This window comes from Hyperolius riggenbachi, chromosome 1 (assembly GCF_040937935.1).
Source record: "Hyperolius riggenbachi isolate aHypRig1 chromosome 1, aHypRig1.pri, whole genome shotgun sequence".
In the NCBI taxonomy this organism is placed as follows: Eukaryota; Metazoa; Chordata; class Amphibia; order Anura; family Hyperoliidae; genus Hyperolius; species Hyperolius riggenbachi.
Window position 1 is genome coordinate 83,433,552 of NC_090646.1, and position 72,089 is coordinate 83,505,640.

Here is a 72,089-nt window from a genome sequence, read left to right on the forward strand (position 1 = left end):
CTGAGCTCCTGATCCTTCCACCCCATGCTGCTGCACCCATCCCAGGTTTCCACCTCACAATCGACAACACAACCATTCTCCCTACCTCCCAGGCCCGCTGCCTGGGTGTCACCTTGGACTCTGACCTCTCCTTCATCCCATACATCCAAAACATCACAAGAGCCTGCAATTTCCACCTCCGTAATATCTCCAAGATCCGCCCATTCTTAACCCCGGACACGACCAAACTGCTCATCCATGCCCTCATCACTGTAACTCACTCCTTTCTGGCCTCCCCCTGAAACGCACTGCCTCCCTTCAATCAGTGATGAACGCGGCTGCAAGACTCATCCATTCTTCGCACCGCTCTGCATCCACATCTCCCCTTTGTGAATCCCTGCACTGGCTCCCTATCCGTCTCAGGATAAGTTTCAAGATTCTATGCCTGGCGTATAAATCTGTGCACAAAACATGCCCTACCTACATCTCGCAGCTTGTTCACAAGTATACACCAGGTCGCCCCCTCCGTTCCTCCAACGACCTTCGCCTCACCACCCCGCGCATTTCACACTCCCATGCCCGCCTGCAGGATTTCTCAAGAGCTGCCCCCACCCTCTGGAATGCCCTTCCACCACCCATCAGACTTGCTCCCTCTTTCAACACATTCAAGCAAGCCCTCAAAACCCACCTCTTTATGATGGCCTACCCACCTCCTACCACACAGTAACTCTCTAAGGAATATTTAACAGCCCCCCCTAGTGTTTCCACCCCTCCCTTTAGATTGTAAGCCTCTGGCAGGGTCCTCCACTCCCAAGTGTAATCTACAGGATCATGTGCTCCTGTCCTATGACAGCCTGTACTTGTATTTACTGGGCCTACCTAACCAGCCCATATTGCATGATCATGTATTTTGTACAATTTGTATGTATAACTTTGTTCTATGTGTATAACCCTATGTATGTCATCCTTGTATCATTGTATATATTTATTGTCCAGCGCTGCGTAATATGTTGGCGCTTTATAAATACAATAAATAATAATAATAATAATAATAATAATAATAATGTCGTTGGTGTGTCCACATACGTTTTGTCATGTAATGCATTTACCAATACTGAAAGCAAAGCAAGAAAATAACCAACTTGTGGTTATATAATAATCGGAAAAACATAAATTTCAAAAGAGGGTGCAAAGAACATTGCAACACTACACTAGTGAACTTGTGCAACAAGTACAAACAGAAGTACAGTACAAACAGCAGTAACCAGCAATAAGGAAAATAATACGGTACATATGTAATCTGTAGATAATGTAATATAAGAGGTGACCCCCCCCCCCCCCCCCCCCCCATAAGGTAGATTACAACAACAAAAAATATATGTAAAGCACTTTTCTCCCATAGGACTCAAAATAAGCATGGCTCAGACCATGAATTGGTTGATTGGTAAATTGTGGTACAGAGAAAGAATTCTTAAAGCGGACCCAAACCAAACATTTTTTTAATTCAAAATATTTAGCTGCACCACTCTGACACATACAAAGATAAATAAACACTCCTTCAAGCCTATGAGCATTTCAGTGCATGCTTTTCACCCTTCTCTTTTTATAACTAGAGTTATACTGGGGGCAGCCATTAGCAATTCCTCCTTTGCCGGACACCATCTACTCCACCAGTTTGCCGGATTATTAGTCGGCAATATGAAAGGAAGGGAGGGGTTCCTCCAATAAATGTAAAATATTTTATATTTGTCATCATGCAGCTGAAAAAAGGCTGCTATTTATTATTATAAATTAGAAAATAGATTTTATTTCTGAAATCTTGTATTTTTAATTTGGGTCCACTTTAAGCCCCATACACACACTCAACAGCGGTCTTTAAGCAGGCCATACACTGGCTCGATTCACGGCCGTTTCGACAGCAGATCCGATCCTGGGATCGGATCTGCTGCCAATCGCTTGCGCTAAACGCACCCGCCGATCCGATTCCCTCCCGAAATCGGATCGGTCCGTCGATCGCGCCGTGCGGGAAATTACCCTCGATCGCCCGGCGGTAGGAGCGCGTCGCTTGCGGCGTACGATTCGGGCCCGATCCGAGCATGTATACATTACCTGAAGCTGGCTCCGGGGTCCTCTTCTCCTCGCTGCACCGCATTTCCGCATGTCCCAGTGTACGCTTATACTTCCTGTGTCACTCCGGTGACCAGGAAGTTGAAATAGAGGGCGCTCTATTTGAACTTCCTGGTCACGGAGTAACACAGGAAGCGCCGGGATGGAGCAAGAACAGCGGTGCGGTGCAGTGCGGAGAAGATGCCCGGGAGCCAGCCTCAGGTAATGTATACGGGGGGGACAGGCGGCAGGAGCAGCTGAACAGATTGTGATCGGTTTCAGGCTGAAATCGATTCACAATCTGTTTGCAGTAAAGGCAGCCATACGATCCCTATCTGATCAGATTCGATCAGATAGGGATCTGTCAGCTGGTCGATCTAATGGCACATCGACCAGTGTATGGCCACCTTTAGGCTCTCACAACTTTTCTTGTAAAACACCTAAAAAAACCTCTTGCTATTGTTCAAGTTGCTGATAAGACTGATAAGAAGTCAATTCAACATTTGGATTGACTTCTTATCAGTCTTATCAGCTGCTTGAACAATAGCAAGAGATTTTTTTCTAGGTATTTCCCAAGAAAAGTTGTGAGAGCCTAATGCTGGGCATACTCGGCGTCGAGGGGAGGATTATCAATCGAGCCTGATGGCTCTAATATCCGACGTGTCTGATCACCGCGGGGACCGATTCCGTGCTCGATCCCCGCAGGCGGACAATAGCGGCGAATCGAGTGGGTGATAAGTAGTGCCGGCAGGGACGAGCGGGAATCGCTCCGCGCAGACGAGCGGGGACACGGCGGGGGTCGTTCCGGCGGCTAATCGCCCGCCGGATCGACCCGTGTATGCCCAGCATAAAAGGATGCTGCTGAGTGTGTGTATGGGGCTTAAGTACGCAAATGCCAGGCTAAACTGGATTTGAATAACTCCAGGGATGGGGCTGTCTTTACTGGGTGTGGTAGGGAATTCCAAAGGATAGGGGCAGGGTACTCTGGGAATGACCAAGTTTATGGATCCTGCTGATCCGAGGTTGTGAGAGGTGTGGTGCAGCTTCAGCAAGTCCTTCATGTATCTAGGGCCCAAATTGTGTAGGTATTTGAAAGTCAATAGTCCAATTAGAGTAATCTCCATTTTACAGGTAGCCAGTGCAGTGAGCGAAGAACCGGTGTAATGTGACAGTGGCAAAGGCTGGTTTGTTAGTAATTTGGCAGGAGCATTCTGTACTATGGTTGGTCTTTAAATGTGTGCGCTGCAGAGATCTGGAGCTACAGGGATGTGGGTAGACATGTGATTGGCCCGGAGATGTGAATGATCCAGATTTGTGGGTGCTCCAGAGGTGTTGGTAGTCCTGAGGTTTGGGTAGTCTAGAGTTGTTGGCACTCCAGAGATTAGGGTGCTTCAGAGATGTGGGAAGTGGGAACTCCAGAGATATGGGTGGTCGAGGAAGCGTCGTTTCATTTGAACAACAGTTTGAAGATTGTTCGCGTCACGTCATTTGCAACATGCCACCTCCAGTGTTGAAAGATCGTGGAACGATCGTTCATCGGCGGAGGTCCACAATCAAATCTTTCCGTGGGTACTTAGCTTATCTTTATTGTGTCAAGTCTAATACAATAAGCTGCATGCTTGTTTGGGTTGAAGACAATACTGCAGACAAGGAGATCAGCAGGTCCACCAGGCAACTGGTATTGTTTAAGAGGAAATAAATATGGCAGCCACCGTGTGCTTCTCATTTCAGGTTCCCATTAATAAAAGTGTTTTTTTAGGTGGCGTGAATCATTTTGTATTGCGATTGGATACAAGAACACCTGTAGCTTTCAGGAAGGATCCAGCACATCACAACCCAGTGGTGCTAGCCAATAGCCATGCACCACTGATTATGCAAATGTGCAGAAATTGTAACTGGATGGCAGTGGGGTTACGTTTTGGGATTTGCAGTGGAAAAAAACCCTAACAACTAATGGCAGTCATGCATCCAGTAAGCAGTTGGTTCAGGAGGCATCAGCCCCGCCTACTAGCCCTGCAGCTAGTAAGGTGTAATGTGACTAGTATGATTTTTGAGATTTGAATGTTAATATTTATTTTAAAGGACAACTGAAGTGAGAAGAATATGGAGGCTGCCATATATATTTCCTTTTAAACAATACCAGTTGCCTGGCAACCCTGCTGTTCAATTTGACTTCAGTAGTGTCTGAGTGACACCAGAAACAAGCATGTAGCTAATCCAGTCAGATCTGACAATAATGTCAAAACACCTGATCTGCTGCATGCTTGTTCAGGGTCTGTGGCTAAAAGTATTAGAGGCAGAGGATCAGCAGGACATCCAGGCAACTAGTATTGCTTAAAGTGGTATGAAACCCAGCATTTCTCCTTTGCTCTAAAAGATGATTTACAGCATATAATATACTGCTACCATTTTTTTTAAGCAAAACAGCATTCAAACAGTTAAACACAGGACTTACTTTTTCAATAGAAAGCTCCCTGCAGAGAGCTGCATCCAAACTGGTGATAACATTGTCTTGTGTTTACTTAATTGTAGCAAGTGAAGAATGTAAACACTCCCTGCCAGAGCAGAAACTCCTTCTAATGTGTCCAGAACACAGACAGCAGCTCAGAAAGCATTTCTGCCTACATTACAATATAAATACACCAGTTATGAATAAAATGCAATGGCAGCTTTCAGAGCAAACAAATTATACTTTGGAAACTTGTAATTTCTAAATGAATAATAATACTTGTGCACAAAAACAAATATGATAACTGTATGGGTGATAAAAAGTAGGAAAACACATTTTATTGAATATTATGTCAGAGTTTAATACTGCTTTAAAATAGAATAAATATGGCAGCATCCACATCCCTCTCGCTTCAGTTGTCCTTTAAGACACCCCCCACCCTTTATTTTTAAACATTTTGAAATGAATTTAGTCAGAGGAGGGTTCGGGAATAATTACTGGGGTGGTTCCACAAAGCCAGACTGCCAAGAGACACACATAATGAACTCAGTGGTCTTTTAAGTTCAGCATTGACGTGGGGTTGTTTTTATTGTGAGTGTATCACACATAACAGCCCTGTGACACAATAGTATTCAAAGCCCCCTCGGAAACAATCAACCCTCCTTCCTTTACATGTAAACAACGTGTGAAATCAGCACAATTCCAGCTCGACATGACTCTGCTCTTTTCATGTTATGTGTAGGATTGCCCTTCACTGTGGCTGGGGAAGGCCATATTCACCTCACAGCAATGTACTCACACAGTCACTGGAAGCTCATTTTTTTCTACAAACACGGAAGAACTGAGGCTGTCAGCTGTTTCCAATTTTGCATGTTATTTGACTTCCTCTTGACTTACTGAAAGCTTGGCCTTTGTGACATCCCTGCAGTGACAGCGTGAACACATACGGTAAAGAGGAATTCTGCGCTTGTCAAAAACAGAAGCTTGTTTAGAAAGAAAGAAGAAGAAGCTGTTGGAATCTGTAAATATAAACAACAATACAGGATGTAAAAAAAAACTAGCTAAAACCAAGAATGACCATCCTAAAGTACTTTGCTAAATGCTTGAGTGATTAATGTGTGTCTCAGTATTCTCCAACGCTCAGCGTATTTTGCCGTCTTGAAACAGAAGGTATCTGTGATAATTCAGCTTTAAGTGAACATCTGTGGTTACCCATAATGCACCGCTACTGAATACGCAAATTATTTCTTTATGCCCCTTAAGCCAGGCTTATATCCACAACCCTTAGTGCATAGCAAGCCCATAACGTATACATTTTACGGAGCCACATCAACCCAATATGCAGAGTGGTTCAGACTGGTGGTGCTCCTCAATGCATGGCAGGGATTGAAATGGCTGTATGGGATAGGGACTTGGACCAGAACAACAGAGTAGCCAAGCAGCTCGGGGTGACCCGAAACCACTAGGAAAGTATAGGGGACTAAAAGAGACTGAAAAGCCCTCCTACTAAAAGCAATGCTTGGTGTAGTTTACTTTCTTAAAACAGAATGTATTTGCCAGGGTCGGTTCAAGTAACAATTGGGCCCTAGGGCAAAATTAGCTTGGGGCCCCCCAACAGACACCCCCGACCAAAAAGCAACATTAGAGGCCCTTTGTTGCAGCCAAATTTCCCCCCTGGGCCCCTGAGCTGGCTGCTGACCCTCCCCCAATGACCTCCCAACTTAAAGCGGAATATAACCCAGCATTTCAACTTTGCTCTAAAACATTATTTACAGCATATTATATGCAACCAGCATTTTTTTTTTACTAGACCAGCATTGGAAGGGTTACACACAGAGCATTAAAGTTCGTGGAGAGAAATGCAGACGCATCCGAAGTTTAGATAGATACATTTAAGTAAACACAATGTAACAAGTGGTGAATATTACACACTCTCTGGCTGTCCTCCAGCTCCTGCACAGTCAGAGAGTGTGTGTCACATTCCTCACTTGTTACATTGTGTTTACTTAAATGTATCCATCTAAACTTCGTATGCATCTGCATTTCTATCCACTGAACTTTAAAGCTCTGTGTGTAACCCTTCCAATGCTGATCTAGTAAAAAAAAAATGCTGGTTGCATATAATATGCTGTAATATGAGATACAACAAGATGGCGCCTGGATAGGAAGCCACGGCCACAGGGCTCCGGCAATTACCTCTTTTTTTTTCTCCTCTCCCTGGATCCCCGCCTGGCCATGGCTCACCACAGAGGCTCCTTCCAGCACCTTCAGCAGTGCGGTGCAGTGCGGTCGCTCTCCGGGCTCCGGCTTCCCAGCGCTCGCTCTGAGGACCAGCTGGCTGACCCCACGTGTTGATGCGGATGCTGCCCCCTTGCCGGATTTTGCCAGCGGGCTGCAGCTGGTCGGGCCCCGCTCAGCTGTACTGCCTCCTACAGCTGACCCACTCGCCGCTGCTTCCTGCCCGGCCACCCACGTGGAGGAGCTACTCGCTGCGAGAGCGGCTCTCCGGCCACTCCAGAGGCAGTCTCCACCGCTGCCTTCAGCCCGCTAGGCCCGCTGGCCATGGCTGTTCCGGCCACCGCGAGGGAGGGAGGCAGAACAACCCACACAGCCTCTCTGCCGCTCCCAGCTGCTGTAGCCACGAGGACGGCACATGGAGGGAGGCGACAGCTGCTGCAGGAGCCGCCGATCAGGAGCCGCTGGCAGCAGGGCAACACAGGACCACACAGCTTCTCTGCCGCTCCCAGCTGCTGTAGCCAGGAGGACGGCACATGGAGGGAGGCGACAGCTGCTGCAGGAGCCGCTGATCAGGAGCCGCTGGCAGCAGGGCAACACAGGACCACACAGCTTCTCTGCCGCTCCCAGCTGCTGTAGCCACGAGGACGGCACATGGAGGGAGGCGACAGCTGCTGCAGGAGCCGCTGATCAGGAGCCGCTGGCAGCAGGGCAACACAGGATCACACAGCTTCTCTGCCGCTCCCAGCTGCTGTAGCCACATGGAGCCTCCCACAGTGCACTCAGCTGTCCGGGGCCACGTGGAGCCTCAGCCATGGAGTCCCAGTGAGAGGTCAGAGCTAGTGCCACACTGCTGCTCCCAGCCCTCCAAAGCACATGGGAGATGGTCCACTGCTCCGGGCAAGGCAGCTCCTGGATCTGTTTGAGGGCCGCATCAACCATCGGGTCCCTGGCCATGCTGCCCCCTTTGGCCACCAGATACTGACACCGGCAACACACTGCCCCAGCAGCCATTGGACCCATGCTCTCTTCGACCGCTGCCAGAGCCTCCCCACCACAGGGTCGACAGGGTACCCGATGTCCTGCACTCCACCACCACTGTGCCTGCAGCTCCATTGCTGTACATCAGCTGCACCGACAGCCATTGGGACTTTTTGACCAGGCCACTAGCTGGCTGCGACAATGCCCAGGGACAATCTCTCTCCTCTCTCTCTGCTCTCTCCTTACCTTCCTTCCTTCCTTCCTTTTCTCTTGCATCTTCTCTTGCATCTCTCTCTCTCTTCCCCAGGGTAGGACTGGGGGGGCATCTGATTCAAGTATCGCTGCAGAAGCGTTTGAGTGCCGTATACGGCAGCGGATTACCCCCTCCAGTCCTTCTCCTGGGTCCACCTGTAAGTTCTATTCTCTATATCTCTCTCTACGCTTCTTTCCTGGAATTCTGGGGGGCATCCAAATAGCTGCAGAGCTGTTGAGCGCTGCAGAGAAGGTAGCGCTCCACTCAAATAGCACCGGATGTCTACTCGGGACCTTCCACTACGTAACTATGTAACTAAGTATTATGTTCCATGCACTGTGTACTCACTAATAAATGTAATGTACATTACTGCTTGCGTACCATCACCGACCCTGTATGTGCCAAAAATAACTCCGGGTACAACCCCCGTTGTACTTGGCGAAATAAATGATTCTGATTCTGATTCTGTAAATAATGTTTTAGAGCAAAGTTGAAATGCTGGGTTATATTCCGCTTTATAGACTCTGCAGAGTCCCTGGGGAGCAACAGTTAAGATGGGGAGGGACACCTTGGGGGCCCCTACAGGCACTGGGGCCCTGGGGCAATTGCCCATTTTTTCCTATGGTAGCTCCGGCCCTGGTATTTGCGATAATCCGGCTTTAAGTGAGTGATTGTGGTCTCAGTGCTCCAGTATAGGAAACCATGTGGTCACCTGTTGCAACAACCTCATGCCTCAGTTGTGGAGCACTGTAAAAACAGCACTGGAGATTTTGGCACAGCCAGCGCAACCATAGGTCGTAATAAGAAATCACAGCTATAGCGGTGCTCAGACAGTAATTTGGGCGCCGTCAAAAGATGGAGCCCAAATTACTTTAAAAACAGTGTAATTCATCCCCCAGCAATAGTTGGCAGCTGAATTACACCTTTCCCCACTATCCATGGTGGCCTGGAGGGGGAATAGTCATTAACGCCACCGGGATGAGCCGTAGATCGTCTTTACCCTGCGCCCAGGGCCGGATTTATACTCTTTACCTCCCTAGGCCACTGTCTCCAGCCGCCCCCCTTCAGTAGGTAGTGAGATGATCCCCCTTCCCTCTAGTATAGATAGCCAGATGATTCCTTCCCCTTTTCCCTCCAGTATAGGTAGCCAGATGACTCCCTTAATCCCTCCTTTTCCCCCCTTCCAGTAAAGGTAACCAGCTCGCCTTGACACCGCAGCAGCCATCTGTGTCACTCATTTCTCAGCTCGTCTCCAGTGCAGAAGCTTCCTCTTCCTTTCTGTCTCCAATGCTGCCCAAGTCCATAGCCACTGGCCACAATGCAAACGTGCACAGAGAGCAAGGTGGCTGCTGCACAGGCAGCTAGCAACAGAGTACCGCGGTCAGGCATTCGCCTGATCTCCCTGCATTGCAGCATTTGCAAGTTTGCCAATGCTGTACCAGTTTAGCCTGCTGCTTTGGTGCCCTTCCTTCTGTGGTGCCCCAGGCCATGGCCTAGGCCTAAATCCGGCCCTGCCTGCGCCCAAATCTCCTGGCGGCTGTTTTATAGGCAGGCCCAGGTGTTGCTATCTGTCTTTTCTTCATTCTCTTCAGTCTCTTATCTCTTTTCATAAGTTTTGAAAATTGGCATCAAGGGGTGTATCAATAGGGAACCCGGGACTTGGGTGCAGAGTAGTGTGGCAGTATTTATACTGTACAAATTGCAGTGATCCTGCAGACTACACCAATTAAGGGTGTGTGTGGTGTGGGAGCACCAAGATCCCTCAGCATGATCCACCACCCCTGTCAGGTACCAAGAAAGCAGATATGAGCTCAACCACAATTGCGTATTTATTCCTTTTATTACGCAGTGTACATAATTCTGACAAGTGCTTGCCTGCACTATGTACACTGCGTAATAAAAGGAATTTAGCCTCAATTGTGGTTGAGCTCAAGTCATATCAGTATTTATTCTGTACCTCATTCCTGTGGCAAGACAGGACCTCTTCACTTCCTCTTTAGTGTAGCCGCTGTGCAGCCAATCACCTACTGACTCCAAATGTCGGGAGCCGCATACATAGCGACATGGGGCCCAGACTGCCAAATTTTATGTGTGTGGGGTGGGGGGGGGGGGAGTAGGACAGTTACGTTATGCCCATGACTGGCATTATTCATGCCACTTTGTTCTCTGCAAGTGGAACCCCTTAGTTTCATCATTTGCCTGAAAGTGCAGCAACAGCAGAAGGACTTTGGCAATCTGAATAGAAACCTAAATACCACAAAAAAGCAATGCAAAGGCACTGCCGCCAGGTCTCTGGCATTGCTGTGGTACGGTCAGCATCAAGGGGGCAATGGCTGCAATGTCTACCTTACAGAGGATCTTTAACCTAGGATTGAACAGTATCCCAATCAGCAGCTGATACCCCCTTTCCCACAAGACATCTTTACCCTTTCTCAAATAGATAATTAGGGTGTTCTGTATGGCTGATATTGTGGTTAAACTCCTCCCACAATGTGATGTCAGGGCCATGGCTCTAATAATTTGCTGTCTCTTAACCTCTGGGAAATAATGGCCATTTCCAACAGTGCATAGAACTCTCAGGCATTCCGCAGAGATCACCTGGCAGGACCTGTGATACATTTAAGAAAGTAAATCAGGGAGAGGAAAAGTGTTACAATGGGCCAACACTGACTAAATAATTCACACAAAAAAAAAAGAAAACCATTTTATTCATTAGGTTCATTTCACTACCATTCCTCTTTAATGGCTTATTAAATAAAGGATACCAGAGCTGAAAGACTCCGGTAAAAATGTAAGACGCAGTGCTTAGGGGATTAAAAGTCGATACTTACTGCTCCTCTCGTTCCCCACAGTCAGCCGCTGGTCTTCTCCTATACATACTTACATAATTATTTGGGCTAAAAAAGACATAGGTCCATCGAGTTCAACCAGAGAACAAAGTACAACACCAGCCTGCTCCCTCACATTGATCCAGAGGAAGGCGAAAAACCCTTACAAGGCATGGTCCAATAAGCCCCAAAAGGGAAAAAAATCCTTCCCGACTCCAGATGGCAATCAGATAAAATCCCTGGATCAACACCACTGGGCATTGCCTAGTAATTATAGCCATGGATATCTTTCATCGCAAGGAAAGCATCTAAGCCTCCTTTAAATTCAGATATAGAGTTTGCCATAACTACTTCCTGTGGCAATGCATTCCACATCTTAATCACTATAACTGTAAAGAACCCTTTCCTAAATCAATGCCTAAAACGTTTTTCCTCCATGCGCAGATTATGTCCTTTAGTCCTTTGAGAAGGCCTAGGGACAAAAAGCTCATCCGCCAAGCTATTATATTGCCCTCTGATGTATTTATACATGTTAATTAGATCCCCTCTAAAGCGTCTTTTCTCTAGACTAAATAAACTCAGTTTATCTAACCGGTGGGGTAGCTAAGGAGCCGTGGGCCCCGATGCAAGTTTTACATTGGGGCCCCCAGGCACTCTATACATAACAACTGATACGGTGCACCAAAACCTGCCAATGGCAACTACAGTGTCAGAGGTGCAAGAAGGGTGTAGGGAAAAGTTTGTTAACCAAACCACTATTACCACTATTCAAAGTATCTATAGAGATGATTATTATGAGCACAGGACCAATAAAGAGCTAGTGTTGGGCGAACATCTAGATGTTCGGGTTCGGGCCGAACAGGCCGAACATGGCCGCGATGTTCGGGTGTTCGACCCGAACTCCGAACATAATGGAAGTCAATGGGGACCCGAACTTTTGTGGTTTGTAAAGCCTCCTTACATGCTACATACCCCAAATTTACAGGGTATGTGCACCTTGGGAGTGGGTACAAGAGGAAAAAAAATTTAGCAAAAAGAGCTTATAGTTTTTGAGAAAATCGATTTTAAAGTTTCAAAGGGAAAACTGTCTTTTAAATGCGGGAAATGTCTGTTTTCTTTGCACAGGTAACATGCTTTTTGTCGGCATGCAGTCATAAATGTAATACATATAAGAGGTTCCAGGAAAAGGGACCGGTAATGCTAACCCAGCAGCAGCACACGTGATGGAACAGGAGGAGGGTGGCGCAGGAGGAGAAGGCCACGCTTTGAGACACAACAACCCAGGCCTTGCATGAGGACAAGAAGCGTGCGGATAGCATGCTTTGTACCACCATGCAGTCATAAATGTAATAAAGATAAGTGGTTCAATAAACAGGGACCACGCGGCAACGCTAACCCAGCAGCAGCACACGTGATGGAACAGGAGGAGGCGCAGGAGGAGAAGGCCACGCTTTGTGAGACACAACAACCCAGGCCTTGCATGAGGACAAAAAGCGTGCGGATAGCATGCTTTGTACCGCCATGTAGTCATAAATGTAATAAAGATAAGAGGTTCAATAAACAGGGACCACGCGGCAACGCTAACCCAGCAGCAGCAGCAGCAGCAGCACACGTGATGGAACAGGAGGAGGCGCAGGAGGAGAAGGCCACGCTTTGTGAGACACAACAACCCAGGCCTTGCATGAGGACAAAAAGCGTGCGGATAGCATGCTTTGTACCGCCATGTAGTCATAAATGTAATAAAGATAAGAGGTTCCATAAACAGGGACCGGCAACGGTAACCCAGCAGCAGCAGCAGCAGCAGCAGCACACGTGATGGAACAGGAGGAGGCGCAGGAGGAGAAGGCCACGCTTTGTGAGACACAACAACCCAGGCCTTGCATGAGGACAAAAAGCGTGCGGATAGCATGCTTTGTACCGCCATGTAGTCATAAATGTAATAAAGATAAGAGGTTCCATAAACAGGGACCGGCAACGGTAACCCAGCAGCAGCAGCAGCAGCAGCAGCACACGTGATGGAACAGGAGGAGGCGCAGGAGGAGAAGGCCACGCTTTGTGAGACACAACAACCCAGGCCTTGCATGAGGACAAAAAGCGTGCGGATATAGCAGCAATGCTTTTTGCCGCCATGCAGTCATAAATGTAATACAGATGAGAGGTTCAATAAACAGGGACCGGAAACGCTAAACCATCCCAGATGTTCATCGGTCATGTTACTTGGTTGGGGTCCAGGAGTGTTGCGTAGTCGTTTCCAATCCAGGATTGATTCATTTTAATTTGAGTCAGACGGTCTGCATTTTCTGTGGAGAGGCGGATACGCCGATCTGTGATGATGCCTCCGGCAGCACTGAAACAGCGTTCCGACATAACGCTGGCTGCCGGGCAAGCCAGCACCTCTATTGCGTACATTGCCAGTTCGTGCCAGGTGTCTAGCTTCATGCCCGGTTTCAGGTCCAGCGGTGCCAGCCACAAATCCGTCTGTTCCTTTATTCCCCTCCAAATTTCCTCCCCTGTGTGCTGCTTATCCCCAAGGCAGATCAGCTTCAGCAACGCTTGCTGACGCATGCCAACAGCTGTGCTGCACTGCTTCCACGATCCTACTGCTGCTGGTGCTGGGTTAGCATTTCCGGATGAGGTACAGCTTTGAGATGCGTTGGAGGAGAAGGAGTCAGAGAGGTAGGTGCTGCTGTTGTTATCCAGCTGTTTGCGGCGTGGGCAACACCCGCGCCGTAGCAGGTGAGGAATCGCTGCCAGGCTCCACAAGGTTCACCCAGTGCGCGGTAAGGGAGATGTATCGACCCTGGCCGAACGCACTCGTCCAGGTGTCAGTGGTGAGGTGAACCTTGCAGGCAACGGCATTCTTCAAGCTTCGGGTTATTTAGCTGACCACGTGCTCATGCAACTCAGGCACTGCAGAGCGCGCAAAGTGGTAGCGGCTGGGAACAACGTAACGTGGGATGGCCACTGACATCATGCCCTTGAAGCTGTTTGTCTCCACCACTCGATATGGCAGCATTTCGCAGGCCAGAAGCTTGGCTATGCTGGCTGGCTGTTACTGCCACGGCCCGGGGGTCATTTGCTGGCAATTTCCTCTTGTGCTCAAACATCTCAGAGACAGACAACTCAACCGTAGCGCTGCACACCGAAGGGCTGTTGGTTGTTGTGTTTGATGAACACTGGGAGACCTCAAGAGCACTAGTCCGGAAAGTGACAGTGTCAGCATCGTCTGATGTTTGTGAATGTTGTGAACCACGCAATGGCTGGGCTACTGCTGCTGCTGAGGCGGGTCTGGTGGTGAGTCTGGTGAACCCAAGGGAGGCAGTGTTGCTGGTGGTACCCTGTCCTGCCGCGTTTGCCCACAGAGTGGGATGTTTGGATAGAATGTGGCGGCTCATGCTGGTGGTGGAGAGGTTGTTAATACTTTTCCCCCTGCTCAGGCGGGTCTTGCACACCTTGCAAATCGCCATGGTAACATCCTCAGTGCAGTCTTCAAAGAAAGCCCAGACTTTAACTGGCTGAGGACTCGGACCTCGTGCGTGATGTGCTGGTGCTGCTTAACCCACTGCTGGACGCTTGAGAGGTCATCCAAGTAATTATCTGGTCCTGTTCTTTTGGATCTGTGAGGGTTGTTGTCCTGGACAACATGGGCAGTATTGAGTGGGTTTTCTTGGGTGCTCCCCTGTGGCCTGTACGTGAACCGTCAGGGGAAACACCTCTTCCCTTGCCCCTCCCTCTTTCACCGGATTTCTTCCTCATTTCACTTATCCTTAAAGTACACGCTGACTGGCAGCAGTACAGTGGCAGTACAGAAATGCTATACAGTGGTGGGTGAGCGGTGTACCACTATTGTCAGCAGTGACACAGAGCACAATGCTATACAGTGGCGGGTGAGCGGTGTACTACTGTTCCCAGCAGACACAGAGTGGAAGTAAACACAATGCTATATAGTGTGGCTGAGCCGTGTACACAGAGTGGCATTAAACACAATGCTATATAGTCTGCTATATAGTCACCCCGAACAGGGTGATGTTCTGCAGAACCCGAACAGTGGCAAACACTGTTCGCCCAACACTACTGGGAGGGAACGCAGATTTTAGTACCTAAACACACGATACAACATGTTTTCCGGGGTCGGACTCTGAGGCACATACAGATGGTCCCGATCATCATCCTCATCATACAACTCTTCTCCTGAGTCTGACCCACCCACCACCTCTGCCACCCCAACATCCCCAGACACAGACCCCTCATCGTCCTCAACATTAACTTGGGATGCTGGCCTGAGCCAGACCTCCTCCTCCACATCAGGCCCCATCATCTCCTCAATGGCAGCCCTCATTAATCGCTCTGGCGACGGACTGATGGACACAACGTTCTCCTCCGGGGAGGGCTGCTGCTGACCACTGGCTGCTGGGGTGGATGTTATAGCTTGCGTGGGGCGTTGGCTGTTGCTGTTGTTGGGAGTGCTGCTCACAGCGGAGGTCTCTGGGGAACTCATGTTGAGCTCATATAGTGGTTGACGGTGAGTGGAGTATTACTGATCCCAGCAATATACACACTGACTGGCAGAGTACGCAATGCTATATAGTGTGGCTGAGCGGTGTACACAGAGTGGCAGTAAACACAATGCTATATAGTCTGGCTGAGCGAGCGGTGTACTACTGTTCCCAGCAGAATCAGAGTGGCAGTAAACAATGGTATATAGTCTGGCTGAGCGGTGTACACAGAGTGTCAGTAAACAATGGTATATAGTCTGGCTGAGCGAGCGGTGTACTACTGTTCCCAGCAGAATCAGAGTGGCAGTAAACAATGGTATATAGTCTGGCTGAGCGGTGTACACAGAGTGTCAGTAAACAATGGTATATAGTCTGGCTGAGCGGTGTACACACAATGCTATATAGTCTGCTATATAGTGTCAGTAAACAATGGTATATAGTCTGGCTGAGCGAGCGGTGTACTACTGTTCCCAGCAGAATCAGAGTGGCAGTAAACAATGGTATATAGTCTGGCTGAGCGGTGTACACAGAGTGTCAGTAAACAATGGTATATAGTCTGGCTGAGCGAGCGGTGTACTACTGTTCCCAGCAGAATCAGAGTGGCAGTAAACAATGGTATATAGTCTGGCTGAGCGGTGTACACAGAGTGTCAGTAAACAATGGTATATAGTCTGGCTGAGCGGTGTACACACAATGCTATATAGTCTGCTATATAGTGTCAGTAAACAATGGTATATAGTCTGGCTGAGCGAGCGGTGTACTACTGTTCCCAGCAGAATCAGAGTGGCAGTAAACAATGGTATATAGTCTGGCTGAGCGGTGTACACAGAGTTTCAGTAAACAATGGTATATAGTCTGGCTGAGCGGTGTACACAGAGTGTCAGTAAACAATGGTATATAGTCTGGCTGAGCGGTGTACACAGAGTGGCAGTAAACACAATGCTATATAGTCTGGCTGAGCGAGCGGTGTACTACTGTTCCCAGCAGAATCAGAGTGGCAGTAAACAATGGTATATAGTCTGGCTGAGCGGTGTACACAGAGTGTCAGTAAACAATGGTATATAGTCTGGCTGAGCGGTGTACACAGAGTGTCAGTAAACAATGGTATATAGTCTGGCTGAGCGGTGTACACAGAGTGGCAGTAAACACAATGCTATATACTCTGGCTGAGCGAGCGGTGTACTACTGTTCCCAGCAGACACAGAACAGTGAACAGAATGCTATATAGTGTGGCTGAGCGAGCGGTGTACCACTATTCCCAGCAGACACAGAACAGTGAACAGAATGCTATATAGTGTGGCTGAGCGGGCGGTGTACCACTATTCCCAGCAGACACAGAACAGTGAACAGAATGCTATATAGTGTGGATGAGCGAGCGGTGTACCACTATTCCCAGCAGACACAGAACAGTAAACAGAATGCTATATAGTGTGGCTGAGCGAGCGGTGTACCACTATTCCCAGCAGACACAGAACAGTGAACAGAATGCTATATAGTGTGGCTGAGCGAGCGGTGTACCACTATTCCCAGCAGACACAGAACAGTGCACAGAATGCTATATAGTGTGGCTGAGCGAGCGGTGTACCACTATTCCCAGCAGACACAGAACAGTAAACAGAATGCTATATAGTGTGGCTGAGCGAGCGGTGTACCACTATTCCCAGCAGACACAGAACAGTAAACAGAATGCTATATAGTGTGGCTGAGCGAGCGGTGTACCACTATTCCAAGCAGACACAGAACAGTGAACAGAATGCTATATAGTGTGGCTGAGCGAGCGGTGTACCACTATTCCCAGCAGACACAGAGTGGCAGTAAACAGAATGCTATATAGTGTGGCTGAGCGAGGTACACAGAGTGGCAGTAAACAGAATGCTATATAGTGTGGCTGAGCAAGCGGTGTACTACTATTCCCAGCAGACACAGAGTGGCAGTAAACAGAATGCTATATAGTGTGGCTGAGCGAGGTACACAGAGTGGCAGTAAACAGAATGCTATATAGTGTGGCTGAGCAAGCGGTGTACTACTGTTCCCAGCAGTGACACAATGACAGGGGGGACCCTGGCTAGCGTGGCTGGAGCGCGAACTACCCTGCCTGCCTACCCAAAGCTAAACCCACAGACAAATGGCGGAGATATGACGTGGTTCGGGTATTTATTTACCCGAACCACGTGACCGTTCGGCCAATCAGAGCGCGTTCGGGTCCGAACCACGTGACCCGTTCGGCCAATCACAGCGCTAGCCGAACGTTCGGGGAACGTTCGGCCATGCGCTCTTAGTTCGGCCATATGGCCGAACGGTTTGGCCGAGCACCGTCAGGTGTTCGGCCGAACTCGAACATCACCCGAACAGGGTGATGTTCTGCAGAACCCGAACAGTGGCGAACACTGTTCGCCCAACACTATAAAGAGCTAATACTGTAGTTGAGGGAAGGCCCTTCCGGGGCCCTCTGGCCCAAGGGCCCTGATGCGGTCGTTACCTCTGCAACCCCTATTGCTACGCCCCTGTATCCAACCTTTCTTGATATATGAGACCTTCCATCCCACGTATCAATTTTGTAGCTCGTCTCTGCATCTGCTTTAAAACTGCAATATCTTTCTTGTAATGTGGTGCCCAGAACTGAATTCCATATTCCAGATGTGGCCTTACTAGAGAGTTAAACAGGGGCATTATTATGCTAGCATTTCAAGTTTTTATTTCTCTTTTAATGCATCCCAAAATGTTATTAGCTTTAGCTGCAGCGGCTTGGCATTGAGTACGATTATTTAACTTGTTGTCGGTGAGTACTCCTAAGTCCTTCTCCAAGCTCAATGTCCCCATCTGTATCCCGATTATTTTGTATGGTGCTAGACCATTGGTACGACCAAAATGCATGACTTTACATTTTTCAACATTGAATTTCATCTGCCATTTATGTGCCCATATAGCCATCCTATCCAGATCATGTTGCAATATGTCCCTATCTTCCTGAGAGTTGATTATTCTGCACAATTTTGTTTCATCTGCAAAAATAGCAACATTGCTCACTACTGCATCTACTAGGTCATTAATAAATACATTGAAGAGCACTGGACCCAGAACTGACCCCTGTGGGACCCCACTGCTAACAGTCTCCCATTTTGAATATGATCCATTGACCACAACTCTTTGTTTTCTGTCCATTAGCCAGTTCCCTATCCATGCACACAGATTCTTCCCCAGTCCTTGCATCCTCAACTTTTGCACCAGACTTTTGTTATTACGATAAAAATCACTGCGCTTGCTTGCAACCCTGTAGGATAATCAGAAAATGCACATAGTGCCCAGTACTGCTTATGACAAGCTACAATGAACACCAGAGCCGGATTAAGGCTAAATGGGGCCCTAAGCAAAGTAACTGATTTGGGCCCCCCCCATCATGTCGTAATAGAATAGAAAGATGCAGCTGCACAGCAACATGCTGCACACACCGGGGCAGCCGAGCTACTGGTTGCTATGGGCAACAGCCCGCTTTCCTCTGTGGGTGCACAATGCAGGGAATAGCAGCGGCAAAATGCAGAGTGAGAGATGAATGGCTGAGACATTTGCACTCAGGGGCTGGGGCACCCCTGTGAAGAGGGCGCCAGATATCACAGCAGCAGCACTTTCCCCCTGCATCTCCAGCCTGGCAATAGCAGAAAACTCTGGACACCGCCAAACCGGAAGCCATTCCCCAGACATAATTACATAACCACCCCCACCACTGAACAACCGATTTCCTCCCAAACTAGACAGCCGCCATGCAGCCTCCATCCCAGTGAAACGATAGTCCAGCAGAGAAGGCAGCCGCAGTGGGGGAGAATGACAGCACCAGATGACTCACATTCACCTATTGCAATCCAAGCAATAGAGGTCCCGTCATCCGGAGCCCATTTGACTCCTCTAGAGTGCTTCCGCTCTGTTACTACTATTACTACTTCCTACTTCCTGTCTGATCTGAGAATCAGGAAGTTCAGAGCGAGCGGCTGCACTGTAGAAGAGACAGATGGGTTTCAGATGACGGGATCTCTATCGCTTGGATCATGGATAGGTGAGTGAGCGTTTGCCATCTGCTGCTATCATTCTTGCTGCAGCTGTGGTTCTCTGTGGGAAGGGAGGGAGGAGTGGGCAGCGGCAAAGCGCATAGTAGCAGGAGGGGGACCTAGGAGGAGAGCCTGGCTCTGAAGACAATCAGCAGCGCACGGCATCATTTGACAAGACAAGACAAATAACATTGATATCGCGCTTTTCTCCTGGCGGACTCAAGGCGCCAGAGCTGCAGCCACTAGGACACGCCCTATAGACAGTAGCAGTGTTAGAGAGACTTGCCTAAGGTCTCCTAATAGGTGCTGGCTTACTGAACAGGCAGAGCCGAGATTCGAACCCTGGTCTCCTGTGTCAGAGCCCTTAAAGGGACTCCGAGCAGTGCCTGTGGGTATGCCTTTAAGCATACCCACAACTAATTAATTACATCCTCACACCTACCAGCATGATGTTTGTAATTATATCTCCATGGGTTCCTTGTATTTCATTGCATTGTGCTGAATCGAGCTGCCGACTTTGGAGAAAAGTCATCCTGTGTAATACAATGTAACTATGGAAAGATGCATACCATTTTGAAGCTCTGTTTCTCCTCTTTCCAATGATAGATAAACTGCCACCCTACACCTTTTAGTTTTCGCTATTTTCGTGATCAAAATTGCCGTGGCCGGGATTTCGATCACGAAAATAGCGAAAACTAAAAGGCATAGGGCGGCAGTTTATATATCTTTGGAAAGAGGAGAAAGAGAGCTTTAAAATGATATGCATCTTTCCATAGTTACTGCACTGCTCAGAGTCCCTTTAACCATTATACCATCCAGCCACCGCTAGGATGGCGAGGGCTGGTTTATGTGCTGATGGGGCCCCTTTGACTCTGAATGGGGCCCCAAGCGACTGCTTTTGTTGTCTGGTCGGTAATCCGGCCCTGATGAACACCCAGTGCCACACTCCAGGAGGTGGTGCCACCACCTAATGAGGTACAAGAACTCAGCTACCCTTTGTGGGTACACGCACCGAAAGCGCGTCTTGAATCACTGCATATGCATATCACATCAACACCTCTTGCCAGCCAAGGAGCAGAGTCTGTGTGTAAAAGAAATTCAGTTTAATAAAACAATACCATATGCCCAGGCTTACAGAAAGATGCACTCGCTCCAACCACGGACAATATAGAGCAGCAGATTCCAACTGTTCCTCCTGCTCCCTGATGTGACGTCAGCACGCACTTCCGACTCCGCCCTACGCATTTCGTCAAAATACGTGACTCATTCAGGGGCCAGACTTTTGTGGGGAACAGTGTTGAAGGACTTTGCAAAGTCCAAGTATATCACATCTACAGCATTCCCAATATCCACATTAATGTTCACTACCTCATAAAAGGTGAGCATACATCCCGGTGTCCTGACGACTTAGCTGACCTTTAACCCGGACAGTCTTCGCTTCTGCCCGGCGCATAATCACGGCCAAAAGTAGGCACACTCCCCTGCCTCCTCCGTCCTAGCGTCTGCACTCCAATGAAAAGCAAGTGTCAGATGCTAAGTGCTTGCTTTTCAGTGCTTTCTTTTCAGTGGAGCGCAGACGCTAGGACGTCGGAGGCGGGGAGTGTGCGTACTTCTGCCCGTAATTATGCACTGGGCAAAAGTGAAGACTGTCTGGGTTAAAGGTCAGCTAAGTCGTCAGGACACCAGGATGTATAGGAGAAGACCGGCGGCTGACTGCAGGGAACGAGAGGCGTGGTAAGTATTGACTTTTAACCCCCTAAGCACAGCATCTTACATTTTTACCAGAGCCTTTCGGCTCTGGTATCCTTTAAGTACTTTCTTACTGATGTCATATTTACCAACCCGAGGAAACCAAAACTTGCCACTTTTGGTGGTTCTTCTACAATGGACTGGAGTGTTTCACACCCACCCAAAACATTTTGTCCAGTGTCCGAGTGAGGACTTCTGACGAATGTCTTTAGTAATAAATTGAGGAAGTGTCACTGATGTGTGTAACAAGTAAAAGTGCTGCTCTTACAAAATAATGCTTGTAAATTAAGAGGAACAGATGAAAATGCATTTATTAAACAAATAAATACACATTATAAAGGAAAATTGAAAACATAGACCTTCTTCGAAGCAAGTTATTTTGGCATGCGGCGCTGGGCCCCGAAGCTGGGCGCTGTCTTAGCAGCAATGCTATGCTGTGCGACTTGCGTAACGGTCATTCGGGGTTCTGGTGGTTGCCAAATGATATCTCCCTCCGAGTTGTGTCAACTCCGAGGGGGAATAGTATTTAACGCCACCGGAGAGTTAGCAGCAGCAGGGAGAGCCGTCATTTAAACTGCTTGACGTCCAAACAATATGTATTCGACCTTCTTGGCTACGTGGTCCAGGACCAGCATCTTCCTAACAACAGCAAACACCTGAGCATCATGTCTCATAATGGTAACTGATAGGTGGAGGTGCCCAAATAAATAACATATATTTAAACCGTTAAAGTGGACCTGAGCTCAGAACTTCCTCTCTGCTCTAAAAGATACGCAACAGCATAATAACCTTGAGGGGTGCGGTGGGTCATTTTACAGCACCCCACTGCTATGCTAATGAAAGCCTATGGATGCCTTCATACAGCAAGCGGCACGCCGGAAAGTCGCCGATCTACCACGCAAACAAACTGACATTACCGCACGACCTCTACAACGATCTGTGGCGACACGCAGCGGACCAGAAGTCATGTAAGTTTATGGCGATGCAGGGATTTTAAAAAGGATGGCAGCGGTGTGTCACGCATGCACGGAAGCGTAGTTTTTACAAAAAATACCCCCCAAAAAATTGAGAGCGAGCGTCACTTCCTGTTTGGTTTAGAGCCAGACAGGAATTGTCTTGTTGAAAGATCCAGCCCCGGCGCAGCTTCAGCTTTGTCACTGATTCCTGGACATTGGTCTCCATAATCTGCCGATACTGAGTGGAATCCATGCGTCCCTCAACTTTGGCAAGATTCCCAGTCCCTGCACTGGCCACACAGCCCCACAGCATGATGGAACCACCACCATATTTTACTGTAGGTAGCAGGTGTTTTTCTTGGAATGCTGTGTTGTTTTTCCTCCATGCATAATGCCCCTTGTTATGCCCAAATAACTCAAATTTTAGTTTCATCAGTCCACGGCACCTTATTCCAAAATGAAGCTGGCTTGTCCAAATGTGCTTTAGCGTACCTCAAGTGGCTCTGTTTGTGCTGTGGGCGGAGAAAAGGCTTCCTTTGCATCACTCTCGCGAAGTCGCATACAGCATCTCCTTGTTGAAAAGTGCGCTGAATGGTTGAACAATGCACAGTGACTCCATCTGCAGCAAGATGATTCTGTAGTTCTTTGGTGCTGGTCTGTGGGTTGACTCTGACTGTTCTCACCATTCGTCGCTTCTGTTTATACGAAATTTTTCTTGGTCTGCCACTTCGAGCCTTAACTTGAACTGAGCCTGTGGTCTTCCATTTCCGCAATATGTTCCTAACTGTGGAAACAGACAGCTGAAATCTCTGAGACAGCTTTCTGTATCCTTCCCCTAAACCATGATGGTGAACAATCTTTGTCTTCAGGTCATTTGAGAGTTGTTTTGAGGCCCCCATGTTGCTACTCTTCAGGGAAAATAAAAGAGGAGGGAAACTTACAATTGACCCCATTAAATACTTTCATAATTGGATTCAACTGTGTATGTAGGTCACGGGTCACTGAGCTTACCAAGCCAATTTGAGTTCCAATAATGAGTTCTAAAGGTTTTGGAATCAATAAAATGACAACAGTGCCCATATTTATGCACCAGCCTAATTTCATTTAAACAATTATTGCGCACTTTCTGTAAATGCAGTAAACTTCATTTCTTCTCAAATATCACTATGTGTGTCTCATATATATATATATTTAACTGCCATTTTTTTTATCGTAACAACCAACGATTTATACAGGAAAATAATGACAATTAACAAGCTTGCCTAAACTTTTGCATCCCACTGTACTATACTGTACCACTATTTACTACCTTAAACCTAACCCTTAACCCTCTGGATGCCTAACCTCCCACCTGATGTCAAACCCTAATACCCCCCCCCCCCCCCATAGTGGCAATATGACAAATATATATAACCAGGGCTGGTTCCAGCAACAATGGGCCCCCTGGGCAACATTAACCTGGGGGTCCCCCAACAGACCCCCCTCCCCCGAATAAAAAGTGAAATTAGGGGCAGTGGCGTCTCCAGGGGCTTGCGGCTGGTGCTCTCCACCCCTGGGTGTCAGGTAAGAGGGGGGTGTTGCCAGGACAGGGCCTGGGGCAGAGGCTCACTTGTGTCTCTCCTTGCCCAGCAAAATGCAGAGCTGTGTGCGCGTAAGAAAGCAAGCTGGCATACTTACCTCTCTTGCCACAGCGAAAATCCATCTTCCTCACTCTGTCCCACAATCTATCCGCCTCCTCTCTATTGCGCCCTCTAGTGGCGCCTCTTATTATTATGGACATCTGCCTATACTGGGGGGGCTGCTTTAAACAAGGGGGGAGCGTCTGGCTACACTGGGGGGCTGCCTAATCTAAGAGGGACACCTGGCTACACTGGGGCCTAATACAAGGAAGGGCATCTGACAATGATGGGGGGCTGCCTTATACAAGGGGGGGGGGCATCTGGCAACACTGGGGGCTGCCTAATACAAGGGGGGACATCTGACAACACTGGGGGCTACCTAATACAGGGAGGAGCATCTGACAACACTGGGGGGCTAGCTAATACAGGGAGGGGCATCTGAGAACACTGGGGGGCTGCCTAATACAAGGGGGGCATCTGGCTACACTGGGGGGCTGCCTAAGCTAAGAGGGACACCTGGCTACACTGGGGCCTAATACATGGAAGGACATCTGACAATGATGGGGGGCTGCCTAATACAAGGGGAGACATCTGGCAACACTGGGGGGCTGCCTAATACAAGGGGGGCATCTGGTTACACTGGTGGGTTACCCAATACAAGGAGGGCATCTGGCTACACTGGAGGGCTACCTAATACACGGGGGGACATCTGGCTACACCGGGGGGTTGCCTGATATGAGTGGATATCTGGCTACAGCCGTTGAGTTACACTGTTCGATTACCGTTAGCTCCACCCACATCCTATGATGTCGAATGGACCGATGATCGCCGGGAACTGTTCCCCGGCGAACGGTCTGGGCCATCACTACACTTTGGTAAGGACCAGGAGGTCACTTAGGTTTCACACCCTGGGAGGGTAAACGCTGACCACTGGTACTTCGGAGAACATGGCATAAAGACCTTCAGCAACTTCAGCGCTGAAAGAAATCAGTGCTTTGCAGTAAAACTAATGGCAGAATAATTAATGTAAAACACAGAGTATGTGGATATGAAACTGCTGCTCTCTATCAAATGCGCCACATCAGTGGTTCCTGTGAAAACCAGTAAAGACTCCTCATGCTCGTTTACTGTAAAGAAGCACGCAATTACTGATGTGCCAAAAATCACATCCTCCCACCTCTGACTCTTTAGAACGCATCCTTGTGATATGATGAGATTCCCTGATAAACTATAAATCTTTATCTTGTGAATTTCTGCTGTGTTATCATGTGCATTGAGGAACAGAAAGCGAGACTCAGCCTAAAACCTTGTAAACAGGGCTGGCCCTAGACTTTTTGCCGCCTGAGGCAAAATGTACCTGTTGTAGCCCATATATTCCAAATTCAGCTACAAAGGGCGCCTGGTGTAGCCCATATACCAACTTCGGCTACAAAGGGTACCTGGTGTAGCCCATATATTACAAATTCGGCTACAAAGGGTGCCTGGTGTAGCCCATATATGTCAGATTCGGCTACAAGGGCGACCGGTGTAGTCCATATGCCAAATTCGGCTACAAAGGGCACCTGGTGTAGCCCATATATGTCAAATTCGGCTACAAAGGACGCCTGGTATAGCCCATATTTGTCAAATTCGGCTACAAAGGGTGCCTGGTGTAGCCCATATGCCAAATTCGGCTACAAAGGGCGCCTAGTGTAGCCGAAAAAGCTAGTTTTAGTTTATAAAAAGGATGCTGTTGTAGGCAAAATTTGTTGGGCTATAAAAGGGCTTTAGATATAGCTGAGAAAAGTGATTACTATGTAATTATTATCCTATTCCCTACTCTCACACAGAACCCTCCCCTGATGGTGCCTAACCCTAACCCCCCTGGTGGTGCCTAGCCCTAACCCCTCCCTGTGGTGCCTAACCCCTCCCTGTGGTGCCTAACCCTAAGTAAGCCCCTGGTGATTACTATGACCTAACTTCTCCCTACTCTCACACAGAACTCTCCCCTAACCCCCCCCCCAGGTGGTGCCTAACCCTAAGACTCCCCTGGTGGTGCCTAAATCTAAGATCCCCCAGGTGGTGCCTAACCCTAAGACCCCCCAGGTGGTGCCCTACTGTAGCCAAAAAACTTGTAGCCGAAAAAATATGAGCTACAAAGGGGTGCCCTACTGTAGCCAAAAAACTTGTAGCCGAAAAAAATATGGGCTACAAAGGGGTGCCCTACTGTAGCCAAAAAACTTGTAGCCGAAAAAAATATGGGCTACAAAGGGGTGCCCTACTGTAGCCAAAAAACTTGTAGCTGAAAAAAAATGGGCTACAAAGGGGTGCCCTACTGTAGCCCAAAAAATATGGGCTACAAAGAGCCACCTTAATGTAGCCGAAAACCTTGTAGCCAAAAAAATATGGGCTACAAAGGGGTGCCCTACTGTAGCCCGAAAACCTTGTAGCTGAAAAGATATGGGCTACAAAGGGGCGCCCTACTGTAGCCGTAAGCCTTGTAGCCGAAAAAAATATGTGCTACAAAGGGGCGCCCGCTTGTAGCCTATATCAAAATTCGGGCGCCCTTTTTCACCACCTTGTAGCCCATATTTGCAGAAATAACATTGATGTCTATGGAGGCGCCCTTTTCATACAGGCAGCTCAGGAGCCCTTTTCAACGGATCCCGTAATGGGGCCCTGGGCAAGGTAGTAGATTTGGGGCCCCCTTGTGGTCTTTTTGGTAAGCTGAAGTGGAGAGAGGTGGGCCCCTTGACACCCACTAGGCCCCAGGCACCTGCCTAGGTTGCCTGGTACATGAACCTGCTCTGCTTGTGAGCCTACATTCATACACTGTAATGGCTTGTTCACACCTAGGGCCTTTTTGCCCTTTTTACAAGAGCCGGCAATTTTGAAAATCGCCCTAAAAAGCTTGTGCAATGATTCCCTATGAGAGAGTTCTCATCCGAGCGTTCCGTTTCCTATCCGCTCTGCAAAGCGCTGCCTGTACCATTTTCATTTGCTCAATAGAAGGTATAGGGAAATCGCTAAGTGCTTGAAAAAGCGCTTTGTAAAGCGAATTCCCCAGCGCAAAAACATTGTATTTATTCATTTCTGGATCAAAGAGTTCACTTCCTGACTTGCTTAGGGAAGTGAAAAAAGCCAAATCGCTCTGCAAAAGAACTTAAAAAAGTGCTTTTAAAAAACCGCAGCGCCTACCCGGGCGCCAGGAGGGGGAAAAAATCGCTCACAAAATCAAAAAAGCGATGGCGTCAGGGATTTCAATTTTAGATGTGAACAAAGCCTGAAAGCATGTGTAGCAGCAATACTGAGTCAGCGAATAGCATGTCATGCTGACTGTGAGTCAAGAATCAACTCCAAAAAAATCAAGGATTTCACAGTTGTAAAATTCCCACAGAAGATATAAAGTTTCACACGTGAAAAGCTTCTTTCTATAAAGAGGGAGAGTTGTGAAATCAGTCAGAAAGGGCATTTCATGCAGAATCCTTTACATAGATATGCCATGGCTTTCCTCTGTGTATATAGTCATGTCCAGTCACATACCAAAACTGGAGGCATGAGTCATCCTGCATTGCTGGTGGCTGATGTACAGAAAACAATACCATGTGTGCGGATTACACTTACATCAGGGCTGAGTGAGGGTCCTGCCTTCATTCTTAGAAAGAGCTGTTTCTTTTTCTGTTTCCTCTCTAAACACTGACCAGCCATTAGCAATGTACTAAACATAACTAAACATACGTAACCTACTTTCTAGCTATCGGTGTGTGTTACATTTCTGAAGCTACAGGAATTGGTAGAGAAGAGGAGAAATGAAACTGAATTATTTTTACCTTAAAAGACCACTATTACCAAAAATGGTAAAATTTCATATACATGTAAACACTTATATGAGTCCGACAGGAGAAAGGCGCTATACAAATACTGCCATTATTATATACGGTGCCCATTACATGGTCCAATTTCCTAGGCAATCGACTGTCTTATCTTATCGTTGTGATCAATTGGAAAACAATTGTTCAAATACACCAAAGGAGAGGGAAATCAGGGGCATACGGACACCCCTCCAGGCCCCCCACCAGGTTAACCCTTCAGACAGTTAACCACGGGCAAAAATATGTACATTACAGGAGAACACTGGTTTGAACATCACCTCCTGTGGTTTCCAGCATGTCCCATCATTGCCTGGAGATCGAAAACATTTGTCAACAAGTGACTGCGCCTATTAATGTGAAATTACCATCGTGTCTCACAAGAGGGCTCAGGGCAAAAATTACACGCCTCACTCCCTCCACCCAAGTAGATTATTTAGGATACTTCCTTTCACTGTAATTTTCCTGGTTTCAGCATCAGGAACACTATAGATAGATAGATAGATAGATAGATAGATAGATAGATAGATAGACAGACAGACAGACAGACAGACAGACAGACAGACAGACAGACAGACAGACAGACAGACAGACAGACAGACAGACAGACAGACAGACAGACAGACAGACAGACAGACAGACAGGACAGACAGACAGACAGACAGACAGACAGACAGACAGACAGACAGACAGACAGACAGACAGACAGACAGACAGACAGATAGATAGATAGATAGATAGATAGATAGATAGATAGATAGATAGATAGATAGATAGATAGATCATAATGATAACTTCTATAGATGCTCTAAATAGATTAATAATCATTAACCAACTGTTCCCCATCCCCTTCTGACACTGTGGTTATCCTAGGCAGGTTTTAGTGGAGCGCATCAATTGTTATACTGTATATAGAATGCTTGAGGGGGCCTAATGTAAAACTTGCAGAGGGCCCATAACTCCTTAGCTACGCCACTGCCTATAATTGAACCTTAGGATTTAGGAGATGTAGTAGATTGTGTTAAATGAAGCTTTAGCAGTTTATTATTCTTGATTTTTTTCATAACTTAATTTTTAAAACATGCGTGTTAAATGATTAAATATTGTCAGTGATCTTACAGCAGATTTGTGGCCTGATCTGTTAATATTAACTCAGTGAGAGTTTTTATTGCTAAATTGTTTATGGGACTTTAATTGCTAGGTAATATGTCCTAATCCTAGGCGATATCAGACAGAGATTGCAAATGTTGTTCCAATGAATCATGCCATTCATTCCCGGCGGCGTTAATTACTATTCCCCCTCCAGGCTGCCTTGGCCTAAGATGTAATTCAGCTTCCAGTCAGCTTTCAGAGGGGTAAGATGTAATTCAGCTTCCAGCTATTGCTGGTGGCCGAATAAACTGTTTTTATCGTAATTTGAACTCCATCTCTTGATGGTGCCCAAATTAATGCCTGAGCACCGATACAGCTGTAATTCCCATCCCGTTTTTGCAGTACTCATCCCGCACCCCCTTCCCCCAGATCCCAGGGCTGTGAGGGCCCACTCCTTCTCCCTTTCTCCTTGCATAGTTAGTGCAAAGAAGTGCAATGTAAAATAATTACCTGCTACCATTCCATCAGGTCTTCTTTTGAGTCTCATTTTGCTGAGTGTTCCTGATGTATCCGGAAGCCAGAAGGGGCAGCATAGAGCTTGAGTGTTCCTGATGTAACCGGAAGCCAGAAGGGGCAGCATAGAGCTTGAGTGTTCCTGATGTAACCGGAAGCCAGAAGGGGCAGCATAGAGCTTGAGACTGCTGGGAGAAGGAGGAGGAGATGAGAGGCAACGAGAGCAGCTGTGCTACTCTGCAAGTGGGTGGAGAGAGGGAGGTGGGGGCCTTGCACAGCCCCCATCCCCCACATCATTGTTATACCCCTGGGGTCAGATTAATTTTAATCATTACGATACATTCAGTACCTCTTTAACCACTTAAAGAGAATCTGTATTGTTAAAATCGCACAAAAGTAAACATACCAGTGCGTTAGGGGACATCTCCTATTCACCCCTGTCACAATTTCGCCGCTCCCCGCCGCATTAAAAGTGGTTAAAAACAGTTTTAAAAAGTGTGTTTATAAACAAACAAAATGGCCACCAAAACAGGAAGTAGGTTGATGTACAGTATGTCCACACATAGAAAATACATCCATACACAAGCAGGCTGTATACAGCATTCCTTTTGAATCTCAAGAGATCATTTGTGTGTTTCTTTCCCCCCTGAGGGGGGAGTGCATAGCAGAACCATAACACTGAAGAACTTGGCAGCCTTCCAGACACAGGCTGACAAGTCTGACAAGGGAAAGATACATTGATTTATTACAGAGACTGTGATAGTACAAAGTGCTGCAGTAAGCCAGAACACATTAGAATAGCTTTTGGAACTTGTAGGATGATAAAAAACAGGATGCAATTTTTGTTACGGAGTCTCTTTAAGGACTGCGGTCATAAAACCCCTTAAAGAGAATCTGTATTGTTAAAATCACACAAAAGTAAACATACCAGTGCATTAGGGGACATCTCCTATTACCCTCTGTCACAATTTCACCGCTCCCCGCCGCATTAAAAGTAGTCAAAAACAGTTTTAAAAAGTTTGTTTATAAACAAACAAAATGGCCACCAAAACAGGAAGTAGATTGATGTACAATATGTCCACACATAGAAAATACATCCATACACAAGCAGGCTGTATACACCCTTCCTTTTTAATCTCAAAAGATCATTTGTGTGTTTACCTTCTGTCCCCTTCTTCTCTCATGCACTGAACATTACAGGCTTCCTGCAGACAGCTCTGCCTGTGCCTGTGTTTGTAATTCCTCAGTATGTGTCAGCCAGCTACTTTCACAAGCTAACAGAGGAGGATTTTTATCCAGCTCTCTTCTATCACTGATAAGATAGCAGAGAAGTTGCTGGCTTATGTAAATAAAACACACACTGGAGTGTGCATAGAGGAACAGACCAGCACGGAAGAGTTGGCAGCCTTCCAGACACAGGCCGACAAGTCTGACAGGGGAAAGATACATTGATTTATTACAGAGACAGTGAGAGTACAAAGTGCTGCAGTGAGCCAGAACAGATTAGAATAGGTTTAGGAACTTGTAGGATGGTAGAAAAAACGTTGTAATTTTTGTTACAGAGTCACTTTAAGGACCAGACACTTTTTTTCCATTCAGACCACTGCAGCTTTACCGTTTATTGCTCGGTCATACAACCTACTATCTAAATGAATTTTACCTCCTTTTCTTGTCACTAATACAGTTTTCTTTTGGTGCTATTTGATTGCTGCTGTGATTTTTAGTTTTTATTATATTCATCAAAAAAGACATGAATTTTGTAAAAAAAAAGTTTTTTTTTACTTTTGTGTGCTGACATTTTTCAAATAAAGTAAAATTTCTATATACTTTTTTGTCCAAATTTATTGTGCTACATGTCTTTGATTAAAAAAAAATCCAATAAGTGTATATTTATTGGTTTGGGTAAAAGTTATAGCATTTACAAACTATGGTGCCAAAAGTGAATTTTCCCATTTTGAAGCATCTTTGACTTTTCTCAGCACCTGACATGTTTCATGAGGTGCTAAAATTCCAGGATAGTATAAATACCCCCCAAATGACCCCATTTTAGAAAGAAGACATCCCAAAGTATTCACTGAGAGGCATGGTGAGTTCATAGAAGATTTTATTTTTTGTCACAAGTTAGCGGAAAATGACACTTTGTGACAAAATTTTTTTTAAAAAAGTTTCCATTTCTGCTAACTTGTGACAAAAAAAAAAATGAAATCTGCCATGGACACACCATGCCCCTCTCTGAATACTTTGGGATGTCTACTTTCCAAAATGGGGTAATTTGTGGGTTGTGTTTACTGTCCTGGCATTTTGGGGGTGCTAAATTGTAAGCACCCCTGTAAAGCCTAGAGGTGCTCATAGGACTTTGGGCCCATTAGCGCACCTAGGCTGCAAAAAAGTGTCACACGTGGTATTGCCCAACTCAGGAGAAATAGTATAATGTGTTTTGGGGTGTATTTTTAAACATACTCATGCTGGGTGGGAGAAAAATCTCTGTAAATGAGATTTTTTTGATTTTTTTTACACACAATTGTCCATTTACAGATATATTTCTCCCACCCAGCATAGATATGTGTAAAAATACACCCCAAAACACATACTACTTCTCCTGAGTACGGCGATACCACATGTGTGACACTTTTTTGCAGGCTAGGTGCGCTAAGGGGCCCAACGTCCTATGAGTACCTTTAGGATTTCACAGGTCATTTTGAGGCATTTGATTTCCAGACTACTCCTTACGGTTTAGGGCCCCTAAAATGCCAGGGCAGTATAGGAACCCCACAAGTGACCCCATTTTAGAAAGAAGACACCCCAAGGTATTCTGTTAGGAGTATGGTGAGTTCCTAGATTTTATTTTTTGTCACAAGTTAGCTGAAATTGATTTTTATTGTTTTTTTTTCACAAAGTGTCATTTTCCACTAACTTGTGACAAAAAATAAAATCTTCTATGAACTCATCATACACCTAATGGAATACCTTGGGGTGTCTTCTTTCTAAAATGGGGTTCCTATACTGCCCTGGCATTTTAGGGGCTCAAAACCGTGAAGAGTAGTCTGGAAACTAAATGGCTCAAAATGACTGTTCAGGGGTATAAGCATCTGCACATTTTGAGGACAGGTGGTCTATGAGGGGCCGAATTTTGTGGAACCAGTCATAAGCAGGGTGGCCTCTTAGATGACAGGTTGTATAGGCACTGAAGTGCAGGAAGCGCAGGATGTTCTCAAATCGTGACCTGGACATGGCAGCAGAGAACATGGGCATGTGATTTATTGGGTGCGTAGACCAATAAGACCGCAATACATTCTTTTTGACTAGACCCATGTTAAGGAGAAGGCCCCAAAAAAATGTTACGTTCGGGAACTTGGAGTGGTTTCCACTGAAAAGGCTGGGCATGCTAGCTTCTTGGATTGGTGGTTGCGTATTGTGTGGCATAACGGTTGGTCTCATGCACAATAAGTCGTAGAGACCAGCAGTGATCAGAAAAAAAAATTCTGTCACTGCGGTGGGGCAGGTGAGGGTTTGGCTGGGTGATCAGAAGCCCGCAGGGGGCAGATTAGGGCCTGATCTGATGGATAGGAGTGCTAGGGGGTGACAGGTGGTGACAGGAGGTGATTGATGGGTGTCTCAGGGGGTGATTAGAGGAGAGAATAGATGCAATCAATGGACTGGGGAGGTGATCGGAAGGGGGTCTGAGGGAGATCTGAGGGTTTGGCCGAGTGATCAGTGGTGGATTAGAGGGGAGAACAGATGTAAATAATGCACTGGGGAGGTGTTCAGGCGGGGTCTGAGGGTGATCTGAGGGTGTGGGCGGGTGTTTGGGTGCCCGCAGGGTGCAGATTAGGGTCTGATCTGATGGGTAGCAGTGACAGGTGGTGACAGGTTGTGACGGGGTGATTGATAGGTGATCAGGGTGTGATTAGAGGGGAGAATAGATGCAAGCAATGCACTGGCGAGGTGATCGGGGGGGGGTCTGAAGGCGATCTGAGGGTGTGGGCAGGTAATTGGGTGCCCGCAAAGGGCAAATTAGGGTCTGATCTGATGGGTAGCAGTGACAGGTGGTGACGGGGTGATTGATGGGTGATTGATAGGTGATCAGTGGGTGATTAGAGGGGAGAACAGATGTAAACAATGCACTTGGGAGGTGATCTGAGGGTGGGTCTACGGGTGATCTGAGGGTGTGGGCGGGCGATCAGGTGCCTGCAAGGGGCAGATTAGGGTCTGATCTGATGGGTGGCAGTGACAGGTGGTGAAAGGGGGTGATTGATGGGTGATTGACAGGTGATTGACAGGTGATCAGTGGGTGATTACATGGGTAGATAGATGTATACGGTACATGTGGGGGGTCTGGGGAGGATCTGAGGGTGTGGGGGGGGTGATCAGGAGCCCCCAGGAGGCAGTTTAGGACCTAATGTAAAAAATAGACAGTTGACAGATAGTGACAGGGAGTGATTGATGGGTGATTTGGGGGGTGATTAGATGCAAACAGGGGTCTGAGGGGGTGATCAGGGGGGGGGGTCTGAGGGGGTGCTGTGGGCGATCAGGGGGTAGGGGACCAGGGGGCAGGATCAGTGTGCGTGTGCAACTATCACAAGGGCTGCCTCCTGCCCTGGTGGTCCCTCGATCACTGGGACCACCAGGGCAGGAGGCAGCCTGTATAATACGCTTTGTATACATTACAAAGCGTATAATATGCATGTTTTGCGACAGATCGGGGGGTTAACAACCCGCCGGCGCTGCTAATTGGCCGGCGGGTTGACAGGGCCTAATCCTGGCGGATGCGTGCGCATCACTGTGCACGATCCCCGGCAATTCAGTCCCCCAGGAGCCACTGCCGATCGGCGTTACGCGGTCCTGGGGGTGCCACTTTGCCGCCGCCCATAGGTAGTGGGCGGTCGGCAAGTGGTTAAAGCTATTCAACTAAAACTTAAAGGAAACCTGTAAGGGGGGGGGTAACTTACCTGGGGCTTCTACCGGTCCCCTGCAGACGTCCTGTGCCCACGCCGGGACAAAACGATCCTCCGGTCCCCCGTCGCGGCTCACTTTCATTTCCATGCATGGCCCTGGCCGCGCGCGTCTTAACTCCCTCTCATGTTGCTTGGGAGAATCTTGCACAGGCACAGCGTTATGAGGTTTTTTACTTTGCATGTGCAGAAGAACCCTACTGACATGACTGACTGAGGATTACCATGTTACCAGGGTCAATAGCAGGCGAACAGAGCCACCCGGGAGGACAGTGAGAGATGCAACGGTGGTCATGGGGTTGGAGAAAGCCTCAGGTAAGTATCAATTCTTTTACCCTCTTCATTTCAGGCTCTCTTTAAAGCAATCTTGAAGTCTAAATGTGCCAGCCAATGATACAATCTTTGTTTGTAAAGAAGGGTAAACTGAGTTGAATATACTTTACATGGATGCTTTAGGTAATCCCTCAAATTACATAGAAATAGTAAGATAAGGCAAAAAAGATTGTATCATTAGTGGGCACCTTTACAAAAAAACACCTCAGAAGTGGGAAACCCCTGAATAGTCCAAGGATTCCTGGAACCTTCTCTAGGCCAGCATTGGGTCACTCTTTATCTGGCCTGGATGCGTCTGTAAACAAACACATCCACACTGGGCATTCTCAAGCACAGTCCGTGCAGATGTGCTCGTTCATGGCCATGTTCCCAGCAAAAGGAACCCTATTTGACCTGGTGCATGAAATAGGTGTAGAGGGAGGGACCCATCACTGGAACAGTGGGCTGTAAGAGGATCCGAAGAGCTCTGGACTATCCCACTACTAAGGTGAGTATCTAAGTTTTGTATTTTTTCCACACTTCAGGATTGCAAACAGGAAGTTGATGAAGTTGTTCTAAATGCTTTAGCCAATCCTGGTTTTCCATGGCTTCGCCCAGGCTTTTCAGGTTTGGAGAGGCCAAAGCGCAAAGAGCTCTGAAAGCCATGTGATTGTGGCCATGTGACCACTGACCTCATGCCACAGAGGGCCACCAAAGCTGAGACTTGCTGGGAAAGTCTCCATATTACTACTTGGTTGGAGCCAATGGTACTAAAAAGTGCTAAAAAATAAGCTTAGGTAAGGCTGGTAAAGGTAAGGCTACCTATAGCCTGTGTGTTTTTTTTAAGAATTGCTCTGGTTTTTACAGTAACACGGAGACTAGAGTGTGAAAGCTATTCTAGGTCCTATAGCTGCCTTGTGTGACTTTACACGTATGATGTGTCCAGTCACATCATACTAAAAGTGGAAGAGTAATTCCCGCACTGATGGCTGGTATGCAGAAAACCATACCGTGTCTATCTTACTTAGGAGACAGGCTTACATTAGTGGTGAATGAGGGTCCTTCATTCTTGGAAGGTATTTAGTTTCTTTTTTTCTGTTTCCTCGCAAACACTGACCAACCACAGTGCTGTAATAAAAAGAACTTAGTTTCTGTTCACAAAAACGATTCATTTCTGGAACCCTCAATAACTAGTTGGACAGAAATGAAGCTGTGTTACTTTTTCTTTCACTGAAACAACTGAAAAATGTGGTCTTCAGAATTATGCGTGTATCTTAAGTAAAACTTTCATATTAATTTGTATTTGCAGTATACAGTGGCAACACCTGCTGAAGTGTTTTACAAAGTCTGTAGTCATGTCACTCTCCGTCCCTCAGAGGACTTTACAACCTACTGCTCATGCCATAGTCATAGTCTGGGGTCCCAATCACAGTCTAGAGCTTATTTTTAGGCCATCCACTTAGATTATTAATATGTTTTTTTGGATATCGAAAGGAATCAGAGTGCCTGGAAGAAAACCCATGCAAATGCAGGTAGAACATACAAAATTCATGTTGTGTCCTGGCCAGGGGTGAAACCTGAGTCTCCAGTGATGCAAAATGAGACTGCTAGCCATTAAAGAGAATCTGTACTCTAAAATTCTTACATTAAAACCATACCATTCTATTCATTATGTTCTCCTGGTCCCCTCTGTGCTGTTTCTGCCTCTCCCTGCTGCAATCCTGGCTTGTAATTGCCATTTTTATGCAGTGTTTACAAACAAAAGACATAACAAGTGATAGGCTGAGAGGAGCTCAGTGTGTGAGTCATACAGAGTGTGCAGGGGGCCTGGAGAGGGAGTGTATAGCTTCTATCCAATCACAAGCAGCCCTGCACATTCCAGTCTGAGGGCCTCAGCCCGACAGACCCGACAGAGGAAAGAAGATTAGATTATATAACAGATAATACAGCCAATGTGCAACTAGGAAAGGCTGCAGTAAGACAGACCACATTAGAACAGGTATAGGAACTTATAGTATAGAAGAAATAAGGATGAAACATTTGTTACAGAGTCTCTTTAAGCTTGGTACACACTTCCAATTATGATTGGCCAAGGTTCCACGCAGGATATACAGATCCAGTAGTTCATTATTTAAAATGAACCTGAACCGAGTAAAATTATTTAACATAAGCACATAATGTACCTGGAAATGAATATTACATACTTACCTCGCTGTCAGTTCCTCTCAGAAGCTCACCATTTTCTTCTAACAATGATTCCGGCTAGTTCCAAATAGATCTAGTCCGAACTGGAAGCATTAGGGTCTTTTTCCACTCTTTTCCCTCCGTTGCTGTCAGTTAACTTAAAGGATAAAAGATGTGCAAGGTAATGTCCATGCTTTTGTATGGCTAAAGTGAGCGATATTACAGGTTAAGGGAGTGCTGACCAAGAAGGTGTTACGGGGCCATCACCATTCTTGAAATGGAGGACGGAGCATTCCACTGACCCCAGTGGACAAACAGGACGCAGGAGAGGAGAAAGAGATTGATGAGTAGACTACACGGGAGGTAAGTATGGCGTGTGTACATTTATTTTTACTTTTATTTTTCAGATCAGGTTTGCTTTAAAGAAACTTTAAAGTCTAAAATAGACATGGTATGCATGCCATTCTTCTAAAAAAGTTATAATGACTTTGGCTGTGTTTTCAGTGCTGCGACTTCTGGCATTCAGCCCCACCCCCTTGCAGCTGAGTGCCATGGGCACACTCTGTATCAGAGATACAGAGTACCACAAAACCGCCACAGTACTCTACTGCAAGGGGGCGGAGCTTAGCACCACAACTGGGTGCACAAAAGGTCTCTGAGGATGAGTTACACTGAAACACTGCCAAAGTCATTATACGTTTTTAAAAAACATCATGCATTCCATGTCTGTTTTAGACTTTATAGTCTCTTTAACCACTTGCCGACCGCGTCACGCCAATGGGCGAGGACGCGGCGGCAGCCCCAGGACCGCCTAACACTGCTCGGCGTAAAGTCCTTGGGGCGTGGTTTGCACGCATCCCCGCTCTGATGACGGAGCTCCGCCTTCAGTCTCCCAGCGGCGATCACCACATGGAGACTGCTAGAGGGCGAAACTGCCGTCTTTTATTGCTGTACAGCGCTGCAATCTATGGCTGAAGCCATTGACAGCCGATTGCACTGATTGGCTGGCGGGGGAGTACAAAATAAATAAAAAAAATACACACATTTATTTAAAAATAATTGACATAAATATTTATAAAAAAAATAAAATAAACATCTGGGGAGGGATCAGACCCCACCAACAGAAAGCTCTGTTGGTGGGGAAAAAAAAAGGGGGGGGGGAAATCACTTGTGTGCTGAGTTGTGCGGCCCTGCAGCGAGGTCTTAAAGCTGCAGTGACCCATTTAGAGAAAAATGGCCTGGTCTTTTGGGGGGTTTAACACTGCGGTCCTCAAGTGGTTAAGGTGATAAATAGAGGAAGCACCAGAGGCTGGATGTTACAAGAGCTGAAGAGCTGGAAGAAAACATACTTTCTCCAAAGACTCTTCAAGCAAGATGAAGACTGCAAGCAATATGTGAAGAAGCCTTCTATCAACAAAAAAGGAGTAAGGCTTGGATCACATTAGGCTCCAAATAGCTTACGTTCCGCTCCGATGAACGGAACGCAGCAGCGGAAGCAATACTTTCCCGATGGGAAAGTTCACATTGCTACGTTCCGCTCAGTTCCACTCCCTGCCTCCGCTTCACGGAGCAGGATGCAGCGCAGGAGCGGATGCGTGCCAATGTGAACCAAGTCTCAGACTTCAGTCACCATAAGCAAAGGGCATCAGAAAGAATAGAGTTAAGGTGCAATCAAAATTGCCATCAAAGAGAGGGGTTCCAGAGCAAGACCCTTGTAGAAATAAAATTCGAGAAACAAACTCTCTCTTTACATCACTGCATGGGTGTGTTACAACATCAGATTCCGTAAAAAAAAGGTATTCAATGGGGAAAAGTATCTCCTCTCAGCTTAAGGTCCGTACACACGCCGGACTGCAGGAAATGACGGGTCCGTCGTCACCTCCCGCTGGGTGGGTGTTCCAGCGACAGTCCGGCGTGTGTACAGTCTGTCAGCAGACTGATACGCTCAGAAACAGCCGTATCAGTCTGCCGACAGACTGTGCACACGCCGGACTGTCTGCTGAAAACACGCCCAGCAGGAGGTGACGACTGACCCGTCGTTTCCTGCAGCCCGGTGTGTACAGGCCTTTACAGTCACTGAATGTTGTATAGAGAAAGCCTCTGCTCGATTTGCTTAGTCTTATCTACTGCAATTAGCGATCAAAAGACTATCTGGGTGCTGCTGAGGCATTGACAATGTGACTGATAAGTCAAAGCAAAGTGAAACACAGTCTATTAACCCTTTCAGTAACTTTTTACCAAACTGTCTGTCTGTGCTTTAGCCTCCTACACTTGTATAAGGACTTTTGCCCACAGGGATCAGTGCTCAATCTCTTAGGTGATAGGTAGGAGCCCGGTACTGTACAGACACCATGCTAGCCTGCAGGCAGCACAGCACATGATAGAGTGGGAGGCTTGGCCGATGTGCACGCATTAGATTTTCGGCCTTGGCTGAGAACCATCTATCCTGTGTACAAAGCATTATAATGTGGCTAATCTGCTAATGCAAAGGGGACATTTCTGACAATGGTGTCTGTGCAGAATGCCTAGATTCTTGTCTTCATAACAGATGCACACTTATAAAAATAAAACTTTTGAGCACATGTCAATGTAAATTATTCTTGAAGGCCAAGATCTTTTCTTTCTCAGTGCATAATTTGTACTTCCTTTTGTTCTGTTGTGGGAAAATACATCCTTCGTAATACAGGTAAATATTATCTTACCGCTTGTGTTGGGATGACAGATTTAACCACATTGACTCTGCATAATGATACGCTGTGTCAGATCATTAGTATAATTTGTATTTGTGATGCTATCATTATGTCAATAAACAATGAGTAACCAAGCAACAGACAAACAAATTCTATGAGAAAGTATCCTCGTAATATTGCATGCTGTATTTCTATGTTTAGTCTTGCACACTACATGCGATTCCGATTTTTTATATATCCAATTTTTGACTCCAATTAAAAAAAACATAGCAGCATGCAGTACATTTTTTAATCGGAAAAATCGAATCAGATAAAAAAATCGGAATCACATGTAGTGTGCAAAAGGTCTAATAGATGTAAACCAGCCGTGGGATAATCTTTAGTATGCAACCACTGCATGCAATACTTGTGTAAATGCCAGAGCAGGATCATCCACCAGGCAACCCAGGCTGCTGCTTAGGGCCTAGTGGGTGTCAAGGGGCCCCCCTGCCACCTTTTTTGACCTCTCTCCACTTTTAGATCCTGGTAATGGCCTAATCTATTTATTAAGCTACCTTGATATGTGTAATATGTGATGTTTTATAATGTATATACTTTAGTACTCTAGGCACTTCGCACTTTGGTTACCCCTGACAAAGTTTCCAATTAACCTCCCTGGCGGTTTATTTATTTTGCCAGGGAGGCTGCAATGTGGTTTTTTTTAAATAAAAAAAAAAATATTTCATGCAGCCAACTGAAAGTTGGCTGCATGAAAGCCCACTAGAGGGCGCTCCGGAAGCGTACTTTCGATCGCCTCCGGCAATCGAAAGTAACAAGATAGGCCACAAAGAGCGGCCTATCTTGTTTCGCTTTCCTCGTCGCCATGGCGACGAGCGGAGTGACGTCATGGATGTCAGTCGACGTCCTGACGTCAGAGCCGCCCGATCCAGCCCCTAGCGCCGGCCGGAACTGTTTGTTCCGGCTGCGCTGGGCTCGGGCGGCTGGGGGGACCCTCTTTCGCCGCTGCACGCGGCGGATCGCCGCGGAGCTGCGGCGATCGGGCAGCACACGCGGCTGGCAAAGTGCCGGCTGCGTGTGCTGCTTTTTTCAAAACGAAAATCGGCCCAGCAGGGCCTGAGCGGCGACCTCCGGCGGCATACCCCGAGCTCAGCTCGGGATTACCGCCAAGGAGGTTAAGGAAACGAAACATGTAGGGTTGTGCAGGGCCGGCCCGCTCATGAGGCGGGGTGAAACTTTTGCCTCAGGCGGCAAATTTCCAGGGGCGGCACCCGCCCGTCCGTGGGTGCGGGGAGCCGGCCGCCGAGCTGGAGGGGTAGCTGGCAGGACGGGGGAATTGGGCCAGCGGCGGGGAGGGGGTCAGACCCCTCCCTCCCCTGGGTCCCCCGTCCTCCGCTCCTCTCCAGCCTTAAATAGAAGCAGCCGCTATGTGTAAGAGGCACGGGCGGGGAGGACTCACCTCTTCCTCGTTCCAGCGTGCGGTCCACTGACGTCACTTCCTGCAACGCTGCAGGAAGTGACGTCAGTGGAGCGCACGCTGGGAAGAGGTGAGTGTCCTCCCCGCCCGTGCCTCTTACACACATACGGCTGCTTCTATTTAAGGCTCGAGGGGAGCGGAGGACGGGGGACCCAGGCAAGGGAGGGGGGGTCCGACCCCCCTCCCTGCCGCTGGCCCAATGCCCCCGTCCTGCCAGCTACCCCTCCTGCTCGGCGGCCCCCAGAAGGGGGGGGGGGGGGGGGCGGCGGTGGCAATTTTTAAAAAATTTGCCTCAGGCGGCAAAAAGTCTAGGGCCGGCCCTGGGGTTGTGTGTGGGGTTGTTAATATACATGCATTGTGAGTTTGGAGGAGAGTCTGACAGACAAATGACCTTTATCCCCAACCCAATGTATCACTTTTTGCACTAAGGGGTAGTATAATAATACAATACAATACAATAACATTATCTGTTCGAACTATTTATTTTAACCCGAATCTATTAAAAACTATGTTTTATTAACTATAAACAATCTCCGAATAAGGTTTATCTAGTGTTTTTTTCCCTCTCTCCACTTCACAGCTTACCAAAAGGGCCTTAATCCATCTCTGGTAAATGCAATTATATTTCACTTACATCCATTAGAACACAATCAAACCAAGTGTTCTAAAATGACAATGTACAAATAATGTCTAAGTAGCTGTGTAAACATTTTCCTACTTTTCATGTTAAATATCAGAGGCAAAAGCTTTAATTCATTGTGAGCAGATTTTTGCTGTGTTGGAATGTTTCATTTGCAAAAGTGAATCTCTGCTTCAATATTACACTGTTCTTTGCATGTCAGACTGCAGAGTTCTATGAAAAGCCTCGGGTGTCAGGTTTCACACACACAATTACAAACAAGATACATTTCCTCTGCTCTCCTGCAGACAGCTCATTCAGACTAGAGATGGGAAGTTCGGATCTTTTCAATGATCCGGATGATTCGAATCGGATCATTGAAAAGATCCGGAACTTTGATCCGAATCTCGGATCATTTTACAAGGGAAGCATTCGGGGGTGAAATGACTAACAGGGCAGGAGAAGGAGAGGGGGTGGACACACAGAGAAGGGGAGAAGATGGACAGAGGGCAATGAGTGGACAGAGAAGGGAGGAGGGAAGCAGAGAGCATAAATGTTTGTTTGCACACAATACCCACATGCTGTAATCATATGCTTTACATACATTTCACCTACATGTTCATCTGTATACCTTGAATGGAAACGTCGCACAGTGAAAGAAAGCATTCCCCAAAGCATTCCCAGAAGATAAGTGCAGCTGTTTAGAGCAGAGTGCAGGAGGATCATATTGCGCTGCAATCACAGAGCCTGCAAAGTTACTGAGCTGTGCTGAGCTGAGCTGAGCCAAAAGTTTCCAATGTGTTCACTGTGCACAACTACGGAACAGACAGCCTGTAATGAGCAGCACATTTCAGCCAGTATGTGTCCTCTACACATATCTGGCAGTGGCACCCATGTCCCCTCTACCTGTCCCTGCAAGGCTGGCTCCCCTGAGTCCCCTCCAACAGAGCGATCCATCTCTGCTCTGCTTCCAGGACCCCGCTGCCTGCTGAGAGGGGGCGTGTCGCTCCTGGCCCCGCCTCCTTTTCCGATCCGAATCACTCATTTTGATGATTCGGATGATTCGACTCACAAAATAGATTCGGATCAAAGATCCGAATCGTTCATGATCCGGACAACACTAATTCAGACAGACACAGGCAGCAATGAGAGCATTCTCTCACACAGGGTTAACAGATGTAATGTGAGGGAATCCCACCTCCCCTCATGATTAAGTAGCCCACAGATTTGGTGTCAGTGAAGTGTAATGGGAATTTGATAACACTAAACAAACAGATAAGCAGTGAAATGTATACACCAGTACTTAGGAGTACTTCCAAAACAATTCCTATCTCAATTGAAAAAAACATGTTAAGCGATAGTGTTCTTTAAGCAGATAATGGTGGACATGTAGCATCCTTTTTGTTGTAAAATGTTATAGAATTACAGTACAGTCTTCGGCATTGACGGGGATCAGATCAGACAAAAGTTACATAGGGTCAGGAGGAAGTCCCTCCCCTTTTAAACCTTTCTGTTGGTTTCTATTGGCTATGATGCAGAGCTTTACTGACCAACAAGGAAGTTTGGAAGATCACCTAAATTGTCTCCCTGCCTTGCATGAATCTGCTGCAATCTATGAAAATACAGATACAGAACTTTCACAAAAGGTATCCTGTGATGATGTCATTTACTATCCTATATTTAGTGTATGCTTTGTAAACTTACTTTAAAGGGAACCTGTAGCGAGTGGATTATGGAGGCTGACGTATTTCATTCCTTTTAAAGCGGAATATAACCCTGCATTTCAACTTTACTCTAAAACATTATTTACAGTATATTATATGCAAAAAGCATTTTTTTTTTTACTAGACCAGCATTGGAAGGGTTACACAGAGTTTTAAAGTTCCTGGAGATTTCTGCAGACGCATCCGAAGCTGAAATAGATACATTTTGTTTACATAAATGTATCTAAGTGTTGAATGTTACACACTTTGGCTGTCCTCCAGCTCAGTCAGAGAGAGTGAGTCACATTCAACACTTAGATACATTTATGTAAACAAAATGTATCTATTTCAGCTTCGGATGCGTCTGCAGAAATCTCCAGGAACTTTAAAACTCTGTGTAACCCTTCCAATGCTGGTCTAGTAAAAAAAAAAAAATGCTGGTTGCATATAATATGCTGTAAATAATGTTTTAGAGCAAAGTTGAAATGCAGGGTTATATTCCGCTTTAAGCAATGCCAGCATGGTGACATAGTGGTTAGAAATTTCGACTTGCAGTGCTGGGTCCCCAGTTAAATTCCCAGCCAGAGGTCATCCCTGGGTGTAACCAAAGTTTCTCCCTCTGCGCCACCATACCCACAAATTACATAGCGGCCTACGGCAGTACCAAATCACCAGGTGCGCTTAGCACATGTTTCAGGGCTTGTTTCCATATTTTAGCTGCGCTTATGCAAACGCGATGGCAGGGACATCAGAGAGTGCATAGACTGCACCTTCTGATGTTTCCATACATGAGCTGCGATTTACCACCGAATCACAGCACATGGTCGCACGCATTTTGGGGCGATCCCTTTCAGTAGATTGGATGGGATCACAAGCGCCACCTCGGGGAATCCTGTGAGGCAACACAGAGCCACGCTGAAGCACAGCCACCTGTGTTGCAATGAAAATGAGCGCTCAGCTGCTTCGCCGCCAGGGACACCATGTGCTGAGGACTTAGGGTCAAAGCTCTGTAGATTGTGCAGTGGTCAACACACACACACACACACACACACGCACACCATACACAGACGCAGTATACACAGACATACACACACAAACAACACACTCACAACACACACCACACACACCATACACAGACACAGTATACACAGACATACACACACAAACAACACACACACACAACACACACACAAACAACACACACACACACAACACACACACAAACAACACGCACACACAACACGCACACAAACAACACACACACACACATACACAGACACACTATACACAGACATAAACACACAAACAAAACACACACACAAAACACACACATAAACAACACACACACAACATACACAAACAACACACACACACAACACACAAACAACACACACACACACAAACAACACACACACACACAAACAACACATACACACACACACACACACACACACTATACACAGACATACACACACACACACACACACACACACAACACAGACACACACACAACACACACACACACACACACACACATCATACAAAGACACACCATAACAGACATACACACAAACAACACACACACACACACACTACACACAACACAAACACACAAACACAAACAACACACACACAACATACACAGACACACCATACACAGACATACACACACAAACAACACACACACACACACACAACACACACACAAACAACACACACATACAACACCGACACACACTACACACAACACACACACAAACAACACCGACACACACTACACACACACACACAACAGAAACACAAACTACACACACACCATACACAGACACACCATACACAGACATACACACACAAACAACACACACACACACACACAACACACACACAACTCACACACAAAACACACACACACACACACACACACACGCACACAACACACACATACACAAACACACACACACAAAACACACAAACAACACACACACAAACAACACACTTTATAAAGCAGTTGCGGTTGTGTTTGTGCATTTTTTGTCTGTCCATATAGATTGAAATTACCACGGGCATTGTTTTTTTTCTCCCCTATTATAAATAATGTCAGATGACATAAGGTGTAGAGGTCATCAGATGGAACCACATATTGTCAGAGTTCATGTGACATGTGGCGTGTGCCTTGTATGTGCTCAGCGTCACACCTCCATGCCATGAGTAGTGCTCACTCACACACATACAGTCACACTGCAGCTGTGAGTCAGAGCCTGCAGGGTGACTCACCTGTACAGAATGTCCCTTGATAACGTGCTCTCTCAGCAGTTTCCTTTCTTTGTTGGACTGTCACAGTTATTATTATTTTAGCTTATACTGGCATATAAGGGCACACTATCGTTCCTACTACAGAAACCTCTATGTAAAACATGACATCATATACAGGATCTTCTCAAAAAATTAGCATATTGTGATAAAGTTCATTATTTTCTGTAATGCACTGATAAACATTAGACTTTCATATATTTTAGATTCATTACACACAACTGAAGTAGTTCAAGCCTTTTATTTTTTTTCTTATTGATGATTTTGGCATACAGCTCATGAAAACCCAAATTTCCTATCTCAAAAAATTAGCATATTTAATTCGACCAATAAAAGAAAAGTGTTTTTAAAACAAAAAAAGTCAACCTTCAAATAATTATGTTCAGTTATGCACTCAATACTTGGTCGGGAATCCTTTTGCAGAAATGACTGCTTCAATGCGGCGTGGCATGGAGGCAATCAGCCTGTGGCACTGCTCAGGTGTTATGGAGGCCCAGGATGCTTCGATAGCGGCCTTAAGCTCATCCAGAGTGTTGGGTCTAGCGTCTCTCAACTTTCTCTTCACAATATCCCACAGATTCTCTATGGGGTTCAGGTCAGGAGAGTTGGCAGGCCAATTGAGCACAGTAATACCATGGTCAGTAAACCATTTACCAGTGGTTTTGGCACTGTGAGCAGGTGCCAGGCCGTGCTGAAAAATGAAATCTTCATCTCCATAAAGCTTTTCAGCAGATGGAAGCATTAACCCACTTTTGAACCAGAAACAGCAGCAGAAGCGCCTGACCTGGGCTACAGAAAAGCAGCACTGGACTGTTGCTCAGTGGTCCAAAGTACTTTTTTAGGATGAAAGCAACTTTTACATGTCATTCGGAAATCAAGGTGCCAGAGTCTGGAGGAAGACTGGGGAGAGGGAAATGCCAAAATGCCTGAAGTCCAGTGTCAAGTACCCACAGTCAGTGATGGTCTGGGGTGCCATGTCAGCTGCTGGTGTTGGTCCACTGTGTTTTATCAAGGGCAGGGTCAATGCAGTTAGCTATCAGGAGATTTTGGAGCACTTCTTGCTTCCATCTGCTGAAAAGCTTTATGGAGATGAAGATTTCATTTTTCAGCACGGCCTGGCACCTGCTCACAGTGCCAAAACCACTGGTAAATGGTTTACTGACCATGGTATTACTGTGCTCAATTGGCCTGCCAACTCTCTTGACCTGAACCCCATAGAGAATCTGTGGGATATTGTGAAGAGAAAGTTGAGAGACGCAAGACCCAACACTCTGGATGAGCTTAAGGCCGCTATTGAAGCATCCTTGGCCTCCATAACACCTGAGCAGTGCCACAGGCTGATTGCCTCCATGCCACGCCACATTGAAGCAGTCATTTCTGCAAAAGGATTCCCGACCAAGTATTGAGTGCATAACTGAACATAATTATTTGAAGGTTGACTTTTTTTGTTTTAAAAACACTTTTCTTTTATTGGTTGGATGAAATATGCTAATTTTTTGAGATAGGAAATTTGGGTTTTCATGAGCTGTATGCCAAAATCATCAATACGAAAAACAATAAAAGGCTTGAACTACGTCAGTTGTTTGTAATGAATCTAAAATATATGAAAGTCTAATGTTTATCAGTACATTACAGAAAATAATGAACTTTATCACAATATGCTAATTTTTTGAGAAGATCCTGTATTGTGGATACTATGGGGACTATTGATAAAGAGGGAAAAATGGCTGTAAGATAGTAAAGTGCCATTATTTCTGCAGAATGAGAAACACGAGAAGATCGTCACTTTTTTCACCCTGATCCCCACTTTTACAGTTTTAGCCGGCGTTGATAATGAAAGTCTATGATTGCCTTATTCAGCCCCATTACTAGGGGGTGGCCAGGGCCGAGCCTGGGCGGGTGCTGCGGGTGCAAAGCACCCAGGCACCTGCCTCTGAGAGGCGCCGCCTGGCCGCCGCTCTCCCCCTGTGGCCGAAGCTCCCTCCCTCTAGCCGCCGGCGCCGCCGCGTCAGACCTCGATCAGGCGGGCGGGCACTAGGACCTAGCACGCCGCACTGATATGCGGAAGTGACATCACTTCCGCATATAGAGCGGGTGCGTCCGGCGCCCTCTTACTGGTCGGGTCGCCCGCTGATTGAGGTCTGAAGCTGCTGCAAGGTGAGGGGGGAGCGCCGGTGGCGGCGGCGGCTAGAGGAGAGGGGAGAGGAGGGGAGCGGAGGCGCTCCTGTCACTAACTACCTATGGTTGCATGAAAACATAGAGATACGGAGACCGGGCACCGTCCTGTTACTGCATTTATTCACTGTCTGCAGCCAGATGACATATGGTATGCATTTAGAAAAAATCAAACCTGTCAGCAGTCTTGCATCAAATATCGTAGATACATCCAGTGAGGCCTGCAAGGGGGTGTGTGGTGACCAGGGGATGATGGATGTGCACAACAGCCGTTTCGCGCTCTGTAGCGCTTGCTCACGTGCTTATCTGGGCCCGGATAAGCACGTGAGCAAGCGCTACAGAGCGCGAAACGGCTGTTGTGCACATCCATCATCCCCTGGTCACCACACACCCCCTTGCAGGCCTCACTGGATGTATCTACGATATTTGATGCAAGACTGCTGACAGGTTTGATTTTTTCTAAATGCATACCATATGTCATCTGGCTGCAGACAGTGAATAAATGCAGTAACAGGACGGTGCCCGGTCTCCGTATCTCTATGTTTTCATGCAACACTGGGAACTTTCTTCCTTTCTTTAAAACTGGTAGTACGTCACTGTGCATGTTATGGTGCGGCCAGAGAAGTGAGGACCTGTATATGCCATAATAGAGCGGGCGTTGCTCACCCTCATTCCTGCCGGGTGCCCAGCTCCCACCCCTCGATTTACTTCACACACTAACTACCTATACCCCCTGGCTACATAGACTGGGCACATATACCCCCTGGCTACATAGACTGGGCACATATACCCCCTGGCTACATAGACTGGGCACAGGGGTGAGCCTGGGGTGCCTGGCACCTGGGTGCAAGATTTTCTCTGGCGCCTATGGGAGGGGTTAAATTAACCGCGCCCAACCACATAACCACACCCATGTCCTGCCTAATCACACCCACACCTTCCACCTCTTTACGCATGCATGTGATACCCCATTCCTACCCCTCTTCCATGGGCTTGCTCCTGGCTGGCTTTGGCTTCCTGCGAGTCTGCTAGTCTCTGGACTGACTCAGGCTGAGAGGCTCTGCGAGTGCGACGCAGTCACACACTGCGTATTTATGGCTGCCTGCGGCCTCCCTACTCTCGCTCGCTGATGTTGGCTCCTCCCCCCTGCCAAGCCCAAGGTGGGCTGCCTGTATCTTTCCCGTTGCGCCACGCAGCCTGCCAGTGTTGCCAACGTTTCACGTTATTTTTTACTGACAAATACCTAAAAATTTACTGACAAAAGATTATTTTTACTGACAAAACTTCCCCACTAAATGCACATAAGAGACAGCTTTTCCCCATGTAAATGCACATAACAAGAGACAGCTTTTCCCCATGTAAATGCACATAACAAGAGACAGCTTTTCCCCCTGTAAATGCACATAACAAGAGACCGCTTTTCACCAGAAAATGCACATAACAAGAGACCGCTTTTCACCAGTAAATGCACATAACAAGAGACCGCTTTTCACCAGTAAATGCACATAACAAGAGACTGCTTTTCACCAGTAAACGCACATAAGAGACTGCTTTTCACCAGCAAATGCACGTAACAAGAGACAGCTTTTCACCAGCAAATGCACATAATAAGAGACATATTTTCACCAGCAAATGCACATAATAAGAGACAGATTTTCACCAGCAAATGCACATAAAAAGAGACAGATTTTCACCAGTAAATGCACATAATGACAAACAGCCAGTGTCCCCAGAATATATATCCAGGGATATATGTGCCCAGTATATGTAGGCAGGGGTATATGTCCCTAGTATATGTAGGCAGGTGTATATGTCCCAGTATATGTAGGCAGGTGTATATGTCCCAGCATATGAAGGCAGGGGTATATGTCCCAGCATATGTAGGCAGGGGTATATGTGCCCAGCATATGTAGGCAGGAGTATATGTGCCCAGCATATGTAGGCGGGGGTATATGTGCCCAGCATATGTAGGCAGGGGGTATATGTGCCCAGCATATGTAGCCAGGGTGTATATGTGCCCAGTCTATGTAGCCAGGGGGTATATGTGCCCAGTCTATGTAGCCAGGGGGTATATGTGCCCAGTCTATGTAGCCAGGGGGTATATGTGCCCAGTCTATGTAGCCAGGGGGTATATGTGCCCAGTCTATGTAGCCAGGGGGTATATGTGCCCAGTCTATGTAGCCAGGGGGTATATGAGCCCAGTCTATGTAGCTAGGGGGTATTTGTGCCCAGTCTATGTAGCCAGGGGGTATATGTGCCCAGTCTATGTAGCCAGGGGGTAGTGTTGGGCGAATAGTGTTCGCCACTGTTCGGGTTCTGCAGAACATCACCCTGTTCGGGTGATGTTCGAGTTCGGCCGAACACCTGACGGTGCTCGGCCAAACCGTTCGGCCACATGGCCGAACTAAGAGCGCATGGCCGAACGTTCCCCGAACGTTCGGCTAGCGCTGTGATTGGCCGAACGGGTCACGTGGTTCGGGCCCGAACGCGCTCTGATTGGCCGAACGGTCACGTGGTTCGGGTAAATAAATACCCGAACCACGTCATATCTCCGCCATTTGTCTGTGGGTTTAGCTTTGGGTAGGCAGGCAGGGTAGTTCGCTCTCCAGCCACGCTAGCCAGGGTCCCCCCCAGTCATTGTGTGTCGCTGCTGGGAACAGTAGTACACCGCTCGCTCAGCCACACTATATATAGCATTGTTTACTGCCACTGTGTACCTCGCTCAGCCACGCTATATATATAGCATTGTGTTTTCTGACACTCTGTGTACACGGCTTAGCCTGACTAATATAGCATTGTGTGTACTGCCACTGTGCACCTCGCTCAGCCACGCTATATATAGCATTGTGTGTACTGCCACTGTGCACCTCGCTCAGCCACACTATATATAGCATTGTGTGTACTGCCACTGTGCACCTCGCTCAGCCACGCTATATATATAGCATTGTGTTTTCTGACACTCTGTGTACACGGCTTAGCCTGACTAATATAGCATTGTGTGTACTGCCACTGTGCACCTCGCTCAGCCACGCTATATATAGCATTGTGTGTACTGCCACTGTGCACCTCGCTCAGCCACGCTATATATAGCATTGTGTTTTCTGACACTCTGTGTACACGGCTTAGCCTGACTAATATAGCATTGTGTGTACTGCCACTGTGCACCTCGCTCAGCCACGCTATATATAGCATTGTGTTTTCTGACACTCTGTGTACACGGCTTAGCCTGGCTCTATAGCATTGTGTGTACTGCCACTGTGCACCTCGCTCAGCCACGCTATATATAGCATTGTGTTTACTGCCACTCTGTGTACACCGCTCAGCCAGACTATATACCGTTGTTTACTGACACTCTGTGTACACCGCTCAGCCAGACTATATACCATTGTTTACTGACACTCTGTGTACACGGCTCAGCCTGACTATAAAGCATTGTGTGTACTGCCACTGTGCACCTCGCTCAGCCACGCTATATATAGCATTGTGTTTTCTGACACTCTGTGTACACGGCTTAGCCTGGCTATATAGCATTGTGTGTACTGCCACTGTGCACCTCGCTCAGCCACGCTATATATAGCATTGTGTTTACTGCCACTCTGTGTACACCGCTCAGCCAGACTATATACCGTTGTTTACTGACACTCTGTGTACACCGCTCAGCCAGACTATATACCATTGTTTACTGACACTCTGTGTACACGGCTCAGCCTGACTATAAAGCATTGTGTGTACTGCCACTGTGCACCTCGCTCAGCCACGCTATATATAGCATTGTGTTTTCTGACACTCTGTGTACACGGCTTAGCCTGACTATATAGCATTGTGTGTACTGCCACTGTGCACCTCGCTCAGCCACGCTATATATAGCATTGTGCTTTCTGACACTCTGTGTACACGGCTTAGCCTGACTAATATAGCATTGTGTGTACTGCCACTGTGCACCTCGCTCAGCCACGCTATATATAGCATTGTGTTTTCTGACACTCTGTGTACACGGCTTAGCCAGACTATATAGCATTGTGTGTACTGCCACTCTGTGTACACTGCTCAGCCAGACTATATAGCATTGTGTTTACTTCCACTCTGTGTCTGCTGGTCCTGGGAACAGTAGTACACCGCTCACCCGCCACTGTATAGCATTGTGCTCTGTGTCGCTGCTGGGAATAGTGGTACTGTATAGCATTTCTGTACTGCCACTGTACTGCTGCCAGTCAGCGTGTACTGTAAGGATAAGTGAAATGAGGAAGAAATCCGGTGAAAGAGGAAGGGGCAAGGGAAGAGGTGTTTCCCCTGACGGTTCACGTACAGGCCACAGGGGAGCACCCAAGAAAACCCACTCAATACCGCCCATGTTGTCCAGGACAACAACCCTCACAAATCCAAAAGAACAGGACCAGATAATTACTTGGATGACCTCTCAAGCGTCCAGCAGTGGGTTAAGCAGCACCAGCACATCACGCACGAGGTCCGAGTCCTCAGCCAGTTACAAGGAGCCAGTGGGCACAAAGCTGACACAACCAGCAGCGACACCACGCACACAACTGCCAGATAACCAGTCCTATGAATTACCTCAGGACACAATGGGGTATTCGCAGGAGCTATTCCCAGCCCAACAAACTTCCACCTATGAAAGGTCAATGGAGGAACAGCCAGAAATGTTGTGCCCGGATTCACAACCATTAACTGTGGGAAATGCACCGCGCACTGAAATACAAGGCGAGTCCGAGGAGGACTCGGAAACCCAAATCCCAGAGCAAGTTGGGCAGGAGGGGTTGCAATTGCAGGAGGTCGGCCGACAAGATCTGGAAGACGACGTTGGAGTGAGCTGCACAGAGGTTGTTCTGGGGAGCTCTACTCCACGGCGGCGGCCCCCCACAATGACATATGACGAGTTTGAGGAGATGGAAGAGGAGGGTATGGACAATGTGGACAGAGACCCAGATTTTATTTGTGAACGAGAACATCGCCGTCGTAGCAGCAGCACAGATGAGTCTGTTGAAGAACCCACTGCTGCACGAGTTCGCCTTGTGCCACAAGGTAGGCGGCGCGCAATTTCAGGCACCACAAGCGTGGAAGTTAGAGTGAGAGGCAAAAGAGGAGGAAACAGAAATCGCCAGCAAGGAGGCAGGTGCTCCAAAGTCTGGGCTTTCTTTGAAGACTGCACTGAGGATGTTACCATGGCGATTTGCAAGGTGTGCAAGACTCGCCTGAGCAGGGGGAAAAGTATTAACAACCTCTCCACCACCAGCATGAGCCGCCACATGCTATCTAGAGTTGGGCCGAACCTCCGATTTTAGGTTCGCGAACCGGGTTCGCGAACTTTCGCGGAAGGTTCGGTTCGCGTTAAAGTTCGCGAACCGCAATAGACTTCAATGGGGATGCGAACTTTGAAAAAAAAAAAAAATTATGCTGGCCACAAAAGTGATGGAAAAGATGTTTCAAGGGGTCTAACACCTGGAGGGGGGCATGGCGGAGTGGGATACACGCCAAAAGTCACCGGGAAAAATCTGGATTTGACGCAAAGCAGCGTTTTAAGGGCAGAAATCACATTGAATGCTAAATGACAGGCCTAAAGTGCTTTAAAACATCTTGCATGTGTATACATCAATCAGGGAGTGTAATTAAGGTACTGCTTCACACTGACACACCAAACTCCACTGAACAGAACAGGTATGCAGTGGCGGGTTCACTGAACAGAACAGGTATGCAGTGGCGGGTCCACTGAACAGGTATACAGTGGCGGGTCCACTGAACAGAACAGGTATGCAGTGGCGGGTTCACTAAACAGGTATACAGTGGCGGGTCCACTGAACAGAACAGGTATGCAGTGGTGGGTTCACAGAACAGGTATGCAGTGGCAGGATCAATGAACAGGTATGCAGTGGCAGGATCACTGAACAGGTATGCAGTGGCAGGATCAATGAACAGGTATGCAGTGGCAGGATCAATGAACAGGTATGCAGTGGCAGGATCAATGAACAGGTATGCAGTGGCAGGATCAATGAACAGGTATGCAGTGGCAGGATCAATGAACAGGTATGCAGTGGCAGGATCAATGAACAGGTATGCAGTGGCAGGATCACTGAACAGGTATGCAGTGGCAGGATCAATGAACAGGTATGCAGTGGCAGGATCAATGAACAGGTATGCAGTGGCAGGATCAATGAACAGGTATGCAGTGGCAGGATCAATGAACAGGTATGCAGCCAGGGACAAGCTAAGGCTAACTAATCTTTCCCTATGAGAGACTGCAGTAGCTCGCCCTACTCTAACTAATGCAGGCACACGAGTGGCCACGGCCGCCGCTGCCTGCCTATATAAGGGGGGGTGGGGCTCCAGGGGCTAGTGTAGCCTAATTGGCTACACTGGGCCTGCTGACTGTGATGTAGAGGGTCAAAGTTGACCCTCAGTGCATTATGGGGCGAACCGCAATGGGGCGAACTTTTCCGCAATAAAGTTCGCGTGCGGTACCCGCACGCGAACCACCTAGGTTCGCGCGAACCAGGTTCGCCGGCGAACCGTTCGGCCCAACTCTAATGCTATCCAAACATCCCACTCTGTGGGCAAACGCGGCAGGACAGGGTACCAGCAACACTGCCTCCCTTGGGTTCACCAGACTCACCACCAGACCCGCCTCAGCAGCAGCAGTAGCCCAGCCATTGCGTGGTTCACAACATTCACAAACATCAGACGACGCTGACACTGTCACTTTCCGGAGTAGTGCTCTTGAGGTCTCCCAGTGTTCATCAAACACAACAACCAACAGCCCTTCCGTGTGCAGCGCTACGGTTCAGTTGTCTGTGTCGGAGATGTTTGAGCGCAAGAGGAAATTGCCAGCAAATGACCCCCGGGCCGTGGCAGTAACAGCCAGCATAGCCAAGCTTCTGGCCTGCGAAATGCTGCCATATCGAGTGGTGGAGACAAACAGCTTCAAGGGCATGATGTCAGTGGCCATCCCACGTTACGTGGTTCCCAGCCGCTACCACTTTGCGCGCTCTGCAGTGCCTGAGTTGCATGAGCACGTGGTCAGCAAAATAACCCGAAGCTTGAAGAATGCCGTTGCCTGCAAGGTTCACCTCACCACTGACACTTGGACGAGTGCGTTCGGCCAGGGTCGATACATCTCCCTTACCGCGCACTGGGTGAACCTTGTGGAGCCTGGCAGCGATTCCTCACCTGCTACGGCGCGGGTGTTGCCCACGCCGCAAACAGCTGCACCGCCGTCCCTCCCACTGGATAACAACAGCAGCACCTACCTCTCTGACTCCTTCTCCTCCAACGCATCTTAAAGCTGTACCTCATCCGGAAACGCTAACCCAGCAGCAGTAGGATCGTGGAAGCAGTGCAGCACAGCTGTTGGCATGCGTCAGCAAGCGTTGCTGAAGCTGATCTGCCTTGGGGATAAGCAGCACACAGGGGAGGAAATTTGGAAGGGAATAAAGGAACAGACGGATTTGTGGCTGGCACCGCTGGACTTGAAACCGGGCATGGTTGTGTGTGATAATGGGAGTAATCTCATTCGCGCTTTAAGGTTGGCTAAGCTGACACACATCCCTTGCCCGGCGCACGTGATGAACCTAGTAGTTCAGCGGTTCCTGAGGACATACCCAGGCGTGGCCGATCTTCTGTTGAAGGTGCGTCGAGTGGCCAAACATTGTAGAAATTCCAGTACTGCTTCGGGGGCACTCGCCAAGATGCAGGAGCGCTTCAATCTCCCCCACCATCGCTTGCTGTGTGATGTCCCTACGCGCTGGAATTCTACGCTGCACATGCTAGCACGCTTTTGTGAGCAGAAGAGTGCAGTGGTCCAGTACATGACGGCGCAGTACCGAGGCGCATCCGGACAGCTGCCAAGCTTCTGTGGATCCGATTGGGCCAACATGTTGGACCTCTGCCAAGTCCTCCAAAATTTTGAGCAATCCACGTTGCTTGTGAGCAGTGACAACTCTTCAGTCAGCATTACCATACCACTGCTGTGTTTACTGAAGAGGTCAATGTTGAAAATCAAGGAAACAGCTGTCATGATGCAACTGGGGGAATCTGAAGGAGAAAACGATCAGCGTGATGGTACCAACATCAGGCCATCCGCCTCAGGGAACGCTGGCCCCAGCAGCTATGACGAAGAAGAGGAGGAGGAACAGCTGGAGTTGGAGCAGGAATTTCATGCCACCACTGACGAGGGCCAGAGCGGTGCACGTTGGACTTCCACAATTCAGCGCGAATGGTCAGCAGAAGCAGACCAGGAGGAAGGTGACGACTATGATGCATCACAACAACTATCACAACGCTCACAAGAGGATGATGAGGATTCTGGTAGGACTCTTGCACACATGGCTCAATTCATGCTAGACTGCATTGAACGCGACCCACGCATTGTGCGCATTCTGGACAACACCAATTACTGGGTTTATACCCTTCTGGATCCACGGTACAAACACAATGTTCCAAAACTGCTTGAAGAAAGAGTCAGACAGGTCAAAATGGAAGAATACCAGCAGGCCCTTGTGGAGACTTTAGAGAGGAGATTGACATCCTCCCCCTCCTCTAGCCAGTTGTACGCCAACAGACTGACTTCCGGAAACCCAGGACGACCAGGAGGGCAGCAAACAACGCAAGCCGCAGCTAGTGCCCAAAAGGGAATGGTATCGGCAGTGTCCTTGGAGTGGGAAAATTTTCTGACACCCATGCAGCAGCAGCCCACTGAACAGGAAGCGTGCAGATCCACCTCCAACACCGATCGCCTGGAGAAGATGGTCAAGGACTACATGTCAGATGACGTAGCTGTGTCGAACAATCCATCTGCACCCTTCAACTATTGGGTATCGAAGCTAGACACCTGGCACGAACTGGCAATGTACGCAATAGAGGTGCTGGCTTGCCCGGCAGCCAGCGTTATGTCGGAACGCTGTTTCAGTGCTGCCGGAGGCATCGTCACAGATCGGCGTATCCGCCTCTCCACAGAAAATGCAGACCGTCTGACTCAAATTAAAATGAATCAATCCTGGATTGGAAACGACTACGCAACACTCCAGGACCCCAACCAAGTAACATGACCAATGAACATCTGGGATGGTGTAGCGTTACCGGTCCCTGTTTATTGAACCTCTCATCTGTATTACATATATGACTGCATGGCGGCAAAAAGCATTGCTGCTATATCCGCACGCTTTTTGTCCTCATGCAAGGCCTGGGTTGTTGTGTCTCAAAAAGCATGGCCTTCTCCTCCTGCGCCTGCTCCTGTTCCATCACGTGTGCTGCTGCTGCTGCTGGGTTAGCGTTGCCGGTCCCTGTTTATTGAACCACTTATCTTTATTACATTTATGACTGCATGGCGGTACAAAGCATGCTATCCGCACGCTTCTTGTCCTCATGCAAGGCCTGGGTTGTTGTGTCTCACAAAGCGTGGCCTTCTCCTCCTGCGCCTCCTCCTGTTCCATCACGTCTGCTGCTGCTGGGTTAGCGTTGCCGCGTGGTCCCTGTTTATTGAACCACTTATCTTTATTACATTTATGACTGCATGGCGGTACCTCATGCAAGGCCTGGGTTGTTGTGTCTCACAAAGCGTGGCCTTCTCCTCCTGCGCCTGCTCCTGTTCCATCACGTGTGCTGCTGCTGCTGCTGGGTTAGCGTTGCCGGTCCCTGTTTATGGAACCTCTTATCTTTATTACATTTATGACTGCATGGCGGTACAAAGCATGCTATCCGCACGCTTCTTGTCCTCATGCAAGGCCTGGGTTGTTGTGTCTCACAAAGCGTGGCCTTCTCCTCCTGCGCCTCCTCCTGTTCCATCACGTCTGCTGCTGCTGGGTTAGCGTTGCCGCGTGGTCCCTGTTTATTGAACCACTTATCTTTATTACATTTATGACTGCATGGCGGTACAAAGCATGCTATCCGCACGCTTCTTGTCCTCATGCAAGGCCTGGGTTGTTGTGTCTCACAAAGCGTGGCCTTCTCCTCCTGCGCCACCCTCCTCCTGTTCCATCACGTGTGCTGCTGCTGGGTTAGCGTTACCCGGTCCTTTTTCCTGGAACCTCTTATATGTATTACATTTATGACTGCATGCCGACAAAAAGCATGTTACCTGTGCAAAGAAAACAGACATTTCCCGCATTTAAAAGACAGTTTTCCCTTTGAAACTTTAAAATCGATTTTCTCAAAAACTATAACCTCTTTTTGCTAAAAAAAAATTTTCCTCTTGTACCCACTCCCAAGGTGCACATACCCTGTAAATTTGGGGTATGTAGCATGTAAGGAGGCTTTACAAAGCACAAAAGTTCGGGTCCCCATTGACTTCCATTATGTTCGGAGTTCGGGTCGAACACCCGAACATCGCGGCCATGTTCGGCCTGTTCGGCCCGAACCCGAACATCTAGATGTTCGCCCAACACTACCAGGGGGTATATGTGCCCAGTCTACGTAGCCAGGGGGTATATGTGCTCAGTCTACGTAGCCAGGGGGTATATGTGCCCAGTCTATGTAGCTAGGGGGTATATGTGCCCAGTCTATGTAGCCAGGGGGACTGGGCACATATACCCCCTGGCTACATAGACTGGGCACATATACCCCCTGGCTACGTAGACTGAGCACATATACCCCCTGGCTACGTAGACTGGGCACATGTACCCCCTGGCTACATAGACTGGGCACATATACCCCTGGCTACATAGACTGGGCACATATACCCCCTGGCTACATAGACTGGGCACATATACCCCCTGGCTTAATAGACTGGGCACATATACCCCCTGGCTACATAGACTGGGCACATATACCCCCTGGCTACATAGACTGGGCTCATATACCCCCTGGCTACATAGATTGGGCACATATACCCCCTGGCTACATAGACTGGGCACATATACCCCCTGGCTACATAGACTGGGCACATATACCCCCTGGCTACATAGACTGGGCACATATACCCCCTGGCTACATATGCTGGGCACATATACCCCCTGCCTACATATGCTGGGCACATATACCCCTGCCTACATATGCTGGGCACATATACCCCTGCCTACATATGCTGGGCACATATACTCCTGCCTTCATATGCTGGGACATATACACCTGCCTACATATACTGGGACATATACACCTGCCTACATATACTGGGGACATATACCCCTGCCTACATATACTGGGCACATATATCCCTGGCTATATATTCTGGGGACACTGGCTGTTTGTCATTATGTGCATTTACTGGTGAAAATCTGTCTCCTATTATGTGCATTTGCTGGTGAAAATCTGTCTCTTATTATGTGCATTTGCTGGTGAAAAGCTGTCTCTTATTACGTGCATTTGCTGGTGAAAAGCTGTCTCTTGTTACGTGCATTTGCTGGTGAAAAGCAGTCTCTTATGTGCATTTACTGGTGAAAAGCGGTCTCTTGTTATGTGCATTTACTGGTGAAAAGCGGTCTCTTGTTATGTGCATTTACTGGTGAAAAGCGGTCTCTTGTTATGTGCATTTACTGGTGAAAAGTGGTCTCTTGTTATGTGCATTTACATGGGGAAAAGCTGTCTCTTATGTGCATTTAGTGGGGAAGTTTTGTCAGTAAAAATAATCTTTTGTCAGTAAATGTTTAGGTATTTGTCAGTAAAAAATAACGTGAAAGGTTGGCAACACTGGCAGGCTGCGTGGCGCAACGGGAAAGATACAGGCAGCCCACCTTGAGCTTGGCAGGGGGGAGGAGCCAACACCAGCGAGCGAGAGTAGGCTGGCCGCAGGCAGCCATAAATATGCAGTGTGTGACTGCGTCGCACTAGCAGAGCCTCTCAGCCTGAGTCAGTCCAGAGACTAGCAGACTCGCAGGAAGCCAAAGCCAGCCAGGAGCAAGCCCATGGAAGAGGGGTAGGAATGGGGTATCACATGCATGCGTAAAGAGGTGGAAGGTGTGGGTGTGATTAGGCAGGACATGGGTGTGGTTATGTGGTTGGGCGCGGTTAATTTAACCACCCCCATAGGCGCCAGAGAAAATCTTGCACCCAGGTGCCAGGCACCCCAGGCTCACCCCTGGGGGTGGCTGAGGCGGGTGACCACCTGGGGCGCAGTGAGGGGGGGGGGGCGCAGTGATGGAGGGCCACACTGGGACTTCTCCCTCCCTCACTCTCCCCAGAACTCCCCTCCATGCTCCCCCTCCACTGCAGAGTAAGAGCAGCGGGAAGCCTCAAATAGAAACAACTCACCTCCTTCCAGGCTCTATGCGACAATCATTTGCTGCTGTCAGTGGCATAGGAATAGAGGGTTCAGAGGATGCGACCACAACGGGGTGCTTGGGCCAGAGGGGCCCCATGTGGCCCACCCTCAACCACAGTATTAGCTCTTTATTGGCAGAGGCTTTTCAGTGCCCGGGGACAAAGAGAGTTTTGCACCCCCCTCTGGACAAATTGGGCTTGACCTGCATCAGAATGTGGGTGTGGTCATGGGTGGAGCCAAATGTACAAATGCTGTTTAGATAGCCAGATGTGCCCCCCTTCCCTTCGTTTAGATAGCCAGATGTGCCTCCCTTCCCTTCGTTTAGATAGCCAGATGTGCCTCCCTTCCCTTCGTTTAGATAGCCAGATGTGCCTCCCTTCCCTTCGTTTAGATAGCCAGATGTGCCTCCCTTCCCTTCGTTTAGATAGCCAGATGTGCCCCCCTTCCCTTCGTTTAGATAGCCAGATGTGCCTCCCTTCCCTTCGTTTAGATAGCCAGATGTGCCTCCCTTCCCTTCGTTTAGATAGCCAGATGTGCCTCCCTTTAGATAGCCTTATGTGCCTCCCTTTGCCCCGTTTAGATAGCCAGATGTACCCCCTATAGTTAGCCAGATGTGCTCCCCTTGTTCTGCTGCTAACACTTCTACACTCCTGCAGAGGGAGGGAGAGAAGCAGGGGCACTTTGGGCAACCAGCGTGCTGCCTCTCATAGGGGTGCGGTGGCCATGCTCTGTGCCCCCTTACAGTGCTGCACCCGGGGACATGTGTTCCCCCTTGCCCACCCATAGCTACGCCTCTGTTTATTGGTCCTGTGCTGGTAATAATCACTTCTATAGATGCTTTGAATAGTAGTAATCATTAACAAACTGCTCCCTATCCCCTTCTTGCACACTTTTACTGTGGTTGTCCTTGGCAGGTTTTGGTGCGCCGTATCAATTGTTATGTATAGAGGCCTTGGAAGCCCCAGTGTAAACATGCACTGGGGCCCACAGCTCCTATGCCACTGGCTGCTGGGCTCCTCTGTCTGCAGCACAGCTTACTCTCACTACTTCCTGCTGTTGGGGTGAAAAATATATACTAAGCACACAGAAGAGACGCTGTGCACCTTCCTCTTGCATACTTTTATTCCATCTGTCAGCCAACAGCCAGCATATATGACATTGGAAAACAGAATTGTCAAACCTGGATCGATGAGGGTGCCGGGGTGAGCGAGGAAGAGGTGACCGGGGGATGTGTGGACCATCGGATGTGTGTCCCCCATGTGTCCGTCTCGGTCTTCCTTGTGTCCTTCTCTATGCCCCTTTGTGCCCCCCTTGTGTACTTCTCTATGACCCTTTGTGCCCCCCTTGTGTCCTCCTCTATGACCCTTTGTGTCCCCGTGTCCTCCGTTTGTCCCCCTGTGTCCTCCTCTGCATGGGTACAGTACAGGGAACCCCCGATATTGCGGCGGGTTGGAGGTTCACATTGGCAGGCGTTCACAATTCGAGAACTCCCTGCATTCGGACTTTAAGGCGCAGTGACTCCCCCCCCCCCCCCCCCCTTTTGGGGGAGAAAAGTGAATCTTATAGTCCAAAAAATACAGTATGTATACACATGTATTTTAAATGTTACAATTTTTTGTGGCAGTTGTCAGGCCATTTCCTTTTCTGGTATTGTCAAGGTAATTACATACTACTATAATAAAAATGCATTTTTACAGTATTATGCCCTATGGGGGATGTGGATTTTCCCTTTGCTGAGCTTGTCACAGATCATTGAGCCATCTCACCTGGAATGCCAAGTATCTGTGTCTAAGGGTTAATCATACTCTCACTAGTGACAGAGGAAACATCTGGGTGGTATCCATGTCTTCCCGCCTCTTCCCACATCATGTGGGAAGAGGCGGGAAGAGGAGAGCACCCATGTTTCAGTTACTTGAGGTTTTTTATGACTTAGAGAACCTAATGATGATGACACAGTCAAGTCTTATTATTAGTATGATTAATATATCAATAAACAATCAGTCTCCAGGCAACATGGCTGGATTCCTCACCATGTCGGTGATGTCAGTGCTTTCCACATACAACTGTTAACAATGAGCCTAGATTAATAAACCACTTACGTCAGCAGCTCCGTATGACAGCAGATGCATGTCTAGACTTCTGTCTTGTAGCTATTTCTACCTTTGCCATACCATTAATTAGTTTGAAAAGCATTCTGAGTATTCTCTTTTTATCCTTCATATGGCTGTGATTTAGTGGTGTAGTGATCACCATCGCAGCCATAGCAACTGCTATACGGCCTGTAGCCAATAGAGGCCCAGTGTAATTGGCTGGTAGCTATAAGGGGGTCTGCAGCGGGGAGCAGGAAAAAATGGTGCACAGCTCGGCTGCTACATTATGATGCTGTCATTCAAGTCTATGGTAAACAATGTTTTACCGGCTTCACTGGTTACATTATGGCGCACGGCCATAACGTTATGCATCGTTAACATTAAATGGTAAATACTGTTATCAAATACATTTTATTACTGTTAATTCAATTTTGATGCCAAGTGAAAGATGGCTGACAATTTTAGCGGTTAATAGCAAAGCCCCTGTAAGTGATAGAAACACCAAATTTTCAGGGTATATTAAAGAGACTCTGTAACAAAATGTTCAGCCTTATTTCTTGTATCCTAAGAGTTCCTCTACCTGTTCTAATGTGGTCTGGATTACTGCAGCCTTTTCTGGTCGCACAGTCTCTGTAATATATCTAATCTTCTTTTCTTTGTCAAGCCTTGTGGAGCCAGGGAGGAATGCATTGCCTCTGCTGTGATAGGGAAAAGTTATGCATGCCCCCTCCAGGCTCTGTGTGTGTGCTTTGTTTATCCCTCACAGACAAGTTTCTGCTCTTAATTTCAGCTTGTCTGAGGGGGGAGGGGGCTTCCCATGCTGAGAAACTGAGAATCCCTGACTGGAGTTCACTATGTAATAAAAACCTGTAGTAAAAACTTGTAGTATACCGTAACATGATATATATACAAACATCACTTCCTGATTAGCAGCCATGTTTTTGTTTGTACACACTGCCTAAAACTGGTGATTAAAAGCCAGGATCACGGGCGGGGAGCTGCGGAAATGGCAAAGAGGGTTCCAGGAGATCACAGTGACTCGATTGGTATGTTTTTTATTGTACAAATCGGACAGTACAGATTCTCTTTAAGCGGGATAGTGGGAACAAGAGGAAAATGTTTTTCAAAAAGACCTTATAGTTTTTGAGAAAATCGATTTTACAGTTCTTGTTCTGAGTGTGGGAAATGTTTTAATGGCCCGGCAAATATAGCGGTTAATAGGAAAGCCCCCAAACGTGCTAGAAACCCTAAATTTGCAGGGTATACTAAGGAGGCCTGTGGGAACAAGAGGGACATTTTTTTTTCAAAAAGACCTGTAGTTTTTGAGAAAATCAATGTTGAAATTAGAGGAAAAAAGTTGCGATTTAAATGCGGTAAAATGACTGATAATGTATTAACATGTTTATAAAGGCCTTTTTTTATATGTTCTGAGTGTGGGAAATAAAAAAAATGATCCCAAGCCTCTTTAACCCCTTGTCCCCCATGCAGGCTGGGATAGTCATAATTTGGGGCCCAGCCGAGTGGGGCGCGCAGCATAATACTTAGTGCTATGATGGCGCCCAGCTTCAACCTCGGGAGCGGAAATGACCTGCTTCGCTGCAGCGGGCCTCATGAAGACATGCGGGGAGGGCCTCCTGATGTGCAATATAGGTAGCCAGATGTGACCCCTCCCCCTCACACACACATGCCTTTTCCCCATGCAGAGTAGCACGAGCAGAACATATCAGAGAAGTAGATCACCACCAACCTGCACTGGTAATCTACCATTCTCCAGGCGTTTCCCTGTAGGCAGCACCCTATCTCATCATGTGACCTGCAATCGGGTTATGTGATAAAAGTGTCGATGGTAAATTTACACTTGGGGGGACGCCCAGGCAGGTGGGGAAGTGGCAAATTTAATCGTGCCTCAGCCTGCAGTGTATGGGCAGGAAACAGATCTTTCTCCGAACAGATTTTCGATCAGAGAGAGATCTGTGTCTTGGCCGATCGTTATTTCCTCTTGAGGTACTTGTGCTTAGAAATGAAGAGTGTCCTGCTCATTCCTACATTTTCTTCTATTGCTATGAAATATATACTTTGCCTTATTCCAGAAGTAGTTAATCTCCATGTTCAAGGCCGGCCTTAGGTTTCACAGTGCCTGAGCGAAACCTGATTTTTGTGCCCCGCCTTCATCCTCTTCCCGCATGCGCGCGCACACACACACACACACACACACACACACACACACACACACACACACACACACACACACACACACACACACACACACACACACACACATAGGCCCATATGCAATTCACCTTCTCTTCTGAGATATCTCCTAGGACAGCGGTTCCCAACCTTTTTGACGTTGTGACACATCACGCCACATGCTCAGATCTCCGTGACACGTCACATATATATAATGGAGAAAACTACTATTAATAACCACAAATGTATCCTGAATACACTTAAACATGAAGGCTAGAACCTTTCAGGAATATTACTAAAAACAATCAGTGGGACAGTTAGATGCCAACCCCCCCCCCCCCCCCCATTTAGAATGATAGCACAGCACTGACAATTTGCACCACGCATTATAACCGCAGTGCACCCCCCCAAAAAAACACCCTCAGACTCAGTATAGGTAGGTCGCCAGGGATAGGTGCCCCCAGTATAGGAGGTCAGTTAAAGGTCTCCATCGCCCCCATAGGTAGCCAGACGTAGGTTCCTCCAGTATCGGTAGCCAGGTGTTGGTGCCCTCAGTAAAGGTTGCCAGCTATAGGTGACCCCAGTATAGGTAGCCAGGTATTGGTGCCTTCAGTAAAGGTTGCCATCTATAGGTGACCCCAGTATAGGTAGCCAGGTGTTGGTGCCCTCAGTAAAGGTTGCCATCTATAGGTGACCCCAGTATAGGTAGCCAGGTGTTGGTGCCCTCAGTAAAGGTTGCCAGCTATAGGTGACCCCAGTATAGGTAGCCAGGTATAGGTGCCCTCAGTAAAGGTTGCGATCTATAGGTGACCCAGTATAGGTAGCCAGGTGTTGGTGCCCTCAGTAAAGGTTGCCATCTATAGGTGACCCCAGTATAGGTAGCCAGGTGTTGGTGCCCTCAGTAAAGGTTGCCAGCTATAGGTGACCCCAGTATAGGAAATCAGGTGTAGGTGCCCTCAGTATAGGTAATCAGCTATAGGTGACCCCAGTATAGGTAGCCAGGTGTTGGTGCCCTCAGTAAAGGTTGCCATCTATAGGTGACCCCAGGATAGGTAGCCAGGTGTTGGTGCCCTCAGTATTGGTATCCAGGCATAGGTACCTCCAGTATAGGTAGCCAGGTGTTGGTGTCCTCAGTAAAGGTTGCCAGCTATAGGTGACCCCAGTATAGGTAGCCAGGTGTTGGTGCCCTCGGTATAGGCAGCCAGCTATAGGCGCCAACTTGGAAGCCGGCGCCCTGAACGACCGCTCCAGTCGCTCAGTACAAAGGCCGGCTATGTCCATGTTCTATCTACATCCATGTCCTTGGGTCCCTTCATTTTGCTATCTGTGCCCACACTCTTGGGCAATAAATCAGCTAATTTGAATTTCATACCCACAGCTAACACAATAATATTTTTCCTGGCTTCAGGCCTTTCTCTCCTATCATTTATACCCCCATTTGTCTTTGTGCTGTATTTCACTCATGTCAATAAATGCCACTCCTAGTGGTGATTATGATCAATAAACAGGATAAAACAAATTAGCAAATGTATCAGTTAGGCCGTAGTGAAAAGATTATAGGTAAAATGTATCAAAGTAATACAGTAGTACCTGCTGGAAAAAAATCAGTCTGAGGCCCATATGCAATTCACTTTTTCTCCTGAGTTTTCTCCTATGTGATATTTTTACACTTGTGAATAAAACACCTTTTCAACCATCAGCAAGCAAGAAAATACTCCGAATAATTTTTATAGTACTTCTTCAACTACTTTTTGGTACTTTTTCAATTGCAAAATGTTGAAAGTTATTTGAAAGAGAAGATGAAAAATTACCTCCTAGGAGAAAACTAAGGGCCCATTTCCACTTGTGCGGCGTGATTTCGACAGGAAAATCGCGGCAACTAATCCACATGCGGTTGCGGTGTCGTTGCCGTTTATATGCGGATTTTCATGTGGAATCGCTCGCAGTTTTCACAATGCGATTTTAAGCATGTCAATGCCGGCATGCATTGACATGGGTTTTTTTCTGCACGTCAAACCGCACAGAATCACGCAGAAGTGGAAACAGGCCCATCCTCTTCTATTGCTTGTGCGAATCTGCATGCATAAAACGCATGCAGATTCGCTGTAGTGGAAACGGGCCCTAAGGTGAAAACGTTATTGTGTATGGGCCTGAGTGTCTGTACAGTGGATAAAATAAGATATGTCACTGGTTTGAGTGACAGGAAGTACACAGTTCCCAATTGTCCCTCTTTTGGAGGGACATTCCCTCTTTGGAAACCAGAGCCGGGACAAGGTCCTCCAGCACCCAAGGCTGAGACAGCAAAGTGCGCCCCTCCATCCCTCCCACCCCAGCCGTCACACACTGATTGCTATTAGACTTAAAGGCACCCCAGGGCCCCCAACCCATCTTACACCGTAATCTCTAGTTATCTGGCTTGCAGTCACTGCCATGTATCTGGTTTTCTTATTTATCTCTGCTTCAAACACAATAGGAGAATGATAGCTGAGTGAGTTTTGAGCCCCCTCCTACACTGCGCCCTGAGGCTGGAGCCTCTCTTGCCTCTGCCTCGGCCCAGCCCTGTGAGTACCCTTGTCCCTCTGTCCCTCTATATTACTTATTTGTCCCTCTTTCAGTACTGATGTACAGATCTGTGTAACTAGATGTAACTTTATTCTCATCCTTTAAATTGATATATATCTTATTTTCAAATGTTGCTGTGAAGGAAAATGAACCAGTATAGAAAGGACCAGTGTGGTTCGAATTATAAATCAACATATTTTTCCTATGAAATCCAAATGGCGTGGCTTAAGTGTTTGGAGGTGTGGAAGTAGCTTAAAAGGAACCTAAACTGAGAAGCACATGCATTTTTCCTTTTAAAAAAATACCAGTTGCCCGACTCTCCTGCTGATCCTGTGTCTCTAATACTTTTAGGCTCAGCCCCTCAACAAGCATGCAGATCAGGTGCTCTGACTGAAGTCAGACTGGATTAGCTGCATGCTTGTTTCAGGTGTGTGATTCAGCCACTACTGCAGCTAAAGAGATCAGCAGGACTGCCAAGCAACTGGCATGGCCGTTTCTACGGCCGTGCGGGACGTGCCGCCGCCCGGGGCGCTGCTGGGAGGGGGGCGCTGTGATAGAGGGGGAGCTGCAGCCGCGGGGAGGGCAGCCCGACCTCTCCCTCCCTTCCTCTCCCCGGGCCGCCCTCCGTGCGATCCCCCCTCGCAGTGCAGAGTAATGCAGCAGGGAAGCGCTGTGCAAAACTACTCACCTCGCTGGCTCCAAGCGCTGCTCTCTCGCCGCCAGTCTCCTCTCTGCCTACACGCTGATACACACACGCTGCTTCCTGTTTAGCAGCGTGTGTGTGTATCAGCGTGTAGGCAGAGAGGAGACTGGCGGCGAGAGAGCAGCGCTTGGAGCCAGCGAGGTGAGTAGTTTTGCACAGCGCTTCCCTGCTGCATTACTCTGCACTGCGAGGGGGGATCGCACGGAGGGCGGCCCGGGGAGAGGAAGGGAGGGAGAGGTCGGGCTGCCCTCCCCGCGGCTGCGGCTCCCCCCTCCATCATGGGGGGCACCTACCTAACCTATACTGGGGCAGCTACCTATCTAACCTATCCTGTGGGGCACCTACCTATCTAACCTATCCTGGGGGGCACCTACGTAATCTAACCTATACTGGGGGCACCTACCTAATCTAACCTATACTGGGGGCACCTACCTATCTAACCTATCCTGGGGGGCACCTACCTATCTAACCTATCCTGGGGGGCACCTACCTAATCTAACCTATACTGGGGGCACCTACCTAATCTAACCTATACTGGGGGCACCTACCTATCTAACCTATCCTGGGGGGCACCTACCTATCTAACCTATCCTGGGGGGCACCTACCTAATCTAACCTATACTGGGGGAACCTACCTATCTAACCTAAACTGGGTGGCAGCTACCTATCTAACCTATACTGGGGGCACCTACCTAATCTAACCTATACTGGGGGCACCTACCTATCTAACCTATACTGGGTGGCAGCTACCTATCTAACCTATACTGGGGGCACCTACCTAATCTAACCTATACTGGGGGGCACCTACCTAATCTAACCTATACTGGGGGCACCTACCTAATCTAACCTATACTGGGGGGCACCTACCTAATCTAACCTATACTGGGGGGCAGCTACCTAATCTATACTGGGGCAGCTACCTATCTAACCTATACTGGGGGGCACCTACCTATCTAACCTGGGGGGCAGCTACCTAATCTAACCTATACTGAGGTGGCAGCTACCTAATCTAACCTATACTGGGGGGCACCTACCTATCTAACCTATACTGGGGGGCAGCTACCTATCTAACCTATACTGGGGGGCACCTACCTATCTAACCTATACTGGGGGGCAGCTACCTATCTAACCTATACTGGGGGGCACCTACCTAACCTATACTGGGGGGCAGCTACCTATCTAACCTATAGTGGGAGCATTAACTTATCTAACCTGTATTGGGGGCACCTACCTACCTAGCTAGTCTATACAGGTGACAACTATACTGGCTACCTATATTGGAGGCACCTACCTAACTAACCTATACTGGGGGCATCTACCTATCCAACCTATGCTGGGGGCAACTATTCTGGCTACCTATATTAGAGGCACCCACCTAGCTAACCTGTACTGGGGACACCTACCTATCTAACTTATACCGGGGACGCCTGCCTATCTAACCTACGCCCGCAAAAACGACCGACATCGCAATCGCCCGCAAAAAGACCGACATCACAAGCAAAACGACTGACATCACAATCGCCCGCAAAACGACTGACATCGCAATCGCAAGCAAAACGACCGACATCACAAGCAAAACGACCGACAACACAAGCAAAACGACCGACATCGCAAGCAAAACGACTGACATCGCAATTGCCAGCAAAACGACCGACATCGCAATCGCAAGCAAAACGACCGACATCGCAATCACAAGCAAAACGACCGACATCGCAATCGCCCGCAAAACGACCGACATCGCAATCGCAAGCAAAATGACTGACATCGCAATCGCAAGCAAAACGACCGACACTCGCAATCACCTGCAAAACGACTGACTTCACAATCAGCCGCAAAACGACTGACTTTGCAATCGCCAGCAAAACGACCGACATCGCAATCGCCCGCAAAACGACTGACTTTGCAATCGCAAGCAAAACGACCGACATCGCAATCGCAAGCAAAACGACCGACATCGCAATCGCCCGCAAAACGACCGACATCGCAAGCAAAACGACCGACAACACAAGCAAAACGTCCGACATCGCAAGCAAAACGACTGACATCGCAATCGCAAGCAAAACGACCGACATCGCAATCACAAGCAAAATGACCGACATCGCAATCGCCCGCAAAACGACCGACATCGCAATCGCAAGCAAAACGACCGATATCGCAACCGCCCGCACCACCCCCCCCCCCCCCCCAGCAACTGACAGCGCAATCGCTCGCACGGCTCCCCCCACCCCAACTGACAGCGAAATCCCCCCACGACATGATTGCTCCCCGCTGAGTGACAGACAATATGCCCCCATTATGCCTAATACACACGATGCGTTTTCCCGCTCGATCCAACATGCTCGATTCGGATTTCGATCGTTCCTGCCGTCGATTTGGCATAATTAACATGCAAATCGACGGCAGGAACGATCGAAATCTGAAACGGGCATGTTGGAAATAATCGAATCGATCCCGATCGACCCGCGGATCGAACGGGAAAACGCATCTTGTGTACAGAGCATAAAACCAGAGACTGGTAGGAGTGTCTGAGGGCTAATGAATAATTAATCAGGAAGCAGGGTAAGGGAGGATATGACATCACAATTGGCTTCAGACAAGACAGCGGAAAATTGTATACTTACCTATCGGTAATTTTACTTTCCTGATGCATCCATGGCAGCACATTGGGTAGTGGCCCCGCCCCTCTACCCCATTGGACCAGTAAATATTTAAATAGAAAGAAAGAGGTGGTGCTCGCTATCTTTGTAACTATTAACTCACCGAATAGTCGGGTGGGATCCATGTGCTGCCATGGATGCATCAGGAAAGGAAAATTACCGATAGGTAAGTATACAATTTTCCGCTTTCCTTATGCCTCCATGGCAGCACATTGGGATCTAACTAGTAAATAGAAATAAGGGAGGGAATTCCAAGTTTGCTGAGAAAAAATAAAGAAATTTATTCAGTGTTTAACACAGAGGAGGAGATAACTGCTCTCCCAAACTGTAAGGAGGTGCCTGAAGACACATCTACTTTATAGTGAGAAATAAAGGTGTTGATTGACGACCAATTTGCCGCCTGACAAATTTTTGATGCCGAGACATTAGAATAGGCTGCCCAGGATGATGATATGCCTCTAGTAGAATGCGCTCTAATTCCTCCCGGAGGCTCCACATTGATAGTTCGATAGGCGCCACAGATCGTTTTGACCAGCCAGGAGGCGATAGTTCTGGATGAGGCTTCGTGTCCTTTGCGATATCCTGCTGGAACAAGAAAAAGATGATCCGATTTACGGATTTCCTCTGTGACCGTTAAGTAAGCTTTCGGGGTTCTAGACACGTCCAGAGAATGTAAGGAACTGTTTTCCTCATTCTGAAAAGCTGGTAAAGTCCATTCTTGGTTAATATGAAAGGTTTTTGAAACCTCAGGCAGAAAGAAATCCATAGGACGAAGTTGAACCCTATCATGAAAAAATGATAAAAAAGGTTCTCTGCAACTCAAGGCCTGTAGTTCTGAAACTCTTCGGGCAGAGGTTATAGCCACTAAGAAGCAAGCCTTTAGAGCTAAATGCCATAATGAACAGCTTTCAATTGGCTCAAAGGGTGCAGCGGAGAGATAGCTGAGGACTACTGGTAAGTCCCATTGGGGAAAAATGGTTTTCCTTGGAGGTTTAAGTTTGATTACCGCCAGCATAAATTGCTTGATCAAAGGATGTAGGGCCCAACGACGATCTGTAAGTGCTGAGATGGCTGAAATTTGCACCTTTATAGCATTGTAGCTTAAGCCTTTATCAAGACCTATCTGTAGAAAGGCTAGAATCTGTTGGGTTGATGGTTGTAGAGGATCAAACGGAAATGCTTGTGCAAATTCTGTAAACTTATCCCATATCCTATAATAGGAGACATTTGTGGAAGGTTTCCTTGCTTTCAGTAACGTATTAATCACTTCTGGAGTACAACCTAATCCTTGTAGTTTCCTCCTTTCAACTTCCATGCCGCTAAATTCATTCTTGCCGGATTGGGATGTAGTATTGGCCCCTGGGTTAGCAGATGTTTGCTGACAGGTAGGACTAGAGGCTCCTCCGTTGCTAGTTGTAGGAGTAACGGGTACCAGGGACGTCGAGGCCAGACCGGAATCACCGCCAACAACGTTACACATTCCCGACATAGTCTCTTGAGCAGGCTGTATATCAATGGCACTGGGGGAAAAGACATACCCCATCGAGAAATTCCATGATGACGTTATGGAGTCTAATGCTTCCGCTTCCTGGAATGAATATCTTGCCATAAATCTGCTGCATTTCCTGTTGAGGTTGGACGCCATGAGGTCTATTTCGGGAAACCCCCATTGGTGACATATCAGATCGAAGGAGGATTGGTTCAGTGACCATTCGTTGTTGTCCAGTAGTTTGCGACTCAGGAAATCCGCTTCTATATTCAACTTCCCCAGTATATAAACTGCTTTCAGGGATAGGAGATTTGTTTCTGCAAATTGGAATATGTCGTCCGCCACACTCATTAGTGATTGACTGCGGGTGCCCCCCTGTTTCTGAATGTAAGAGACCGCTGTGCTGTTGTCGATTCTCACTAGGCAGTTCTTGTTGTAAATGAGTTTCTGGAAGTGATGCAGAGCGCACAGGACTGCTGTTAGTTCCCGAAGATTTGAAGATTGATTGGATATCTTCGAAGTCCAACGACCCTGTGCTACTTGGGATTCGCAAGTTGCACCCCAACCTTTCTCGCTGGCATCCGTTGCATTTTTCAAGGTCTGAAAACGAGCTCCAAGAAAGATCAAGTCCTGTGT